Source organism: Melopsittacus undulatus, chromosome 8 (genome assembly GCF_012275295.1).
Source record: "Melopsittacus undulatus isolate bMelUnd1 chromosome 8, bMelUnd1.mat.Z, whole genome shotgun sequence".
Lineage (NCBI taxonomy): Eukaryota > Metazoa > Chordata > Aves > Psittaciformes > Psittaculidae > Melopsittacus > Melopsittacus undulatus.
This window is the reverse complement of record NC_047534.1, coordinates 22,477,525-22,548,534: the sequence shown is the minus strand read 5'-3', so window position 1 is coordinate 22,548,534 and position 71,010 is coordinate 22,477,525. Positions and strand designations below refer to the sequence as shown.

Sequence of the window (71,010 nt, the reverse complement as noted above, 5' to 3'; positions counted from 1 at the left end):
GTGGTGTTGCACACCTTCAGATAAAATGGTGGGTTTAAATGGATGTATTAATGACTTTTCTGAAAAGTGACAAAATATTTAAGATGAGACAGAAGCCTGATAGATTACAGTGGATAACATAGTTTTGGATGCAAACTCAAATATTTATTAGGTTTCCAGCTTAGCTTAAATTTTAGAAGGTAGCAGTAACATTGTAGTATGTTGGACTTCCTAGAACAGATGCCTCTGTCTCTGAGTGCCATTTCTCCCTCCTTCTCACTTTTATAGCTTCTGTTTGTACGCACAGTGTCTTGAACACTTCTCAAGCTCTTCTCAGTAGAGAGACACAAGCTGTAGAACAGTGCAGGCATCGCCAGCAACTCTGGAACGTTTCCAGTGAGCCATCTGTGGTTTGATACAAAATCTGTACTGTGTGGCATGTTGCAATGTCATTCAAAGAAAGAGATGTGGAGGCACTGTCTCAATGAGAAGCTTCATAGAGTTGTAGTACTGAATTCCTCTCCTTGACACTCTAAGTTAAGAATTTAGTTTAAGCTAGTCATACAGGTTTCCTGAATCATCAGCAGATATGGGCAAGCACTTGCAAGGATGATTCACTTACCCTAAGTATTTAATATAGGTTAGACTGAATGGCTGACTTGTAGACACTGCAATTAGGTTGAAAGAATCCATCAGGGAAGAGAATGTGACATTAACATTAGCATACATCCAACTATCCTGAGAGCCCTAGAACTACTCAGACTTGCATCATGGGTCCCACACTCCTCTTGTGTAAGCTTAGGGAGGAGAAATTCAACAAAAATATCATATCTACAGGAGAAATGTTAGTCTGTTTGCTTTGGACATAGATGATATAATCAGACTCCTGATATACCGTTTGAATTTAGAACAGTATTTCCCTTCAACATTCAGACAGTGTATTCCAATCTCAACAATAACACACCTAGATAATATATCTCCTCCTGCCCTCCATCTTTTTTTCTCTCCATCTGCTCTTTAGCTCTTTGTCACTTAATTTCTTCCCCTATGGCTGTTCTCTTTCACTCACCTTTCTGTGCAATTATTATTTTCAGTTGGAAAGAAAAAAAAACTTTTTAATTAATACACTATTTATGTATCATGACTTTTTCCTTCTGCCTGGATAATTTCTTTTACTTCTTCCTTTTCACCTACTTTGTGTATTCAGACTGTAAATTCATTAGGACAGAGACAGTGTTTCAATATGTGCTTGATCAGAGCTGGATCAGTATTTCAGTAGTATGCTATTTAAGTATTTAGTACAGTTCTGGTTGTAAGATTACCATGTATTTCTCTGAATTTTGATATGACAACTGGTTGAACAGTTGTAGTCATTGGATAGCCTATAACCATCCCTGATGAGTCCAGCCCCATTTACAACATGGGGAGCTTCTTCATTTTGTGGAGAGTGCCATTGTAATATAAAGCAGCTCTGTTAATTGTAGATGTGGTTTTGAGTGGCACTATGTGGTGCCAGATACTCAATGTTCTCAAGCATCACAGAAGGTAAATACTCCTGGTATTCTTATCTTTCACTTGTGTCCCTTCACATGTAGCAAATCATCTTTAAAACATCTTGGAGGTTTTTCTTTGGAATGAAAGTGTTTGTTCAGACAATTGTCTCTGCTTTTCTGTCATTGAAACGTAGTGATTAATGCTGCACATGCTGCATTACAAAACCCCACCTGTTTCTGCTTGCATGTTATTAGAACTTCTTCAGCCATCTGAAATCCTCTAGGGATTCATTTTACGGAAATATACAGAATTATTTGTAGAGGTATGTCTGAAAGAGTTTCACTTTGCAATAGCCAGTGTTTAAATAAACCAAGTTTTAAATTCAGATTCAAGAGTTTAGATTTTAAGTACTTTGTATAGGTTTCTGGCCAGGGGACAGAAACAGTACTGTGTGGTGTATCCAAATGAATCATACAGTTTGAACTGAATTCTCCTGGATATTATCATGTTGCTTCTGTAAAGCAGGTAACACTGGAAAGCTGCACTGAAGAGGCACATACTAAGATTCAGCATTCTGAAAAGTAAAACAGCTTTTACAAAGTCTGTCACAAAAGTGTGTTTAGTAATGGATTTTAATTTTGCCAGGTACCTTTAAAGCCCCTGTTTAAATATTCTCTTTGTAGTATTGGAAACCACCACAAAACATCACTGTCCTGCAGATAAGGTAAAAATTACAATTACCCTGGGTTTATTTTACATTCTGTAAGTGATGGAAAATAAGTTTAGAATAGTGTTCCAAGTGTTTTACGTATTATTAGCTATATATAAAAAAAGTATTTTCATATTAGCAATGTGTCCTTTAGCAGACAGGCAGGGATATGTAGGTAGAAGTATATTTATCAGCTATTCTTAGTGGAAGCCTTCTCTCAACACCTGATGTTAGCAGTAATTAATTTTGATGGCTCAGATTATGCTTTAACTAAAAAAAAATATAGGAAATGCATATGGTAGATGTGCTTATTTTAACATGGGTTGATCTAGTCGTGATTAGTCAATCACAGTCACCTGAAAAGTAGAAAATTTTAGAATGCTCTATTTAAAAGTCTTTTGTCTTCATAATCAATTTAGAAAACGTATTCATTACTGTGATTTAAAAATGGTAATATAGCATCTGTAGGTGTTGCAGAACAAGAAGAAACTGAGTCATGTCCATTATACAGAAAACTTGTTTGTCTCCTGAATTAGTTAAAATACTGAGAAAATTGTAACATGAACAGGAAAGTAAGAGATTCATAATAAATGAGTTTAAAAATAGCTTGCCTAAGACCTAAATGCAGTTATGGGAGGACAGTTTGACACCATTCTTTCCACAAGATAAATATAATAGGTTGTGAGATGCTGTCACTATTTGTGAACCAGATTTCAAGACTGTCATAGGATTTCTGCATGATGCAGGTCTAGGCCCATTGGAATGTCTTTTCAGTTGCTGTAAAAGCTCATAATATCTTCAGTGGTAAAGGGCTTTTTTCTCACTGGGAAGTATTTTTAGGTTTTGTGGCATTGGTATGAATTTTATATCTTTCGCTAGCAATATTGTCAGATTTGTATGTGAGTTGTTTCAAAGTTATGTCAACGTAAGTGATATGTCACTCCAATAGACTACATATCCTATAAAAGTTAATTAATTTCATCAGAATACACATACCTAGTGTCTCAGTTGTCAAACTTTACGAGAGAAGAGGCCAGAGCTTATAATCATCTCCATGTAAAATATTTTAACAAACTCTTCTCTCTTGAAAAAAATTAGTTTCATACCTGCATGTTTTTGTTCATCTTTGCTTCATACCTGCACATGCATTTTGATATTAAGCCCAAAGGTAGTAATTCATTTTCGTGAAGACCAGTTGATTACTGTGCTTGATGATGACCTGATAAGAAAGCAGTAAAGTCACTGATTGGCAAGGCTAAGATGCTCCTGAAATTTCTATCTCCTAAGAAGTCTGTAACCATTCGGCAGCTACCTGAGTTAGAAATGCAAGATGCAGCCTGTGAGGACATCAGGTAAGCCTGTTCATTCAGGACATTTTCACCATGTAGATAGACACTTCGCAATGGCCCTGAAGCTGTAGCTGAGAGCAAGGCAAACAATCAGTGCCACATGTTGGCACTGCATTGAAGGTACACTCAGTGTCTCTGGTGGACTCAGCCACCTCTATTAAATCCTTCCACCACTGCCCAAATAAGAAGAGCAGTTCCAGTGAAGGTATATAAAAATCTGAAGTCTAGGTAATATGATAATAGAAATAATTACTGGTAATTATAAGTGAGGTATTAATAAAAAGACAGAAAAGAGAAAACGTAATGCAAGGGGTGCATTATGGGCAGCATAAGCAGAAGAGAAAACAGAAACAGGAACTCAGTTCTGTACCACAGACTCTTCAGGTTCTCTTGTGTGGGCTTTATGGAATAGCAGGAGTTCTGCTTCAAAGAGAAATAAGCAGGGTATAAAGCTCCCCAACTAGGAGTCTGCATCTTTCATTTTCCCAGCATTCCTAAAATTCTTCTTCCCCCTAAACCAAATCCCTTCAGCTTTGGTGACTTCAGTGTTCGTGGAGTTGCAGTAAATGGAACTAGAAGGGATCTAGAGAGGTCATTAACCCATCTCCCTGCCCCAAGGCAAGACTGCAGCCATGGTAGACTAATAATGGTTAAAGATCCAAATAGATTGCATTGTAAAGGTTTTTTTTATAGTTTAATTTTGGGAAGTTTGGGCTTGGTTGTTAAAACTTCATAAAACTGTTCACAGAGTCACAAGGTTAACTTCAGTGGAATTACTTTAATATATATCAACTTAAGAATGAACTACCACCTCTTTTTCTATGAGATTCAATGGTTTTGCATCACTCATGTTACTATGTATTTGTTTGCTACAATACTGCAGTTATAATAGTATCAAAAATATTATAATGATTTTCTAATAATATGAAGAATAATTACTTTCAGTAAAAACCTGCGTACCGTTTCTATGCATTTTGTAACGAGGTATAATTAGCATCAGGAAAGGTTGTTAGGAAAACTGTTGGTCAATCCTCTTAATGCTGAAGAGAAAAAAGTCTTACATTGGAAAGGTTAATTTTTATACTAAATCTGTAAAATAATCCCTTTGATATAATTAGCTACACTGGCAAAGCACTTGCTAGTTTTTTTGTCTACTAGGGATTTTGTTGTTTTAAAAAAGTAGATTACAACCCAACCAAATATACCAGCAGACTGGAAATTCATAGTGAATAGAATAGCCATGACTTGAATCTTTACATCCAGTTTCTTAAGGCAAGCCAGGTCAGAAATCTGTCAGTACTATATTTGGTCCTCAGTGCTGGGACTGGACTAACTGGCTGCTCAGTGTCCCTTCTGGCCTGTCATTTTACATATTCTTATCTTCCACTGCTACTTTTTTCCCCCCCATTGAGAACAAATAAAGTCATTAGAAGTTTTCTTCAGGCAGAAGGAGGAGCAGGGGCCAAGTATGTAATAAGTTTTGTCTGAACTGTTTTCCTTTCGTAATGCATGCCCTAAAGCTGTGTGCTTAGCTGGCTTCAGTGTAATTGTTCCTATCACTGCAAAGCCTTCAGGTTCTGTTTCAGGCGGAAAGCACCAGCACTCAGATCATGCCCCTTCCCTGGCTATGCCTCCTTCCATAGCCAGTTATTTCTTACTCAATGAAGCTTGGAGTCTGATTCTGAAGATCCTAAATTTATATCTTCCTAACAGCCTGCATGGGTGAAAAGTGTGTGATCATGTAGGTTGTTTACTATAATAATGCAGATACATAATTAACTTGCACAGAGGAATTTTACTCCAGCATTCCCTAGTTTTTCACACGGACAAAGTTTACCTTTCTTTGATACAGGCTCTAAGATACTATCACACGGAAGGCAATTAGAAGTTCCTCTTTTCACTTGCATATTTACTTTTGCCAGCCTAAGACCATTTTGCCTTAAAATACTGTTGGCCTGCCAGCTTGCTGTAGACTTCAGGAAGTTTTGTGTTTATCCGCATGCTGGAATATTTTAATGAAAATCGTCAATTATTTAAAAGAATAAACAACAGCAGGGAATGGAATATTGGCAGAAATGGGCAAGAGGAAGCCAGGACTGGCAGGAGCAGATATTAGGTGCTTAGAAGGAGAAAACTGAGACTGGGATTGCCAATGTGAGCAAAATCAGCTTGATTCTTATCAGACTGATAAGAGAGATTGAAATGAATGGAGATCATAGCCTCAGAAATAGCAGAGTCTGTCCACCAGAAAACATTTGGTCCTGAATTAGAACTTTAAATGTGATTGTTTTCTGTGGTCATCAAATACCTGTGAAAATGTCTGATCGTTCTGTAATGGTGGTGTTCAAAAAGAATCACCACCTGTTCATGCCATCACTTACTGCCTTAGTTCAAGGAACCACAGTGTCTCTATCAGTGCCAAAAATAAAGGCCTTTTGTTTAACCTGTGGATATCTGAATAATGCCATGCAATGAATTTCCAGTTTGTGGTTTATAATTTAGAATACTCTTAATGATGCTAAAATATTTAATAGTACTAATACTTGCAGACCTTTTTATGTTTTTAAGCTGTAAAAAGGAAATGTAAGGAATGGTCATTTAGAATGCCTATTTAGACTTTTTTCAGAGGAAATGTGTGTTTGTGCGCTATGATTCAGATCTTAATGGCAGGGTAACACTCAGTTGTTTTCAGAGGACGATAGTGTTGTTTGCTGTTCAGAATACATCTGATCTAAGGATGAATGTGGCACACACAGTGAAATGTGCTTCCTGGAGAACCATTGATTTGCTGTCATGTTTGAAAATCGGGATTGTAGAGATGGCAAGGATTGCAGGAAGGATGGTCTCATAATTAAGACAATTGAAGTATATCATAGAAAGTATGATGTGTCTTTGTCTACGCCACTGAGCTTCTGTGTGATCACGTTGCTTCAACCCAGCACTTTTATTTCTGTACTCTTATTTTCTCTCGTTTTCTGAGTGCCTGACTAGAGGTTCTTGAAAAATTACTAGACACTCAGCTGCAAATAAAGTTAGCATTTGATCATGTGAAATGCCGTACAGTGCTGAACATTCTGGAAAAGCAAGTCCTAAATGCCTCAGTTTGTGCTCCTGAAATCACTAGACAACTTTTGCCATGGGTTTTATGTGCCTCAATTTCCTATCCCTAAAATGGAGGTAACTTTACTGCCTTATCTCTCAATAATTTTAGGAAAATAACACAGTTGGTATTTGCAAAGCATTCTTGTGCTGTATACTGACATGTGCTATTGAAAAGCCATTCTGTCTTCAGAACAAGCTTTGAATAGCGTACAATAAATATGTCAGAAAAGTTCAGAGTAAACAGTGGCAAGAAAACAGAATAGTGAATAGCCATTCACTAAACGAGCAGTGTGCAACCTCCTCACTAAGATGGGGCAAGAAGAGTATATGTGTGTATAATGAAACACTGCATCGTAACAAACACATTTGTAAAAGCCTAGTTCAGTCCCACCATGCAGTCTGAGGATCTTTAATTTTTCCTTTTCCTATTTGAGTTTTTGTAAATGTATAAATATCATATCAATTACTTTTTTTCCCTTTGGACCAGATTCCAAGTCCAGGCCAGCATGGCAGGATTTACAGTTGTTTGCTGTCTGTGGTATTAGTCAGTCCCTGTGTAAGAAGATTTTGCTGAGTTTCAGTTCTGTTTGCTCTTCATGACCTTGCTCTGAATTCATTTGGCAGACTTGGCAAGAGGGTCACTAATTGCAGGAGGAAGACAGTGGGACTACATTTTCCCAAGAGTAAGCAAACTCTCCTGCTCCCAGTGGGAGCAGAGATAAGCTAACAGTGTGAGGGAGAACGTTGGATTAGTTCTCTTGTCTCTCCACCTCCCACATACCAGATACCCTGTATCCTGCTAGCAGAGTACTGTACAATTTTCTGGAAAGAAAATGTGACTGAAAGGTGTGCTAAGTGCTCCCCTGCACTTCCTGGCTTTCCCTCGTCCTTCGTTTTCTAGTGGTCACAACCCCCCCTCATACAATCCAAGTTGTATGCTGGCTCTTTCCTCCCAAATGTTTTTCTCAGCAGACAAACAAGATGATAGGCACATGCCCTGATTTATGTTGTGTTAATGTAGAAATGAGGCATCATGGAGCACAGTTCACATCCACAGCCACGCTTAGTCTTCTTAGGAATAAGAAGTCTACCTGAAGGATACCACACACAACACTGATTTTAATACAGTGACATGTAAGAGCTACATACTTACTAAATTATATATACAAGGGATGGGGTTTTGATACATATTGTGCTTTACAGGCAAAGTGCTACAAATAAATACACACATTTGTCCTGTTTCAGTGCAGAGGACTGTAATCTCACCCTGGACACAGGCTTTCCTACTCCACATGTGTTACTTTATGCATTCATTTCCCATAGAAGAGATAGATAACCACCCAGCACACATTCTTCTCCCTCCACTGCTCACAGCCAGGAGTGGCTGGTGGTAAGAAGCACTTTGGAGCACCTCTCAAGTTACAGCTCATTGCACAATCCCAGAGCTAGCAATGAATTGAACATCTGTAAATACAGATTTTTCTTATATAAATATTTAATATAAATATTTTAATTACATTCTTATCCTACAAAAGTTGCAAAGGTGTTGAATAAAGGCAGCTATATTTATGCATTGTGATAAAAGCAAAACCATAGTAAAAGCAGAGAATACGGATAGCCCACACAGCCTCGCAATACAGTTTTGTAGCCATTGCTGTTATCCTGTTCCTTTCAGAAGTATGTGCATTCTAAAGGAAGAGCCACATAATTTAGCCTTTGCGTACTAAATCTTTCAAGAAATATGCTTCTTCCATGATACCAGATTCATAAATTATTGCACTGGGTGAGAGATGCTCAGCTGTTTCATCTCACCAGCTTTCAGTACTTCACTGCGTCCAAAAGCAAGCCAAATAAAGCCTCAGGTTTACATTCATTTTCACCTTACTTTACCACAGCTAAACGGTAATGTCATGTCTTGTGTGTCTATCTCCAGTGTAAAAGAACCTCAGAGGGAGAGTTGAAATGTTTTTGTCATAGCTGAAAAATAAGGTTTGCTATGCAAGGACTGTGTGCTTGTGGACAACCATGTAACCTGTGTCTCAGTTTCCTCATCTGTAAACTGGATATGATGTTCTTACAACTCACAAGGGATGGCAAGGTTTGATCAGCATGTATGGTTGCCTTATACAGACACAACTACTATCACTGCTTGGTTTTATCAGCAACTATAAGTAGAACGTGAAGAAGAAACATTTAGCAGAATAATGCTGCAACCAGGGTGAGCCCTCTCCATCTTTTTACCATGACATCATTTATTTTCAGACTCTGCCACAAAGTATACATGTTCGAAACAAAACTATACCTATATTGTAATGCCATAGAAATTAAAGGATTTGATACAGGGGCTGACATACAGGCAAAACACTTGTTTTTAGAGGAGAAATGCCCAAAGATATAATTAAATACCTCGAGCACATTTGGATATTGTTCAGGAAAAAGGAAAAAATCCATTCCAATTTACAGAATCCAGTGTATATAAAACATACAAAACTGTTCCCAGCTCAGCCTAAAAGAGTGTCTAGGGAGTGTTTTATATGTGTTGATCAGTCAGGAAAAAGACTGCATTCTGAAATATGCTATGGAAAATAAACTCTGCAATTATTCTTTTTTTTTCCTCTCTCTCTTTATGTCCTCTCTCTCCCCATCTCCCTCCTGAAAATCTCCTGCCACAGCGACTGCATTTGCCTCCAGACTTGTCAGACACAGTGAGCCGCACAAGCAAACAGGAGCTGGCAGGATCCGCCAAACTGCTGAGCTCAGGATGTGGTGCTATGGCCATCGGCAAGAAGCACCTGGACTTCTAGTGATTTCTCCTTAGCAGTTTCACTCAGATTTGTATGACACTCTAATTATGAGTGTTAATGACTTATATAAATATTGTTCTTAATGATTTGACCCAGCAGTCTTTAAAAATGGTGCCACCTTTTTTTTTTCTTTTTGTTCTGTTTTTTGTACTAATTTTGGGCTTGTTTGGATTTTACTTCTGTAATGTTGGGTCCTGCCATTGTTCTGCTCAACTGTAAACATGCAGTATTTTGTTCCTTTCCTTAAAATAAAAAAATTACTCTTACCATTTCAGTTTTAGATGGGGTTTTTTGTACAGTTAAAAAAAAAAAGGCTATTTTTTCCAATGAAATTTTTATATACTTACATGCTGTTTTTTATATGAATAATAAGTTGGACAATTCATAGAAATAAAGGAATGAAATTAAGCACTGCATTGTCACGTTATTCCAAAATCAAACTACACAGTTATGGTTTTAAAACATTTTTTGTACTTGAAATACCATTCTTTAATGTAAGGAAATATTTACATTAGTTTATTAAATGTGTAAGATAAATTTAAAATATGTAAGATAGATAGTTTTTATTCTGTCAGTAATTAAGAATGGTGGGGGTTTTAATCAGCAGTATATTATAGGTCATTATTTCGCCTGATGGCTTACTACATTCATTAAAATCCACTTGAATGGAATTTACTAGCCGTAGAGAAAAGAAATTATTTCCTTCTGTAGTTCAAAACAGTAATCCTAAACAATTGAAGTCAGCACTATGAAATTATGTCAACAGACATAATTCAAGATTGAAATTCAAACCAACAGCTACATTAATGCCAGAAAACCAGAAGAGTGCATTTGAACTCAGGGAAGGGTATTACAGCAGGCTGGTCTAAAGCAGGGCAGAATATACAAGTAATTCAGCTTCTGTACCCTTAGATATACAATTTGTGAACTTCCAGCTATTTTGTATGTATCTCTGCATGTATCTCATCAAACAAAAGAATGGTAAGGTGAAGCTGACCTGTAAATTAAAGTGGTTTGCATTCTTTCTTCTGAGGCTGACTTCCATTTTGAAAGGTAATACCTTCTCTGCAGAAGTTCCAAGCCACCCAGCTGTAAGATTGTATTACAGTTTCAAAATTTAGTCTTTATAATAGTGTATTACATGGCTGGAGTGAAATTGACTCTTCAAAGAACATGTTAATAGGATGCAATAATGGTAACTTATTTTGATGGGTTTGGAACCAAGAGCTGGTTAAGTGGTTTGCTTTTTTTCTCCTGCAATCCAGGTTCTTCTTTATTTCTTGACAATGCTGTGTAAAACAAAGACATAGCTTTTAAAACTGTCTAACTAATATGATGAATGTCAATCACTTAAAAAACTCCACTGTAGCATAAACACATACTGTATACAGCTTTTATTCTGAATTAGAATAATTGAATCAATGACAGTGATTTGCCAGAATGTCAAATCTATCCATCATATCCTGTCACTACCAGTTTATTTTTTGTGATCAAAATCAAAAAGACTACTATTTTGTCATCAGCTATTTCATTAGTAATAACAATCAGGTTTTCTCTTCTATATTTTTTAGATATGCCTGTTATATTTTTTATTTCTAAAGACACAAATCCTTTTTAAATCTTTTCAAAATAAAGTTTCAGAACTGAACTGTCAGTTTAATAAAGCAAAAAGACATCTACTTTCCTATGCCAATGTATTTAAAATATTATCATTGATGTCTCAAACATTTTTTCTCTTTTTGTGTTATGTGTAACATTGAATGGAATTCATTAGATACTTAATTGTGCCTTTTTGAAAGCATGAAATAATTCAAATACGTAGGATAAAGTGATTTTTAACAAAGGAGAAGTTTTGCATAGTACGTCTTTCTAATGTAAATAACACAAAACACAGTATGTCTTTGTGAAATATAGTCACAGGACATATAAATTGCTACAAATATACTTAAATAGGTCATTAACTTCACATACAGGGGAGATAATATCATGATAGTCACAGTCAGATTCTAGTTAACAAATTAACTGAAAATTCTTTCCAAGTAGCATATGTATTCCATCTATGTAAATGTGTTTATGTGTGTCCTATACATTTATAAGTTCAATTTCAAAAACTTTGGTAGTTTAATATCAAAGCTGAAAAATATTTTGTATAATAAAAGGAATTTCTTCTGCAAATCTGGAATATTTTTTTCTAAGTCACTAAACATGTCTCACAAAGTGTTATACAGATGTGCATTGTTGTTTACCTAAGGCAAAAACGTGGAGCAAAAATTCTCTTCTTTGCTTCCAAAATATCGCATCAGTTACAACAACACACAACGGTGACTTGATTAATACAGCAAACTGGTAAGTGAAATAATGGCATGTACATGCTGCCTGATAGTATGTAGTTATGTAGTAGATAGAGTGTAGATTTTATTCATTGCACCAAAAGCAATTTTGACTTGGGAAGCAGGAAAAGCATTTACATGGTGATTTTCTGTGGTTTTTCCCCATAACCATTCTGTGACTGTCAAGTTCCTGGTATAAAACATCCTTCAGTTCCTTCTTCTCTTGGTTTGAAGAGAAACAACTAAGGGGTGCAGCTCAGGTAATTGAAGAATGGTTGCAGCCTCTCTTGACAGGCAGTTGCAATGTGCTACCAGCTTCTTTTTGCATTTTCGGAGGCCCTTGTTGGCTTGTTTGGAAAATCCGTGAGATTCTTCACACCTGCTCAGAGGGCTCTTTTCTGTAAAGATCGAGGTATGAGGCTTTTCTGTTTGTTGCAGTTTTTTAAGCAGAACTTCCTACTTTTTAGCAGGCTACAAACTGAAACCACCAAACTCAGCAAGGAAACAATAGACTCATCCCAGTGAAGACATTCCCAATTCAGCACAAGAACCCGATCTTCACAGAATTGTGACACACAGTCAAGAAAGCAGTAATGAAATTTAAAACATTGTGTCTTTAATATGTCAAATAAGAACTCTTTATATAATTTCTGTTGTGTTGAGGTTTTCAAAATATAAGTATTGGGAACATGAATAATATTATGATGGATTAAGTCTTCTTCAGTGTTTGTAAAGAAATTTCAGAAGCAATTTCAAGATGCAGCTGAATTCAATTTTCTGTAACAGCAGTTACAAGCATTTGAAAATGGGCATTCAGCCACTTCAGATTTGGTAGGCATGGTAGTACGCACTGTAAATCTAATGTAAAATAGTGATGTTGCTCCAAAGACAGCTTTTGGAAAAGTACAAAAGTCTAACTTACGAAAATCCTTTACTGTGCCAGTATTGGAAAGTGAGCTATTAATGAAGTTTTTCTGAACCCACAAGGTTGTAACACACTGTTTAAAAAAGTATATACATTAAAAGAATTACACACACCCTCATTTAAACCTCTATTTCTCCAGGATCAGATACTGGAAATTTAATAAAGTGTTATTCTTTTGCCTGTGCTGGAGAAATGTCATCCATAACCACACAGCACAACAGAAATAGGAAAGAAGATGCTTTTATGCCTTTAAGAGGTGGTGGAAGCACTACCCTTCAGGCTTTTTATTTTCTCTTGTGAGCTACCTGAGTGCAAGGCCTACATTTCTTTTTTTAATCACACTCTGAGCACATGATGCTGGTTATTCAATAATAAATCTACCTGTATAGAAAAAAAAAAGAATGAAAATGAACCCTCTTCATCTTAGGAAAAAAAGGCAGCTCAAATAAAGGGAAAAAAGGGAAAAAAAAAAAGAAAGCAAACAAATTCCACCACATTTTTTGTTGTTGTTTCAGTTTCTAGTCTAATATAAGCAAATGTTAGGCTGGCTTGGTTTGCTTTCCAAAAGCAAAATCTATATTTCAGCAGTCAGATACTTACACGTGTTGAGCATCAGCCAGCCATCCTGGAGCATATGCTGAAAACTTGGCTGATGATTTAAACTCTGCCTTTAAATGATTTTGAAAGTTACTAGGCACATCGAACTAATTTACAGACCTCCTGTTCATATTTGGTTTCTCTGGTGCTGTAGAGCTTAATCTAAAAATTCTTCCAGAGAAGTCAGTGGTAGTCCAGGAACAAACTGGTAGAATTAGGTCCAGTGAGTCTTCTTTAAAATGTTAGCAGACCTAAACAGTTTGTAGCTTCATGTTCCTCTATTTAAAAATGTATTTTAGGGTCTTCTAGCACTGACTGTAAATCTTAAATCCAAAATGTAGCAGGAATCAAAAAGAAGGTCTTTACTCTCTGCTGGCAGAATTTGAGTCTGAATGTTCATGCCTTCAGAATGCTCTCAGCACTTATGGCATTGGGGTATTCTCTTCAAAGTCTTGAAACAAGTACATTTTGGTGCACATTCGGGTGCTTTTCTTAGAGTCAGGCTGGAGCAAATGCACTAAGGAAAGCTCTTGCTGAAATTTCATGGGGCTAGACTTAAAGCTAAACTAATGAATTAAGCTGAACTCAATCAAGACCACACAGAGAGTGATGGGCATAAGGAAGCATTTGGAAGAATTCTCCAGCGTGGTGAAATTTCCATTTATGGTACTTCCCAGCCTACAGATAGCTCAGGATAGCTCAATGGTTTTGGGAAATTACTTGAACCAGAAGGATTTTGATAGCACAGGCTTGGAGATACTGGAGTAACAAATCCATCTGTGTGGGAGAGAACCTTCCCAGGAGTCATCTCAAGACTGGGTGGTTCTTCCCAACTAGCAAAGGATCATAGACGTGTAGCTTCAAACCTACACCATCAATATGCCAGCTTCAGACAAGCAAATCATACTCTATCACACCAAAATACTGGGAAAGAGTTTGGAAACACAAGTGGTATGCTAGGTAGGAACCGTTTGCCTGATTGAGAGAATAGAACAGAGACAGTAAAAGAATACATGCAGGAAAGCAGAATGGGGTTCATTTTGCAGTCCTTGCCTATAGAAGGCTCTATGGAGTCTTAAATATGTCCTATCCCAAACAGGTGTAAATTAACAGCAGTTCGTGCAGATCAACTGAATCATAACTCAGAAAATCATCAGACCCAACAGAACCTTAGTTTAAATAAGAATAGATGGGTTTGGAAGCATATTTTCCTAAGTAACAGTGTTGACTTAAATTCAGAGAAATCAAAGTGGACAAGTTGCTTCTTTAAAAGCAAAAAAAATATATATAAAAAATTACTGGATTTTTATATAATCCAGTCTGTCAGAGGGAGTTTTAAAAATGAATAAACCCTCCCCTGCAGTATTTGGAGCACAAAGCTGCAGACTACAGGCTCTGAATATGAATCCAACTTTGTAAGGAGAAATGTAAAGGGTAAAACAAACAGTAGCAGGAAGAAATATAAATTTTCTTTATTTGTGATAAGTCCACATATTTGTTGTAACAACCTGAAGGTCTTTATCTGCTTTGTGCAGTTCCATATAAATCAGAGTCCTTCTGTTGACCTATATGTAATTTCTGGGGAATAACTGTTCATAAATTTCTCAAAATCCATCAGCATAGACCTGACCTGAAGGAGGTTATCTGTAAATCTACAAACTCCTCTGGTGCAGCTGGAAAAGCTCGTATGTCCCAGGAGAGGAAGGGCTACAATTTGCAGCCCTCACCAATTTTAGCTGCTGGAGTGTACGTGAGGTCTGTCAGGTGCCTGGAGGCAATTGCAACCTCTGCTGGAGGATTTCATGGAACTTACAGATCCTGTCAGTCACCTGAAGGTAACAAGGATCCTCCTGGGTCACTCACAAAACCTCTGCTCACCATCTGACCCAGCTGCAACTCAACTTGGGAGGTCAGGCTGCAGCACCTGAGAAACCATAGACCTCTACGAGCCCAGCAAAAACAGTAGCATGGTCCTTTGTGGGGGCAAAGCCCACCACCATCAGACATGTGTTGTCACCTTCACCTCATTCAAGATCATGATGGTCTCACCAGGGATATCCTAGTGAGATATTACCTAGAGGGAGGAAAGAAACAGTATGGAAGGCCCTGAAATTCTCACTGTTTTAAAACAGTCATCAGAGGTTCACCATAAAACTTAGGGGAAAGCAGGTTTCATGGGGACCTTCTTCTCAAGGACCACCTTCAAAAGAAACAAAAGTGATTCCGGCAGCTGGAGGTTTCATGAAAATCTGTCACACATGCTAATTATATGTGTTAAGACTGATCAACTGATTTCATTCCTTCCAAGTTTCATTTCCTCAGCCCCTATGAAAAACACATTCATCTTCAACTATTGAAAACTATATTAGGAGAGTAACCTATCCTAAGAAAGTTAACCTAAGTAACTACTGATACACTGGGGTTTTCTTTCTTTACATCTAAGAGAATATTAGGAGAGGAATTAATTTAAAATACATTCTAAAGCAGGGAACTTGCCAATCTGGCTCCTATCTAAATGGTACTATCCTCACCACCATGCATCTCATGCAGATTGCACCGTCCTCTGCTGTTTTCTCTAAGAACTACTAAACCCATAACGTAGATGGGTAAAGAACTCATTCGATGCATAGCCCAGAGGGTCATACGTATGTGTTAATAACATGTGAGAGACTTGCCTAACGTCATTCTCCAGCAGTAATCCAAAAGAAGCTATATTCCATGCTTCGTTTTCCCCCTCAAAGAGCAGGAACATTTGGGCTTCAGGGGTCCCTGCTCACTTCAGCCAAAGACTTGCTGCCACAGCTGCCTTCTCTCCACAGCAAGACACATAAATACTTGCTGCCTGAACAAAACTGAACAGCCATCACATCTACTCTCATGTCTGTAATTCATATACTTATTTCTAATGGGGGGGAGATACTGCATTTGGGTGTTTGTAGGTGCCAATCACACTTTTGATTAGAAACAGGGCTGCTGGAGCTCATTAAGCAAGCAGGTGTCTTGTCAAAGAAGAGTTATTTAAAAAGATGCTACTACACCATTCTCAGAGCAGAAGAGCCTTATCAGCTGCATGTGCTGCGATGCTCAGCTACTGAGCTGAGGACAAGAGCAAACGGAAGTGAACTGGGAAAAAAAAGAAAAAAAAATATTTTTGGGTTTGCTAGTGCTGTTTGTACCATGGAAATCAAGGACAAATTTAAACCTTAGCATAACTCTAAACTTGCACGTACTACCCAGAGAAAACAAGATCACATATTTTAGCCAGTAATATCAGGAAAATCAATAAATCAATTAAAAAAATGAAAGAAATCCAGACACCTTTGGCCATGGGAAGTGAATTAAATAAAACTACCAATAGCTGGAAACCACGGGGGAAGAGATGTGTGTTATCAGTCCCAGGTTGTTCTTTACAGCTGTAATCTTTCCCCCAAAGATAAATCCAATGTTAGGCTGCCTAATGTAAAGCACCCTACGGGGGCATTTTGCTCCCTTTATAAATAAAAACCTAGCTAAAAAAAAAATAGTTATTAAATCCCCTTTCTGTATGACAGCCTGGGTGGGAAAGCATCTCTTTCTGCCTCCTGGAGCAGAGTGCACACTGACTCATGCTTACCTTTTAAAAACCATTAAAACCGGTATCCACACAACACAGGGCAGTTCCAACGCGTATGTCGCTGCATGCATGTCTGCTTCACCATCAGCATGTATGGCTCATCATCTGTCTGCTCTGAACAGTAACTGTTAGGTTAGCAGCCTTTTCACTTGTAAATGTAAATATTGTATCTAGAACACAATATTTGAAATACAAAATACAGTGTTATTAAGACAGCGCTCACACATCAATTCTTGTGTGACTATAATTTGTGAAATGCTTTAGGAGGGGCTTATAAATAAAGTATAAGGTGTTATTATGAAATACATTTTAACCAAATGCACAGAAATGTCTCATTCCTATTGAAATCAATAGCAAAACTCCCACTAATTTCAGTGGTAAAAAGAGGAGACCCTTGGAAATTGCTGTGGTACACTGAGCAATGCATTACACTAATTTCAGTCTTCTTAAGAAATACAGATCTAGAAGAAGAAAGGGATGAAAATGGATATTAGAGGCACTTCAGAGCATGCTGAGGATTTCCATTTCCCACTGAAGCAGCAGGTAGTGGTGTCTGGTGAGACAGCACATCCGGTGCTGGGGCTGCTCTGGGACCTTGCCTGGCCGCTGTGGAGCACCCAGGGGCTGGCACTGGTGCTCAGCCCCGTGTCCCAGCCCACCATGGGGAAAAAGCTCTTGACAGTGCTGTGGGCATGATGTGCAGAGCAAGGCTGCCTGTAACCCACCAAGCCCCCAGCAGCAGCTCTTCAAGGCAAGCAGCGGTCTGGGGACCAAATGCCCTAACTTCTTCCCGATGTGCAGCCAGCCAGGGACTCTTCCCAGCCAACCTCCTTCCATAGGGCACAACAGCGAGCCAGTGAGCCAGAAACGTCTTCTCTCCACCACAGACAGCTATAGCTTGTCTCTGAAATAAGCTCAGGGTTCATCCACGCATGCAACTGCTCCACAGCCTTGCTGCGGCTGCAGAGGCACAGGGCTGTGAAAGGCTGCAGCCCCACAGCACAGCCTGCCCTGAAGAAGGCTTCAGAAAGGGCATCCAGGGCTGGAGATGGCTCAATGAGGGCCACCAGTGGCTGGACTGCAGGTGGTGGAGCTGCAAGGGAGGGAAAACCAGGGAAAGGCAAGGAAGAGCTGCTTCTGCCTGCCCATAGGCACCTGCAGAAACAGCACCACAGCACAAAATCTCTCAGGGGAGAACGGAATGGGAAGCTCATTTCCATTCCCAGTTGAGCAGAAGTTGGCATTTAGATAACAAACTACATTAGTAGGTATAAACACGCTAAGTGGCTACATAAATGCTGGGTTTGTACCTGTAATTAATTGTTCCCAGGATCAATTTAGCTAAGCAAGAAAGGACCTGCCTATTGTAGTGTTAATGTGATCTAGCCATATCTTATAAATATATAATGTGCATGCGCATGTCTGATAAAAATATAGAAAAAAAATTAAACCTTCCCCACATTTCATTAATATTTTCCAATGGAGGGCTTTCAGATAATTAAAACTAATTAATGCTGATATAATGAATATGCTTACAACTGACCAATATCAATTAAAAATAACTGGTTTAATATTTTTGCACATTTTTGCTTGCTTTGGGCTCATGATTTTATTAACTATTACCTTGTGCTTTGAGCAAAGCTTCTCTTTGTCCCTAAAGGATTCAAGTTTAAGTGCATTTAATCTTGTCTGCAGCATTGCAACTACCTCAGCACCACAACTCTGCTACTCCAAGTTTACAGCGAAGCGTTATCTGCAGCAACAAATATGCCGAAAGGAAAACATAACCAGCCTAGATAGTATCTTTGCTTCACAAAGGCTGCTTGTGATGCCTGTGCTTTGACTCAAAACTCCTGGCACATTGGCTTTTTAATCATGAGATCCCTTTTTCAGCACAGCATCGCAAGTAACAACTGCAGCACAATGAGCCAGCTTCATAGATATGGGAATGTTTAGATTTCCCTGCCAGTGACTAAAGGCCTTTAGCTTTCACTAGCCAGTCCCAGCTCGCATTGTTGTTGCCTGTTGATTTGTCTTCTCTCATTATTCCTTGACATGCAGCTCTCCACCCACGCCCACACTAACAACCCTCACACAAAGCGCATTGAGGTATTAACCAGGTTACAAGTTCAATGGAAAATTACACTAAGATTGTGCTGTGTGGCAATATAAAGGGATGGTATTCACTCTCCCAAAGGGGCTGTTAAAAACACAGCTGGGTTTGTGGTGTTTTTTTCTTTCTAAGCATCCTAACAAAAACAATTTTTAGAAGTCAGGAATGTATATTTGTGTCTGTATGCATCTATACATACTTTCTGTAGAATTACAACAGCCAGACACAGGCATGCATTGTGTATCCACCACTGGCTGGCATGATGCAAACTCCCCACTGGAAATTCTGCTGGATTCTGGAGTTTATTTAGAGCATTCCCAGAAACCTGAACTAAATAAACAACCTCCTCCTGCTCTCAGCTGCAATTAGATACGTGAACCTATCTTCTTTTTGTTAGCCCAAATTACAGGCTTTTGGAAGAGCTGAAAGTCTACAAAACGGTTCCCTCCTTACTGAAAACTGAAAATATATTCAAAATCAAACTTAATGAGATTAACCTAACACAGTAACAAAATTTGCAACACCACACTATAAGGTTAAAAAGAAAATAGTATAATAAAGGAAATACAAAGGCTTTGGCATGGTTTTTACAATCAACAATGGTTAATTTTGATATGTAGTTGTGAACAACTTCAAAACACTTAAGTTTAAAACTCTTGCAAGCACTTTTAATTGATTAGGAATGAATTCTAGATGCACAAAAATGATTGGACTGTGAACAGTAGTACAACTATTCTAAGAACAATTAACTCTTGCCGACCAAAAAAGAAACGTATGATGCATGAAAATGTGTATAAAACATCTATAGAATATTCTTGTCAAATATAAATGAAATTAACTTTATTATAGAAATCATTCTGGGAGATATCTAGGGAAGACAAATACTTACATTTCGACATAAAACAAATTGGATTATATCGAAGACACAATCTACCTTTTATCTATCAAACTCTTTTCTTCATTGAAGCTCTCTCTTAACCCCTGTTTGCACATAGCTTCATCCGTTAACAACCTTTGGAAATACCAACAGATATTTTTCTTACATAAATCTAGTGCGTATTGTTCCAGGTTTAATTATATGCAATGGAATGATACAAACTTGGAACATCAATCCATAATCTATAAACAGATTGGTAGAAGTATTCGATATATCTTGATAAAACTCTTAAATTCGTGGCAAAGCTTGTTGATCATGGCTTCTTTTTTTTTTTTTTTTCTTTTTTTTTTAAACAACTTCATGACCAACACAGATCAAACATCCATCCAGTCTACATTGTTCTTTTTTTGTTTTTTTTTCATTATAACATACAAATGCCCATTTACAAATAATACACCAAAATGAATAAAAGTTTGGATACCAAAATGAAGATTTGTTCCAACTGATATAATGCCTCCAGTGTACAAAGGTCCATGTGAAAGTCTTTTCCATGTGTTACAGCGTAGGGCACAGTTGCAGTACAGAAGTACTCTGAGAGCCATTCTTCCTTTATAAAATACTGCTGAACGTCCAACTGTTGTCCATATAGTCATTTACGGAATTAACACATGTTTTACTGTAATCTTGGCCAGTATTGAGACATGTCAGGTTCACTGCCAGGAACTTGAACTGGAACTGACACTCCAGGGGAAATGAGACCTGAAAATTGAGGGGGGGAAAGGGCATTTTAGTTTTTCTATACATATCACGATTTTTGCTTTGAATTTCACAGATTTGTGCTTGTATTCTGGTAAATATTAAATCTGGCCATCTACCAGCCTGCAGAATCAGGGAGGAGGGTGATATATATTTTAAAAACCTATGTATATCTCACTCATCTGTTGTTATAAACAAACTGTCATGCTTTGAGATAAATTCCGGAGCCTCAGCTTGTTTGCATCAGCTGGGAATTCAGCCCAAAACACACTGAACATTTATTTTCTCTTCAAATGCATCTGGCTTGCTCCTGGTTATGCTGATACTTATCCTTCATGCCCTGGTTTACCTTCTTCTGCACAGGTTAATATTTCTGCAGGTTACCTGCCTTTTCAATAACTTCAAATCTTTAGGAAGAAAATAGCCTTTGACGCAGACACAGTACTAACGCTCCCATACACTGAACTTCCTGGGTGTGAGGATCTCTGCCGAAATTTAACGGTGAAATTCAGAAATTAATGGCTGCTTTACAAATTAAGTACGCAGGGAAGATTTTGCAGGATGGGGGCCTCCGCTCCGCTGTTCAATCACCAGCCCTGTTAATCAGCTGTCTTTCATTTACCCCTCTGGCAGCAGTTAAAAGTCACCCTTTCTGCTCTAGCCTTCAAGGTTATACATTGTTACCCTCTGCCCAGTTCAGCAGCTACTAAACCCCATGGAAAGACCTCTCCCAGCAATGGAGGAAGACTTCTCTCAGCGAATCCACATGGAAAAACACTCACCTGTGGAAGTGGTGCCAGAGGTGCCCATCGGCTGGCTGTTCATGTGTGTCTGCATGTGAGGAGGGGTGTACGTATCATAGCTCCGGCCATTCACTGATGGACTGGTGGGCAGCATGCAAGAGTAGGAAGAGGTCTGGCTGGGTACTGGGGGCTATGGGAGCAAAGGACAAAATCGCCTTTAGTATCACTCAAGGCAAACATAGCATTACACTTCCAGATGGATGTGCCAGCCCTCAGAATCAGCGTGTGCCAGCTGTGAAAAGAGCTTCAGTTTCAAATTCAAGGACCTAGATGTAAAGCCTTATTTAGGAGCTCAGCCAAGCAGCCTCTTCCCAGAGGGTTTTGATCTTCAGCAACAACGTGGACAGTCACCAGCACCTATTCAGACACACTTGGCAAGCAAATCCCTACATCTAGATGTTAACAAAGGTGTTACACACCTAAACCAAGGAACCAAAGCCTGAGCACTGCCCTCGTTTGTACTTCTGCACACCCGTTTGTACTCATGCCTTTTGCAGCCAGAGACAGGGCTGGCATCTTACCTTGTGTTTGTGGTGTAACTAAAAACTATTAGGGGTGTAATAACTAGAAATTACTGAGGCACCCAGGTTCATCTTGCATCTGCAAACATGTTGCACATGCACACAATGTGTGGGTTTGGGGTGTGTTGATCCCCCTTCAGAGCCTCAGTCACCCAAACCTATGCCAGCAGCATCCCAGGAGATGAGACATATAGATTTACCTAAACTCCAATCCCCCTGCCAGCGGGACAGCAGCTGGGTGCAGGGAGTGAGGGATGGCACAGTGTCAGAAAAGGACCAAGCAGGGGATCTCCCACTCTGGGGTACCAGCAGAGTGGGGACTGATTCATCCCCAATATGGGAAGGCAGCAGGGGGAGCAGAAAGCAGAATGAGTAATTCCCACACTCCAAGCACACAAGACTCAACATGTCTGCACATATTTCCTCCATCTGCACATCCCCGACACACGCCGTCTCCAAAAATACTGACAGCCTCTCTCTCTAAGCACACAACGCAACATGCATCCTCAGGGAGATGCCGAAAATTCGGCTGCCAAATCTCCCACTCCAGCATCATGTGGCCATCGCACCATGGTGGCCACATAGACAGGACCTTCCAGAGTGGCTCACACATGCTAGGTCCCTACCCAGGTGCCCAGCAGTGAACTGGGGTCCTCCTGCTTTCCCAAGGATCCCCTCCCCTAATCAGCCTTTTGATCTTTTGTCATCTGCTCTCAGCCCGCTGCCGGGATCAGCACTGCTGGCCTCCAACGTCATGGAATAGTGACCTTGCCAACGTCATTTCTTTCCACGGACTTGCAAGACTCTAACTTTATTTGGTTAATTTTGGTTCAGCAATTAGTAACATAGTAATTGCTGCAGCGAAGGAGTCAGGCTCTCTAATCTGCTCGCCTGCCTCTAGCAATGGTCAATGCTGTGTGCCTCAGACAAAGCTGGAAAACTCCCGTAATTGGCCAGCACCTTCCTAGGCCAACCCCACCATTAAAAAAGGAGGAATTTTGCATCTGAAAGGTCTATAGAAACAGACCCCAAAGGAATAGATTTCTTCCTAACCCAGCTGGTGATCAGCTAATGCTTTCAGGCATGAGGATTGACAGCTCCTGCAATTCTGGCTTAGCTGGCATAACCACTGATGCTAATCACATCCTTCCCTCTCTCAGGTGTTCCTCATGAGCCGCCGCAACATTACCTACACTGAGAAGGTCAGATCCCTCCAGCACCTTATTCAGGCAAGTTTCCACAGTACTGCACCAGTGAGCTCCATAAGTTAATGAAAGGGCGATAGGGGTACAAGGGGTCCAAAATGGGCTTTTCCATCACAGATCTGTTTCATTGTAAATTTGAGGACCTTTCTCTTTTCAAATTCAGGAAAGTGCTTGATGAGCACCAGGTCTCAGGATGCCCTTTCCATCGTGATTTTCCCATATAGGGCATCCTTTCAGATGCAAGGGAAGCCTATGGTGCCAGTTTCCCTGCAACATGGTCTGGGTTTATAATCCCCTGCATTCCCACGCACCCCAAGGCTGCTGAGTCCCAAGGGAGTGTTGTGGCATGGCACTTGCACCAGACTTACTTGCATAGGCAGGTTGTTGGCCATGGTGAAGCTAGGCATGGGTGGCAGTGCACTGTACGTGTTTGTGAGCGCCGTGTCCGTTCTGCCCAACATGGAACCTGATGTGAAAGAGGAAACTATAATAGAATAAACAGATAGATGAACACATTAGTTTAACCACAGTTACGATCAGCAATACAGTCTCAGAGTCTCGTTTTCACAAGAGGATGAATGAATGTGAGCAAGTTGGTGACATTACCGGGGGTGGTTGGTTGAGGGATTGGCTGGTAAACGCTTGTGCTGAAACTACTACTGATGGGAATGTGGCTGGGAGTGTTGCTGGCTTGTCTTCGCTGGTTCCTCAGCTTTTCTTCTCTTCTCCATTTGGCCCTTCTGTTAGAAAACCACACCTGAAAAGACAGCATTTGAGAGACATGAGTGACCTGACAAGGACTAGAGGCATGACGGGGCCTCCCTCACATAGCTCAAGGCCATGCTGATAGAAGCTGGCTTGCAGTGTGGCAAAGCAGCACATGAAAGCAAACCCCAGCTGCTGTTATTTTCTTGAAGGGGTAGATGGGTAAATACCTGGTCAGAAACAGGGGCTGCCCTGTGCTTTGAGAAGCCAGGAATAATAAAGATAGAATAGTAAAAGTAAAAAATAGAAATAGCCATAATTGGACAGCAGCTCAGTACCTGTATCCTTGCTTCAGGCAGGTCTATTTTAGCAGCTAGTCTCTCTCTTGCAAATACATCGGGGTAGTGGGTCCTCTCAAATTCTGCAAAGAAAATATTGCTGCGTTAGTTGCAAAGAGTTAATGTGACCCACTACACAGTCAGAGCCATTCCTCCACTGCCTATGCTCTAAATGCTCCCAAGAAACATTACTGTGAAGGCAAAGCTGAGATTTCTCTGCATGTTAGGAAGGAGGAAACCTTCCCTTGCCTGCTGGGGAACACCATTAAGGGGATGGGCAGACTTGGGTGCAATGCTACATCCTTCAAAGCAGTGAGGTCTTCTGCTTCTGCTAAGGGGGTCCCTGAGGCAGCTCTGACCCTGTCACCAAGAAGCAAAATGGCACGTTGCTAAAAAACAGCAGGAAATCGGGACAAACATCCACAGTGGGTCAGAGGAGAGGTGCACTCAGGCTGGTCAGGGAAAAGGGCACCTGCTCCCAGCCCCAGGCAGCAGCAGCGCTGGGGATGGGCAGCAAGCATGGGGGCAGGCACAGAGGGCTGCTGCCAGCCCTAACTCCCTGCCCTCGCCTTCCCGGTGAACAGCAGTGCGGCATGGATAGGGACGCAGCACAGTCAGCAGGAGGAGATTTGTCCTTATGAGAGAAGCCTGGAGTGTAACGCTGATGTTTGGGTATGATCTGTGCCCTGAGAATGGTCTCTGAAAACATTTTAACAGGTTTTCAGTGCATACTGCAGCCATTGATGAATGTTTGGAGCTCAGTGAATAAAAGTGGATGCAGGGAGACATGGACTTAAAATATATATATGTATATACATATATAAGGCACACGAATGCCATTCTTCTGTTCAGCCCTTAATATAGCCAGGGCACATTTTGCTTTTCTCTCCCACTTCAGCCGTAGGAAAATGTCACTCACCTTTCTCCAGGGCTTCAATTTGCTCTTGGGTAAAGGATGTCCTATTTCTCTGCAGCTTCCTTTTCAGCTGGAGTCTCATTTGGGCCTCATCTGAATCTTCTCCATTAGAACTGATGGAGTTAGTGTTTTCCCCTCCTCCTTCCTGTTGCGGACAGCCATCTGCAGAATCAAGAGTCGGAAAGTGAAACAGAGGTAAACTTGTTTTAAGATCTTTATCAAGAAATAACGCGATTGAAAGCAAATTTGGCCATGTTTGCTGACACCCTCCCTTATAAATGTCTCAGGTATCAAAACCACATTGCACTAATGACATAGGAAACACTGAAACATTTTGGTTTCCAGCATTATCATAAACATCGGAGATGAGGAATTGCGATCACCTGGTCTTCATTTCATTTTGTTTTCCCTCTAGGATAAAAAACCTGCATAAAAATACTTTCCCCCGAAAGTGATTATTCCCATGAATTGCTGCTGAAGTTCCATGGCAGTCTCCTCCGTCTGCTGCATTTATTTACCTATTACTATATTTAAAATAGTGATGTTCAGTATTTCAGATTATCTATAATCAGTAATTCCTATCTAATCAATTAGATGTTGATAGGTTTGCAGAAAATGCTATTAAGAAACCAAACCAAGCTTGTAATCTTTTTTAAAAAATATTTATCCAGTTTTTATTTGAATTCTGCACAGTCAATTTCATTTTAAAGGTTGTGAATTTAGAAGTGCCTGCATTGTTCTGCAGTTTTATTCAACTATTGTATGAGTGTGCATTGCCTTGACACCTATTACTGAGCACAGCTGTAATTATATCATCACCAAGAACAGGCTATAATTGCTGAAAATGGAATTTTATATTTAGATAAAAGGACTGTCCATTCTTTGTAATGTGTTGCACCAGAGAAAAGTAAGATTTCTTTTAAAATTTTAACATGTAATTTTAAAAGAAATAGTAGCGAGTTCACTAACTAGCTGAATACACTGCTCTGCAGCTGAGCCGTTGGCATATCATTTAAGCGGTACATTTTTAATTAGGGCATTCCCACCACTTTTAATGTAATTTCTGGCATTAAACAGGGTGGAAAAGTTCCTTGTGCTCCCCTTTGGGGCGGTCTCAAGGCCCAGCCGGCTTTGCGGGGCTCTGCTGGTACCCAGCTCACTGTGGGGACAAGGAGCGGGCTCCCGTGTGGAGGCAGAGAGCTCCTTGTCCCTAAGCGAGCTCTCTCTCTCCTTTTTAAGCATATTTCTCTAGGCGTTTTGATGTCGCATAAAGGGGGAGATGGGATGAGGGACCACGGGCTGCTTATGCTAATTCCCTTGAGAAGTTACGCCAAAAAAAAAACAAACGACGCTCCCACTACATCCTTTAAATATTGTGGGAAATCAACTTTAAAGTAATATCATTTATAATCGGCGAACAATAGCCCCGGCCATCAAAGCTCAGGGAGGGGATTGTGACAAGATCTGGTGGGACCCTTTCAACCACTTTGAAATGTTTTAAACCCCGAACTCTTCTCCCCCATTTAAACCCGGGGATTCAGCGGCCGTGGTCACCATATGGGCGGCCGCAACCCCATTGAGGCGGCCGGCGGCCGGTGAATAGCGGGAGGGAGGGGGTTCGGGGGGGTCGGTGCTGCCTTTCAGGGGCACACAAAGCCCCCCGGCCCGGGGACGGCCGTACCAGCGCCGGGGGCCGCCGCCTCACCTCCGCCACTGCCTTCATCCATCACTGTCCACGGGGCCGCCCAGAGGCGGCAGGGATGGCCGCTGGGGCTCGGGAGCGCGCCCTGCCTCGGCCGGGGAGCGGCGGGCACCGCGGGGACGCGCATGTCGTGCCCAGGACCGGCCCAAAGCGGGCACTCCCTAACCCCCTTATTTCCTTATTTTTAAACTTTTGAAGACACTCAATTTTTGCAGCCCCACTTCCCCCCAGACCTCGGAGCCAGCTCAAAGTTCCGCCTAAACGCACTTATCGTTATTTAGAACCGACGGACAAATAAGAGATCTTTTTAGAAGCAACCCCTATTTTTTATTTTGTTTTTTTACTTCTTCCTTCTAATTTTTTCCTTACAAAAAAAACCAACCAAACAAAAAAACTAAAAGGCGCGATCTCAATAGGGCTGTTCCACCTTCCAGACCTAATCCGTAAGAAAAAGAGTGAATGTTGGTCCCTATTATCCTATAGCCAGACCATCTGACGCTGGGTATAGGATTTGTTTCCTGGAAAAAAAAAAAAAGACGCTGGGAAATAAAATCATTCCTTAGTTTCTTAGTGTCTTAATCAGTGAGGCGGAAAACAAGCAAAAAAAGATAGCAAACCAATTGCGGCATCTCTCAGCTATAGAGCCGGGATCAAAACATTGTAGCATCTGTTGAAAGAGAAAGTGTCTAAATCCTACAGAAGGCTTTAGTCTTGTAAGAGAGGGAGGGGGAGAAAAAAAGATAAGAAACAGTGTCTCGGTGATCCCTAAAACCACTAAATCACTGGAGAATTTCTCCCGGATAGAGATGTCTCTTTTTGTTCTGTCAGCCCTCACGTATCCATTATTTTATTCACTGCTGCATGGCGTTTATCAGATTGAGAACATATTTATACCCCTCTGAGACCTAACCTCGCCTTATGCTTTTTGAGTAATGGACTCTTAAAATCCAGTAACATACCCCTGCAAGGGAAAAAAAAACATTAGAGGGAGCATGAATATTCCAGAGGAAATCCATTTTATTAATTTTAATTTCCTCATGCGGCTGGTTTAAGTGCCTGCCTGCCTCCCCTTGCCTCTCGCACCCGCGCACACGCGTGTCTCCGGCCCTGCCCGCGCTGCTCCGCACCCCCCCCGTGGTATTTGGGAGAGGGCTCCCGGGTTCCTCAAGCCCTGCCACTCTCCTGCCCGGGGGTCCGCGCTTCCCTGCGCAAACTGCGCTCATCGCCGTGCTGAGGGAAGGGGTCAGCACAGACCCCTAGCAGCTTCACCGATCTCTACCCCGAGTCAGGAGCAGCGCTAGGGCGAGGAGGACCCTAAATATCTCTATTGAAAGCCTTTATAAAATAAATCTAAATTAAATAAACAGAGGGCGCCCAGGCCGTTTGGAGCCACACTGGCAGAAAATGCGCTCCCCTCTGCCGAGCACCGCTGTGCCTGTGGGGTGTGAGGCAGGGAAGAAGGGAAGGACGGACGGACGGACGGGGAGCCCCGACGACGGCCGAGACAAGGATGCTCGCAGAGGGGCAGGGGCATTCCCTGGCTCCGCAGGTAAGGCGGACGGTTGGAGCTGGTCCGGCTCCGAAGTGGGACAGGGGGAAAACAACATTTGAAGATAAAAACCCCCACAACAACACAACAATCAAAACACCAAAGTGGGGATGGGGGAAGCGAGGGCTCCGCTCTATCTTTCTAGTGTCCTTCATAGATTGTTTTCTTCTCTTAAAACTGACATGTCTAATTGGCAAGCGGTGCCATATCGTGTCCAGAGGTCTCCTGTGGAACATTTCTACAGCTGTCTCCTTCAACTAGACGCTTATTCATGTCGCCTTAATGAGAAACAAAACGATCTCTAATGAGCAATTACATAGCGACAGAATTGTTCCCATAACAAATTCTTGCGTGTGACAGAAACATCCTTTGTACCAGATATACCGCACACTGTTACCAATTTTTTTTTTCCTTGCGGGGTGAAAACAAAAAGCAGGTTGTTGTATATAGACACCTCTTCTAAAGGAATGACCACAGCCAGGGAGAGAGCCCAGCCTCAACAGAGCCCGTATTCAAAAAAGAAGCCATTAACCATCTTAAGTATGTAACGTAACATCCCATTATCCTTCATATTATCCCCTTGTCATTCCTACAACAAATACCTATTAATCTTCAGGATAAACAGTTTCCTGTATTTACAAAGTTGTTTCGGGTCCATTGAGGAGGAACTATAATCAGCCCGACGGAGATAGTTCCCGATCCCCCCGGCTTTGCAGACCCCGGCGCGGAGCAGGAGTCCCAGCCCCCGCATGCTCCTCCCGGCCCTCCCCTGCCAGCCATCGAGCCGGGACCGGGCTGGAAGCCGCCGGCCCCCGCCGCCCGCCTCCCCGGGCAGGTGGCGGGAGGGACCTTCTCGGCCACTGCTCTGCGAAAACGGCACTGGCGGCGGCCGCGGGGGGGATCCGCGTCGGAGGCATCCGCCGCCTGGCGGGGCTGAGCCTCCACAGGCTGTTCCTTACCTTGTGCGGGCTGCCCGGGTACCGAGGTGCCGGGGTACCAGCCGGGCCGGGTGCCCCAGGTCCCCGTCTGACCGTTCAGCATCCTTAGCTTGTCGTACATCCCGTCGGCACCCATCTGTTGCTTTTCGCTAGCCAGGTTGCGTAGGACTCTGTTTATCGACGACACCTGGAAGGCAAAGGACAGGAAAGACGATGGTAGTGCGGTAGCGCGCTCCCCGCCAGCCACGCGCGCAACCCCCGCGCCCCCTCCGCTCTGCGGGCGGCCCGACCTGGGCGCAAGTCAGGGGCTCCCCGAGCGCTGTGTCCCAGCCGCCCCGACTCGGTTACTGCTGGCGGTGGTGCAAACAAACAAACCAACCAACCAACGACAGGGGAGGAAAAAAGGAAGAAGAAAAGGGTGGGGGGAAAAAAAAACAAACAGGAAAAAAAAAAACAAAAAACAAAATCCCCAACCCGAACCCTGCAAAACCAGAGTGATGGCTTGGACTGATGTTCGCAGTCCTGAGGCGCCAGGCGCAGGGGTGACCCGCATATTTTATATATATATATATTTATTTTTTTCCCCTCTTCCTTAAAGGCATTTGTCAGATTCTGTATGAAAAAACAAACCCCGCTCCTGACCCTGCCACATGCAAATGATGTGAACCTGCTATCCTCTCCTCTGGTAGCAAAACAAAGGAAGCAGAGGCTCGCTACGGCTACCCAGCATTGTACACGGCACACAGGAAGGTTTTGTTCATGAACTTACACTGGGTATATTATCGTTGGTACAGACCCCCTCTGATAGTAATCTGTCTCGAATCTCCCACGCAAAGATGGAGGGGCACTCTCGTTTATACTGCGCTATTTTGCTTACAACTTCTGGAGTCGCTACTCTCGGTTTACTACCTCCGATTGCCCTGGGTCTGATGGAGCCAGTTTCGTAATACCTGCCCAAAATTTTACTCACACATCCATTCGACACCTGGATAGGGAAGCGGACAGAAAATCACATTATTAATAATTTCAAGACAAAAATAAAATTGTTTAAGTATGCATTAAACAATGACAAGCTTACGTTTTGATTGTCCAGCACTTGGACTTTTGCATCTGCATGGGTCTATAACACAAAAATATACCTTAAATGGTATGAGAACTTACTTAGAGAGTCTTTTTTTTCTTAAAAAAAATAACATTCGTGGCCCTACCCTCTACAAAAGTGATACTTTAAAAACATCTGGAAGGGAAAAAAGTCCGGTCAGAACGTAATTGGTTTAGTATTTATGTTAAAATACGTCTTAAATGCGAACAATAGCTAAACCAAACTGGTCTCCATCGTCCTCACTGCTTTTAGACAGAGTACTGGGGGGACAAGGGGAGTGAGGGGTTATCGACACCTACATTTACAAAGCACCCCTGAGCTGCGCCAGATTGCCTTAGTGTCTGCACAGATTCCGGGCTAAACCCCCTAAACAAGCGTGGCTTGGAGAGGGGGAGGGGGGTCCCTCTCTCATTTTTTTCCCCACCTCTTTTTTTTTCACTTTTTGAAAGGAAAAAAAACCGTAAAACCAAAAAAGCAGTAAAGCACGCCAAATGCATACAGATCTCACAAAATCAGAAGTAAAAACGGGGAAGGGAACAAGGGAAAGGAGAGGAAACTGAAATTATGCCGAGCCGTATAATTCAGTTTATTACAGCGAACTAACTGTAACGAGAGTGCAGGTTATCACCGGATGGACATAAGGGGGAACAACAACAAAAAAAAAAAAGATTGTTAGAGGTGTGTGTATATATATATATACACACACATAAACGCGTCGAAAGGTCTATTTGCAGCGACAATCGAGCAGATGGATCGTTTTATTAGGCTGGAAGGCGGGTGGTGCTGGAGGGTGGGTGAGTGTGGGGGGGTTGGCAATTAGCGCCTTGGCGGCCAGCGGTGGACAAAGCGGCTGCGGAGCGGCGCGGAGGGAGGGCGGGGGCGCCGCCGCCTTCACCTGCAGAATCCGGGAGATGTCGCAGGGCCGGGCGCCGCTGTGAGCGAGTTCCACGATCTTCTGCCGCGTGGAGTCGGGCAGCGGCCTCCCGTTGACGAACACCCCGCCGAGCTGGTTCACGCCGCTGTGACCTGCGGGAAGCACAGCACCCACCATAGCACCCTCAGCTCCCGCGTAGCGCCCGCGCAAGCCCCGCCTCGCCCCTCCGATCCAACCCGAGCAATCGCTCCGGACCCCGCGCTGTCCTCGCCCGACGCTCCCAGGGAGTCCCCGAGGCTCCGGCCGGCGGCAAACCCCCGACCCAGCCCCAAAGCCCAGAATATTCCTGGCTATATCGCTTTGGGTTGCCTCCTTCCTTTGCCTTTTTGCTTTTTATGTTTGCCTCCCCACCATAAATAAATTTTAAAAAAGGGGGGGAGGAAGGAAAAATAAAAAAAAAAAAAGGAAAAATACCCAAAACCAAGAAACCGCACCAAACAGAAATTCGAACCCCACCAACCCCCAGCACAGGGACGCCCGCCTGCATCCGCACAGCCACAGCTCGCTTCGCCGAAAGCCAAGCGGGAGGCTGCCTCGCCAGTGCCCAACCTGAAGCTCCAGGCTTTGGAGGAAGTCTCCCTGGAGAAGCTCTGCTCTACGCGCTCTCCGCTCTCCTCTCTTTGGAGCCTCCTGATAAATTGACTCCAAGAGCCCAGGCTTCTTAGCAATAAATAAGCTCCAAATATAGAAGAGGGGGAAAATATGATGAGCCTCTCTGACATTTGTCTTTAAAATAAAACTAGCTGCACGTCAAGTTTGAGCTTAATTTCTGGAAATAGGCGGAAGTCGCCCCGGATCATGCATGGAAGGCTAATTGAAAAGATCAGTTGGAGCACTTGTGGCAGGCGTGTCACTTTATGACAGTACTCTGCTTTTGAAAATTGCATCGTCACGACAAATAGTAGCATGATAAAACGACCCTTTCTGTCCGCATTTGGATATCACTCAGACTAGATTGAACTCTCCTCGCTCTCCCTCTGAGGGAGGTTGAGGTTTGAGGTACCCGCGGGCTCTGCGCGGACACAACCGAGGGGGCGCGCTCCTTGCGCAATGGATTCGAAGTGACATCGGGGCTGGAGAATTTGCCGCCCGGTCCCAGCAGCGCGACCTGCGCTTCCCACCGCGGGGCGAGGAGCTCCGCGTCCCTCCCCGCCTGCGCCCGGGGGGGCGGCGGGCTGAGCTCCGCCGGCCAGGACGATGATGGGCGCCGGGGGGTGGCCGGGAAGAGCAGGCCCTCTGCACACCCCCCTTCCATCCCTCGTTCTCCCCCATAAACGCGTACGGGAAGCCCATTTCAGAAGAGGGGAGGGACATGCACCGCACACTCTCGCCGCCATAAAAAATGGCAGCGGGGAAAGCAAAATCAAAGTTTCACTTAAAAGGTTAAGCCTTAATCATTATATAATTTCCCTGGAGAGCGGTGTAGATCTCGCCCAGTGGCAATGATTATGCGCCTTGTATTCTATTGCTAGTCATCTAATAGGAAAACATATGGTGTCAATTTGGATGCTCTGCACCATATACACCCAGGAGTTATTAACACAAAGCCTGAAGAGCCCGCCGCGACCTTTAAACAAAATAAAGGCTTCACCCGAATGATATCTTTTCTGCTTTCTGCGGTGGCGATCCCAAACGGCCGAGTGAAGGCATTCCCCCATTACCATAAACCCTCGGCACGCCACTGCCAAGGCCAGCCGCCGCCGTCCCACAGAGGCGCAGGTGATCCCTCCCAGGGCCGACGAGGCTTGGGTTTTTCTCGGGATAAGTGAGAATACACCTCACGGACGGGCAGGCAGAGGCTCCACAAGGAAAAATAAAAATAACCTCTTAAAGAAAAACTCCACCCGAGGTTTCCTGAGAACCCCCAAACCCTGGTGGTTTTCCTGGTGCTCCTCACCCGGGGGACACCTTATGAACCGGTTTCACAGAAGGATGATAACGGGGTCCCGGAGCCTCGCATTCCAGGCCAGGTCCTGAAACAACACTGGGGTAGGAGTCGCCAAACCCTAGCCACCGCTACACGCGCAAATTAAGCGCGCCCACTGCGCATGAGCGCCGAGGGGTTGCATGGCCTCACAAAATCGCTACGGTGTACCCCGCGGACGATGAGCTTCCCGAGATGGGGGTGGCAGGGACCTCACCCCTGGTCCTTCCCTCCCGACCTCCGCGCAGCTCATTCTGCCGGAGCGCAACGAAAGGACGCTTCTCCCAGCCACTGTGCCAGGCTCCACTCATAGCGTTCCCGCGCTTTCTCCTCCGACAGACGCGTAGGCCCATCGGCGAGATCTTCAACCACATCACCGACGACAACAGCAACAACGAAAGGCCCCAAAAATTAACAATCCACAAAGACACGGGAACCGGGAAGCGAATAAACCCAGGAGATTGCAGGAACTGCGCCTGCACGGAGGGGCTTGCTCCTGCCCAGGCACGCAGAGGACAGGACACGCACCAGGGCCTGAGCCACCAGCCGGATCAGTCTCGGGGGCTGTCACTGCGCCCCCGGCCCGCTCCACGCCACGCACGGCAGTACCCGCGTCCCGACGGGGTGGGCAACGCGCCCGGCCGCGCAGGGCCCACCGCGCCAGAATACCCCTCCCCGCCACCCCAGGCCCGAAGCGAGCCTGCGGCCCCGCGCCACCTGCCCGCGGCCGCGGAGGGGCGCGGAGTCACTTACTGTTCTGCATGTTGGGCTGATAGAGTAGTATCCCACGGGGCTCGCCTATAGCAGTCTATTGGTGATAAAATAGGCGTTAATCAGGGGAGGTAGGTAGTGTCCGCGGTTAAGCTGCAGAGAGGCTAATATCTCACAGGTTTACTTTGTTATTCCGAGGCGTCTTCCCCCGATTAATTTAAGGATTTGGGGGCTTTAATAACTTAGGGCAAAAATGTACATATGTATCCCTAACACGCGAAAAAAATCAGGAAAAACAACCCGCCAAGTGGTTTCTCGTTTTAATTGCATGCAGGTGGCGTGTTGCCTCGGCGTTAGTGCCCTTCGCCGAGGTGGTGCATGAAGTAGGGCGACAACAATCACAAAGACAGTCCCAAGTCATGTTTTTAAACTTGCCTGGAAGCGAGGCGGACTGTCCTCTCATACAATTTAGGGACTCGCACATCTGCGGGTCACTAGTTAAAGTCTTCCCTCTAGGACAAAGCAGAAGAAGTACATTAAGAAGTGCGGAGCGGCGCCGGGAAGGTGCGCGTGTGCCTGGGGGGAGAGGCGCTGCGCTGCGCGGGGGGGGAGGGGGGCGGGGGGGGGGGGAGGGATGGCTCTGCCGGCTGCTCTGAGTGCTGGGAGCGGGGCTCCATTTTTACCTCCGGGTATTTCCTCGAGTTATTTATTCCCCCCCGTTCCCCCCCTCCCCTTTCCCCGCGGCACTAGCAACTTTTTCTCCTCCAAACTCCCCATCTTGTGATTAACTTCTTTTTTGGTCTTTAGATCTTCCCCTTTTTCACTGTACTGTGACACACGCTGTCTACCTCGCCTCACTGCTTTAAAAAGTAAGAACAGGAGGGGGTGAGAACTGTTAAACAAAGCCTACAGAAAGCGAACAATGGCCTCCATTCTGCTTCTCTACCCAAACCCCTAGTGCAGAAACCCAGGCTCCTTAACCGGCCATGCAGCTTCCCAACTCAACGGACCAACAACCCTCCAACTTACAAAGAGCAGAGAAACAAGCCCCTTCTCCCTTCATTAGTGCCTGCCTTGACCCAGCTCCTGGACAGTCCCCAGCGCCCTTTTTTCTACACACACTCCCCCCGCCTCGCTCCCTCCCTGCTTCCCCTGCTCCCTCTATCCTCCTCTCGCCACCTTCCCTCCCTCTTTCCCCTCTTCCCCCCTCCCCCCCCGTCCCACTTATTTATTTATTTATGCTTCCCCCATGTATTTATTTGAAATCGTCGCGGGTGAAGATGGAAAAGTAATTTCTCGTTATAAATATCTGGCGGTAATTGTGTTACTGGTGCGAGTTGTTAGGGGTTGTAAAAAGATACAACAGCTCAGTGGGGTGCTCAATTGGGGAGGGACAATTACAATAAAGAGCCCATTCAAGGGGGTTGCTAAAAAAGGGGAGGTAAAATAATGAAATAGTCGCAGCCTTCATTTTCTCTCCCTTTTTTTCTCCTAAAAATACTCATTCTCTTTCTTCTGCGCCTATAATGAATATTAATTTTACTCTTCCTGCATATGATGGAGAATTCAAAGAGCACGTTTCCCCATTCACGAAGAGCCATGGCATAATTTATTAAGTAGCTTTTAGTAATCTTAAATCCATAAAAATAAACATCAAACAAGTACTTTCTCGCAGCATGAAGACTTTAACTGGTAAATATTTACTGCTCTTTGGAGAACTACCTGATTAGCAGCAGAGCAAGCTACACTGTACTTCAATGGAGACGTGGCCGTATCTCCTTCAGCTGAACTGAACGTGAAGCCATCCCTTTAATACACCGAACACGTATGCATAGACACACACCGAAAGGGAAACCCACTTCTTCAGACACAATTTCCTCACATATTTCACGCACAACTCCTAAAGGTGGGACTTAGGGGGTTAAAGGAGCCATCCAGAAAGCCCCCATGAAACTTCCAGCCCTCAGCTCTGCCAGCACAGATCTCAGAAATGACAATGAATGGATTTAAAAGAAAGGGAGGGAAAAAAAAGAGAAAAAAAAAAAAAAGAAGGGGGGGGGGGGGGAGAAGCCATGAAACTAAACCAAACCAAACCCCAAACACAGCCGAAAGCGCTTTACAACAGAGGGCGAGGGAGCCAAGCGCTTCAGCAAGGTAAGAGGAGGCATGGGGCAAGGAGCTCCAGCTTTGCTCAGCAACTTTCTGACGCCCCCAGACTGGCCGCGGGGACCCCCATACCGAAGCAACACTATCACGAAGTCGCCTTCTCCCATCGCCGTGCCTCGGACCCGCTGCTCCCCGCAGGGACCCGCACCCGGCTCCCGGCGATATGCTCTGTCCTAACAGGCAGGGCCTAAACTGCCAGTCGGTTTTTAAACTCCAAATCTTTATATAACCTGATGACGGACAGCATTTCCCCCCCTCTCCCGGTGAAGCCGTAGTTAGTCGTTAAGATGACAAAGTTTCGCCTTCTCGGGGCGAGTGAGAAAAAGATAAAACCCGAATCGTTTTGAGATCAGGCGCTGGTAAAGGTCAGCAGCTATAAACATTTATTGGCAAGGGCCACTTTTATTATTTTATGTCCCTAAAAATGGAGAGGAATCCGTCACTTTTCTTCTCCGGGACCTTGCTGTCCTTTCCCAAAACGGCCTCCGGCCAGGTACATTTAAGCGTTCGAGAAAGTTTGTTTTTAAACTTTCCAGAAATGATTCCTGCTCTGCGCGGCCATGTAACACCTCCGGGCAAAGCGCTACAAGGTTAAATTCAAATCCAGATTGGGTCTGATTGGTTTTGGTGTTTAGGTTTGATGCTTTCTTTTTTCTTTCCAATTGCACTTGCAAAGGGAAAAAGAACCCCTTTTGCTTCCTTTTTGCTTTGCTCTTCCCAGAGCTCTTCCCTTTTAATTATTTTTTTCTCCACAGCGAAGAGTTTGCTACTTCTTAATATTTCAACTTCTTAAAAAAAAAAAAAAAAAAAAGGCTTTGCTATAGTGAGGGATCAAAGAGGCGGCTGCGTGGCTTTTTCTTGCAGGAGTAAGCGAGATTGGGGATTTTAAAAGCAAATAAAATCTTTTAAAAGTGTGTCGATTAAAAAAAATAAGCAAAAATATACATTTCCCCTAGCCGGGGCCCGGTGCGGGCTGTGCGGGGCAGTGCGGGGGGCTCCGCGCCCCCGGCGCTTCTCCCACGCCGGAGCTGGGAAAGTTGCCGGCACCAGGGACAAGTTGGGAAGATCCCCGGGTGGCTGATTAGAGCTGACAGCCCTTCAGCTCGGCTCAGCTCCCTGCCTGTACCGCGCTCGGGAGCTGGCTTGGCCTAGGATGTGATTTATATACTTTTTCCCTCCACGTCCCCCCCCCCCGCACCTCTCCCTAACGCTCGCTCCCTCTTTCCCCTACACTATCACGGGGGATCCTTCCCTAACCGAGGCCGCGGAAACACAAAGCAGAAGCCGCGGACGGGGCTGCCCTCAGGGCAACGCGACGCGCTTTCCCTCCTTCTTTCCCTCCTTCCCTTCCTTCCTTCCTTCTCAGGCGGCGTGGCATGGGGCCGGATCCCGGTGGGGTCCCGCCGCCCGGCCCTCTGAGCTGGGGCACCGGCAGCACCAGCAGCACAGACACCGGCGCTGGTGGTCTGTCTCCCTGCCCAGCGAATGCTGCGTGGGAATGACTGCTGCTGGCATTGCTTTCCGCGTCAGATGCTTTAGCTATTCCAGAGGACACGGGCTCATGTGAAAGGCAGAAAGTTTGTGAGCTCCTGGGCTGGAAAGTTCCCTGGGAAGCTCTTCGGAATGCAAATGGGACTAGGAGCGAGACAGAGAAAGAGAGGAGGGGAGAGAGCGAGAGCCCTGCCTAAATATTAAAATGCGAGGAGGGAGAAGTTGGGAGAAGAAATGAGCAGACTCACCTTTATGAGGCATCCTGTCTTGTTGTCAAAGCTCCTGTCAACAGTTTTAAGAGCGCACTGATTTGAAATGATGGTGCTTTAAAAAGAGTTGCCAGCAAAATAGTTTTTCTCCACTGAAGCTGCTGGTTGTGTGATCTCGAATTCCTGGGAAGGAGACAGAGATTGACAATAAAATGGGCTGTCAGTGACTGGAGAGCGAGAGATAAAAGAGTGTGTGAGTGAAGTGGGGAGAGAGAGAGACAGAGCACACCTATGCTGATTGGTGATGGTTCAAGTGTATTAATGTCTCTGCGCCTTGGTCTCTGCCTCGCCTCCACTGCTCTTCACTGGCCCATTAGTAAAGCCTGACCTCTGTCATCATCTTCCAGCAAAACACTTCCTCCCTGCGCCTTCCCCAGAGCGGGAAATGCGGCTCCGCCGGGGCTGGCTTTTCAAACCCACTAATCACTCCGCAACATGCAAATGCTCCCACACGAAATATTGCTTTATGCAAAGCGACGCCCGCGCCTCCCCGCCGCCGATTGGCCGCCCGCCGCCCGGCACTGCTCAGCGGGGCCGGCCCTGGCTATAGGAACGCGGCGGGCCCGGCTCCGCGCTCCCGCTCCGCACCGGGGCTCCACCGCCTCCCTGCTCCGCTCCGGCCCCGGGCACCGGCGCGTTTTCAGGTCGGGCAGGGGGAGGGACCGGCGGGGGTTGCGGAGGGGTGTGTGTGCGAGGGATGATGGGGGGGAGTTTAAAGGAAAGGTCAATTTGCATTTAAAGAGTTCGCTCCGGTCCGACAATGGAGATAAGGGGAAAATAACATTCAAATGGTAAAGACATAAATATTTGGGAGACAGGCGCTTTGTCAGCTGTGAATCGCCCTGAGCCCCCCGAGGCCGCGGCCCCCCCTGCCCCGCTCCCAACGCCAGGGAGCGGGAGGCTCTACCCGGCCGGGAAAGAGCAGAGCAAATACACCATTTACTTTGTGTATTGAGGGCTCTTGTGAAAGGCTCTGAAGAGTCCTTTACCAAACATTCACCAACTTCTCCCACGTGCCATTTGTTGACTAAGGGCTGCCGGCTGGAATTGTTGTTTTTGGTTTGGGGTTTCTGGTTGGTTTTGTTTTGTTTTTAAGACACCACGGAGGAGCTGGAAGGGGGGGTCCTGGAGGCTCCGACGGGCAGCGGCCCAGCTCAAAGCGGCAGAGACCCCCTCCCCCGCCCCGCCTTTTGCAAAGGGACCCCCTTCACCGGCTGCCAGGAACTCAAGGGGGAAAGTAAGTAAATGACTTTGCTGCTCTGACCACACACCACAAGTACATTTGTTGAATGCCGGACTATTAAGACACACCTCAGTAAACTCTAAAGCAACCCCTCAGCGCATGCATTTAAGGTTACACTGGGAGCACCAGTCCGAGCTCAGGGTGTCCCAATCGGTTATGGAGAGTGGTCCGGGGGAGAGGGGGGGGATCCTGCACAGGGAAAAAGAAAGAAAAATAACAACAACAACAACAAAAAGGGTCTGTCGAAAGAAAAGGGCGAAGAAGAGACGGGGGAAAGAAATTCCAAGAGCCACTGCGGAAAGTGGAGAGCATGAACGCGCAAAGCATAAAATGAAGTCGTAGCCGCATACACTTGACTTCTCTTGACATGTGAAAAGTGCTAAAAGTCAAAGCTCATCAATAAAGTATCTTGAAATTGAATAAGAGCCCTGACAACCATTGCATTCTTAAATAAAGTACAATGAGGAGACAAACGACTCTGCCAAGGAGTTTGCATGTGAGTGAAAGGGCGCCTCAATGGGAGCGGGATAATGGGCTGCCCGGCCGTCATGCACTGTCATCCCCGGTCCCGCCGAGAAGCTGCCACAGCTCCCTAATAGCACAAAATGGGCTCTTAAGAGACTGCTGCCTTTCCCTCAGCAACTTGCTTCCCTTCCCCCGGGGCCCGGGTGCCGCGACGGGCACGGCGGGGAGGCCGGGGCTGAGGCGGGCACCTCTCCCGGCTCTCTCTTGGAGCCAGGAACGGGCCGGGCAAAGCGTTTCCTCAGAGGCAGCGGGGAAGGAAGAGCCGCTGGCGCTACTGCCCCGCGACTCGGCGAGAGGCCGTAGCAGCTCCCCGATCCCAGGGCTGCTCTTGTCGCCTTGTCAGGCCTGAGCCAACCTGCGGGTTCGTTTGGGTTTTTTCTTTTTGGTTATTTTGGTTTTGTTATTTCCCTCTTTCCCTCCCCCACTTCCCCCCCCCCCCCCCCCCCGTCATACATATTTATACAAATGGAGCCGAATATCGCGATGGACATACGAGAGCGTTTGGGTCTGATGGGATCGCCCCTAAAGGTAAGGCAGGGCAGGAGCGGGGAGAACGGCCTTGAGGCTCCAGGCACCCCAAGGCGAGCTCAGCCAAAACTAGGGGCTTGAATAGTCACCCCTCCCCCCGGCAGCCTCCTCTTCTTCCCCTCGCTCTCCTCCCTTCCTCCTCCTCAAAACTTTCCAAAGTACCAGCTGCCACCGCGTTATCCTGCCCGTGGGCACAGATCACTTCAGGGGCGCCGGGGAAATCTTACAGAGCGACAAAAGCGCCCGGCCGGTGCCGTAAGAACCGGTGTCCTGCTGCTGCCCCGCTCCAGGGGAGTCCCTGCAGCGTCCCCCGCCGCAGCCCCACCGCTCTCCTACTTGCTGGTGGCCGAGGCTGGGCGTCCCGCCGCATGCATCCTGCCGGCGAGAGAAAGGGGCTGCGATTTGTGAGCTCGCAGGAATCCGGGAGGCTCCAGAGAGATTTAAAAAGCTAGGATCTGGTCCTTTTTCTGGAGTGAAGTAATTTGTGTCGGAGGGGGGTGATTTTTTGTTTGTTTGTTTAATTTTCCCCTCTCTAGCAAACGAGCAAAATATTTTTAACCTCGTCCACGTTAAAGGAGGGAAATAGAGAAACCACTTTGCCAGAAATGGCAGGCAAATATCATTTTTACAAGCGCTCAATTAGCCATCTCTTGGATTAGCACCTTCTTACGCGTCCTCGCCAGAATAAAGAAGCCGTAATCTTGTTGCTATTTCCCCCTCGGGCGCAGAGGGCTTTGTGTTCCCTCCCCCCGAAAGAAAACTTTTAACACTCCCCCCAGCCGAAAAAAAATATGGAATACCGAGAGAGGAGGGCATGGGTGAACCCGGTGACGTCACGGTGTGTGTGTGTGTGGGGGGGGGGAACGCCGGTGGAGCGGGAGCCCCGAGCGAAAGTTGGGAGGAAGAAAGAGCAGCGGGGCGGGCCGCGGTGCTGTGCGGGGCCACCCGCCCCGTCGCGTCCCGCGGAGCCGGGTTTCGTCCCGACGCGGAGCCCCACGGGGTCCGGCCCGGCTCCACGCCGCCATTTTCCTCTCAGCCTGCGGAGGGGCTGCCCTGGATTGGGACCGGGAGAGGGACCGGCCTCGACCCCGGCGCCGCTCCCCCGCCCCGGTTCACCCCTGCCTGCCCGCAGCAGCAGCGGGCCCCTGCGGGCCCCGGCCGCTCCTCGTCCCCAGCCCCGGCGCTCCCCGGCGGCGCTGTCGGGCCGGGGAGCGGCACTTGCTGGGACGCCCTGCCTGGATCCGTCCGGAGGAAACGCTCGCTTCTCTTTCTTTTCCCTTTTATACCTAGCAGCTTTCCAGCGGCTACTCGCCCTTCTGAGCAGGCTGCCGCCCTCCCCGTCCGGCCTGGGTTTTCTTTCCCTTCTATTTTTCCTGGGTTTTATTTTATTTATTTTAATTCTTTTTTAAGTGATTTTTCGACTTTGCCAAATGCTCCCTCTTCTTTTTCATTAGGCGAGTGGAGAAGCGCTGCTTTAAGATGCCTGGCACTATCCTTTCCCAAAAGCCCTGCCCTCCTGCCAGCGCAGACACCCCCCCACACACACACGAGCGAGGGCTGCTTCGTGAGATCACCCGGCCCCTGCTCTAGGCTGGACTTAGGCACCCTTTGAAGATTCCTACTTTAAAATCCTCACGGGATTATTCTAACTCGCATTTTTCTGCATCTGCTTTTTCTTCCTTCACTCTCCTTTTATTTTTTTTGTGCTGTTTTTAACTATTCTGAGCAAAAAGAAAATATGGGCATAATAAAAAAAGTATTTTTAAAAATACAAAGGTGAGTAACTACTACAAGTGGCAAGGCTTGGGTTTGGGGATTTTTTCCTAATTAAAATAACTTACTTTTTACACGGTCTCGTGCCTGGGTATTGATTTGTGTGACACAGCAGCGTTTGCTTCCCTTTCGTATTTTGTTAGGTGTCGAGAGCAGAAAGTGCTGAGTTAGACTCTAGGATCGTCTCCTTGTATTAATATCTGGGCTGCAAACTACCTTTTTTTAATACCCAGAAAAATGCTTAAAGTCCCCTTGTCCAGTTCGGTCTAAAACTGAAGAGATACACAAATCCTGACGTCTTAGACTACAATGCTTTTGCCTTCAGGACACTTAATGCCTATTTGTATATGGAGAGACAGTGTTTGAAACCTATAATGCATAGGACATTGAGTTAAGTGGAGCTTTTCTAGTTTATAAACAATCTGCAAAAAGTTTGGAATCGATTTAACCTCTTTTATGTTGGCCTTTTGCATAAGGCACAGCTTTGTGTGGCAGATTAAAAAAAGGGGGGGGGGCAAGAAAAGGCTTTCTGGACCCTGCCGAAACTGGAGAACGAAAATACATCTTTCTGTAGGAGAAAGCCTTTGATTATATCTATGTGAAAAGTGTCATGCAACCGGACCCGCTCGAAAAGCCTTCAGAAAAGAAAGGGGGGGTGTGGGGTGTGTGGAAGCTTAGAGCATCCTGACGGGCTTTTAAAATGCTATTGATTGGGACAAGCTGTTCAAAACCCCAGTAACAGTTAATCTGCCTGTTAATCAAGCCACTAAGGAGCTCAATGCGAGTTTTATTAGCAACTGGAGAACACAGGCAGCAGAAAGGATCAAAAGCCTACACCCTTGATATTTGTAAAACCAGCCTTTCCCAAAAATGTATTTTCAATTACAGGGTAATTCCGAGCTTATCAGGGCTCGCTCGCAGCCCCTCGCAGATGGTTCCGCGGGCGCTGCCAATGACACCAGACCAAAGGGACCGGCCATGTCGAGGTCCAGGGTCTAACAAGAACCTGGCCAAGTGGGGGTCCTGCTCCCACCTCCCTCAGCTCGGGCTCTCCCGGCCTTCTCAATTCCCAGCAAAACCTAAATTTGGCCAACCACGAGGAACCGATACAGAAACTCCTCAGATCCATGTCAACTGTGTTATTAGGCTGAGTGGTCGAGGGCTTTCTTTCTTTTAGCTGGCATATTTGATTTATCGCAGCAAATTTGCAGGGTACGTGTCCCACTGCCCATCTTTTTGGTGGAGCTGCTCATTTAATTCCCAAAACGCCAAGAGTTTAAATCGCAAGGTTCGTAATTTGGAGAGCCCGAAAGTTGACTTTCAATCCATTTAACGACCAGAAATATTATTATATCGGCTAAAATCAACATTTGATCCTGTCATTTTCAATGCAAACCGATTGCTTTATATGTCAGCGAGATATGCATATAAAAGACTATCTGGTCAGAGGTAATTATGTCACAGCTTTTTCTCGGCATGACAGCTGGATAAACACCATCTCCAATAAACATCTCTAATTAGGGAGGAGGATCTGAGATAGATGGTGTTTGATTTATTACTGAAGGAGAATGTCCATTTACCGGTATATTATAGTGAAGCGTCGCATGGAGTGTTACCGCTAACGCACCGTAAGGAATAATTAGAGATGCTCAAGGACAGGTAAGCAGTGTTTTAGGTTTTACGCCGTTACTTTGTTTCATGTCACTGTGGAGGAAGAACCACTTTTCTAGCTACCTCTCTCTCCCACTGACATCCTGATTTACCGGAGCCACTCAGCGCTAGAAAGGCGAGCCTAAGTCTGGGGGCCGAGAGGTGGTAGCTTCTTGGCTACCGGACCTTCCTCAGCCCGAGCAGGGCGACCGAGCTTCCGCGGAAACCAGCTAGCTCCCGGCGTTACTGGGGGAAAGGCGGCTGGGGCGAAGCCCTCGACAACAGCCCCCCTAGCTTGTCCTTTCAGCGCCCCTCCGCGTGGCCGCGCGGGACCGCCGCCCCGGATCCTCCGTGCCCTGCTACCACTCTGTCCAGAAGCCTGGGAGGCCGTGGCCCGAGCCGGCAGCCGGCTGCTCCAGGGGACAGAGGACGCGGCGCTCCCCCCCCCCCCGACGGGGACGGTAACCGGCAGCTGCCCTCGCCACCGGGAATGGGTAACGGCAACGGAGCGGGGTCACGGGGCGGGGGGAAAGGGAGGGAGGGGGCTGCTCCCTGAGCAGGGGGGAAGTTTGGGAAGCCGCCCCCCCCTCCACCCCAGGGTGCCCCCGCCGACGGGCGGGCAGCTGCCGGAGCAGCTCCATTCCGCCCTCCTTTCCCCCGCCAACCTGTTGTGCGGGGCTGCAGCCGGCTGCCCTCGCCTTCCCCACGCGGGGTGGGGGTGCCTGGGGTCGGGTTGTGCAGCCCCTCCCGTCGGGCCGGTGGCCGGGGCGTGAGAAGCCGTTACCTGTCAGCGGGCGCGGAGGTCCCGCGGCCTGGAGGAGGCACCTGGAGGCTGCGGTCGCAAATTTCCACGCAAGAACCTGCCACACAGTTTAAATGTCAATGACGGCAAAAGAGGGGTGCTGCCTTTGCACTAACTTTCCCTTAATATCCACGCCAGCGCCTCCCCCATTGGCTGGGCCGCCCCGGTGACGTCACGGCGGACAGTAGTTAGCTAATGAGACAGTTTAGGCTACACGAGTGTGGACGGCGACAGCCCGGACACCACCCGCCCCGACGGCGAGCACGGCCCGGGGCTGAACCGCGGGTCAGGGCTCCCCCAAGGCAGCGTAGCGGCGGGGGCTGCTCCCCCCCGTGCCACCCTCGAGGCCTGCAGGCAAACAGGGGCTGCGGCCCGACGTCTGCCCCAGCCGGGCCAGTCCCGGGCTTCCGAGGCTGAGGCTGGGATTCGGCTTCTTCCCCTTGTGAAATGCCCTCTGAGGATGGACGTTCTGGCGTGGGGGAAAAGAAACCCCTAAAACCAGGCTCAGCCACGCGGCTTCTCGGAAATTCTCGCAGCACTCCTGTTCCCTGCGAGACGAAGTGAGCAGGCCGCGGTGTGCCCCTGACACAGCCCGCCTGCCCTGTGACCCAGAACCGGCGGGTCCTGCCTGGGCTCCCCGCGCTCGCCATCCGCACCTTCTTCCTTTGGAGACGGAGGGAGAGAGGCTGTTATTATTTGCACGCACTTGGCAGGGTAAATAATTTATCAGTCCCGACTGTGGTCCATCGCCTTCCCAGCCGATGGTTTTATTAAACTACACTTAAATGTTTCACGAACCTGCCGCCCGCGGGGTACGGGAGTGCTGCAGGTTGGGAGCAGGCCTCTCTGCCCTCTCCGGGTCTATGGGCTGGAGCCCGGCGGGGAGCCCGAGGAGCCGGGCCGCGTAAGTCCCGCGCGTTGGCAGGTAGCGGCTGCCCCGGGGGGCCGGCCCCGGCGGCGCTGCCAGGAAGGGGTTTCGCGGCACGTTTGGAGCCGCTGCCATTAAGGGGCTTGCGGCTCCCTGCAACCCGGCAGGGTCCTCCAGGGAAGCGTTGGAAACACCACGGCTCCCGCCTGCTTATCTGGCTGTCAATAAAAGGAGATGGCTCCTAAAGCAGGGCCAGGTGCTGCCTCCCCTGCTCTCCAGCGCGCCGCTCTCCAGAAACTGCTCAGGCGTGAAGCCAAGTCTGCTTGGCCAGGCCTCGGCGGAGGCAGGCAAACAGTCCCCTCGCCAGCGCCCGAGAGCTCTCTGTTTGCCTTTTTATCTCCTGAAAAAAAAATACAAAAAGGGGGGGGGGGGTGAAGATAGGAGTGGGAAGCGAAGCAGGAAGGTGGGGGAGCGCCGGGAGCAGAGTCCGTGTTTGGCTGTGAGGATAAAATAGGAAAATAAATAAATTAAAGTAATAATAATTAAATAGGGGGGTGGGGTGTGCTGCCAACCGCGGCGCTCAGCGGCCGGCGGGACCCTCCAGCTGCTGGGCCGGGCCGCTCCTCTACGGGGTTGCCCTGGCCAGGCCTCCCCGCCACCCCCCCCCCCCGGCCAGGCCCCGTCTCACCCCTCAGACCACGGAGACGGACGGAGGTGTCCGGGCGCTGAGAGGGAAGGCCCCCGCAGCGCAGCCGTGCAGGGATGGGGTGTCTCGGGCAGGGAGCGGGTCCGGGACGAAAAAGCCCCCCCAACCCCTCCCCCATGTGTGTGTGTGTGTGTCCGTTATTATTTTTTCCTAATGTCATCCTCGGGTCCACAACCCTCACCTGTACCGCAGAGGAAGGAGCAGAGCCCCGAGGGCGCGGAGGGGAGCCGGGCAGGGTGCGGGCAGCAGATAGGAGCAAGGGCACAGCAACGTGTTACAAAATGTATAGGCATTATACATATTTGATTTACACCACAATGCGAAGTTGTGTGTGTGCGTGGTTTGGTTTAGTTGGGATTTGTTGTTTTTTTTTTTTTTTTTTTTTTTTTTCCCGAGGATGCCCCAAACCCCCGTGTTCGCATAGATTGAGCAATTCTCAACACACACTGTAATAATGAGCTTTAATTCTCTATCCAAGCAGAACTTGAGCAATAATAATAAGCACATCAGGACAATTTGTTTACTGTGGCATTGCACAGGCTGCAGGGTCCAAGACTAGCTACAATAAACGGTAAAAAGCAAAGGAAACTCTAGAACAGGGAAAATACTGCGATAGAAACGCAGTTTTGGCTTTCAAGGAAAGAGGCACTTGGCTAGCAATTTAGCTGGGATGTTTTACCCTTGTCCAAGGTATGTGGTTTTAAATACTTTCTTTGCATTTCCCCCACAAGTTTCTCTGCTTGTCTAACATTTCTCTTTCGCCCCAGGATTGCGTTTAAGCCTTGGTGAAGAAATGTAATTTTGCTCTTGTTTTGTCGTTGTTGGTTTTTCTTTTATATCCTCTCGTCCTGTCGGTTCAGCCCTCTCGCAGTTTGATAGAAACTGAATAGCTCCATCTCTTCGAATAAAAAATATCGGAGTTATTGGTGAAACGGCTTCTTGTGCGCTGCCGTGTGAAGTTCCGAGAGGTTTCCGCCTGCGGTGTGGTTGCAGCCGGCCAGGATCTCCTATAACCTGGTGCAGGGTTGCACCTACCTTCCTCCGGGGCGGGCTGAGGGATCACACCGGGCGCCCCGCTCTTTGAGCCCGGCGAGCTGGAAACTTGTTGGAACAAGCGGGATTAGTGTGCGGGAGTGAGTGTTTGAGGGGGGCATTTAAGATGCTGTGAGAAACTTCTGTGAAGTGAAGCGTCCTAAAGACAGAAATAGCAGAAGGATAACATTTCCCCTCGTGAAGAATCCCACTGCCTAACAAGACAATTATTTTCAATGCCGTAACCTCGTTTTCTCATCAAAAAAAAAAAAAAGAAAGAAAGAAAAAAAAAGAAAACGTATTCAAAAAAAAAAAAACAAACGCAAACCAACCCAACTTCTTGCTTAAAAAAAGAAACATACAGCTATAAATCACGTCTTTCTGCCTTCACTTTGTAGCCGGGCTTTCTCGCCAGCTCTCTCTTTTTTTTTTTTGTTTTCCTTCTCGAGAGCTCCTAATGCTATTAATTTGTCTAAAACTTTATTCTGGGCTGTCTTGAATTATTTCCTTTCTCTATCCTTTAAAACATTTTCATAATAAGCATGACTCCGGACAATGTTTGATTTGTTTTTCTCCCCTCATCCCGGTTTAGACTGAGACATTAGCTGAATTCCCTGGGGGTGATTGGATGCAATTCGCTGAAAGTCGACAGGCACGTCCTGGATGTTAGAAATTCACTTTTCCTCAACGTGACAAGGCTGAGTTCGATCTACAATTGTATTTGAAAGGGCAATGAGCGGAAAGATCTCCCATCATTAAAGCCTCCCTCTTCTTTAGCAAAATAACAAGATACTTCATTTGCACACAAACACTCAGGGAAAGAAAAAAAAAAAATCCCCAAACCCCAACCGACCAGAGATAACTCTTTAATAAAAAGCTATTTCTGCATAATTTGGGAGGGGACGAGGACATATCAAAAGGTATCGAAGGTCCCCCAAAGCGCCCATGTGATCAAGCTGACTTTTTACTTTAAATCTTGAATAAGATGTGAGTTGTAACAAGGGGATTTGCACTTACTCCATGACCCTTGTAATTGGATTAAATATAGACTGAGACGTACAAAAACATACCAAGATTGACACCTGCCAACTGGACTTCCTTATGATTGATTGTGATGCTTCGTGCTGGCAACAATAATGAAATAAATTGTATGGATAAAACAGCACATTTGTCATTTCCGTGCCATAAGAGAGGGAAGGCAGCGTGTTAGGCAAGCTGTTATCTGACAGGCGCGAGCAGTAGACACAACTAAAGAGCTAAACAAGGATTCCAGACATTGACAAGACAAATTATAACTTGTCACAACCTCTTTAAATTCAGAAGTTTTCAATTAACATATAGATTGCTGTTACATATAAGATCGGCTGGACTTTAAAAACATAAGCAGGCAGGACGGAGGGCGTCGGGGGGCCGCGGAGCCTGCCGCGCCGGCGCTGTCCTGGCGCTGACAGAAGCCGCGGCCCCGGGCTCGATGCCCCGCAGCTGCCACTGTCCCCGGGACCGTTCTCCCGAAGCGGCTGACCGAGCCGGCTCCAGCCCGCCTTTGTGGCCACTCGGCCGCAGCGCGAAGGGGCGCAAGTAGCGCATCCCCTTGTGGCCTGCCGTGCTCCGCCGTGATAACCCACAGCCCGCTCTGCCCGGACTGTAAATTGTAGTCGGCGGCGGTTGTCCCGTAGGTAATTGATTTGGATTTATGGCTCCCGGCGGCAATTCGCAGCGGGAGCTGGGGAAGTGTACGCGGTGCAGGCGGGCTGCTGCCCTGCTCCGCTCACTGCCGCACCCGCGCAGCACGGCTACCGCCTGACTCCCGACTCGGCCGGGTGTGCAGGGACACCTCCAGGAGCGGGGAGGCTGCAGATCCAGGGGGCCCGAACACCCCCTCCCCCCCCTCCTCCCCCTCCCCCTCCCCCCGAAGGTACTAGGGCCGGCATAGGACCCACACCCGGTCCTGGCTCCACTCCCCCGCCAGCGGCCTCGTCCCACTCGTGACCGGCCCGGGCGTCCCAGTGGACCTCGTCCGTGGTCCTGCCTAAAAGGGAGACGTCCCCTGCAGGGGAAAGACACAGTGGCACAAGGACTTGGGTTTGGGCAGGGGTTCTCAGAGTACCCAACCAGGCAGCGTGCTCTGCCTGGAGCTGGTCCGTGTCGGGCCATCTGATCCCAGCCAGGTCATTTTTGGGTAAACCCTGCCCTTTCCGGAGTGCTGGGAGGCGAGAGAAGGCTCCCCGGGCGCGGACCCGAGCGCCCCCCAGCCTGGTCAGCTCCTGTTGCGACCCCCAAAATATTTTCACCCAGGACATGCCCTAAGCGATGCTGTCCCTGGCAGGCGAGCATGCCGCGGGCGCAAAAAGGGATCCCGACTCTCCTTGAAAACCGTCTGGTCCCACTCGAGGGGCAGGTCCAGCGCTTACACAAATATTTTTCATCCCTGTTTCCTTTGTGTGAGATGGTTTCTGCTGGGTCAGAAATGGAAAAAGCGCACGGCTTCAGCAGCGCGGCTATCCCGGCCATCGCTGGGGGCAGAGGGAAAGGACCCTCTCCCCAAAACCCCGAGTCCCAACTTGGGAAAAAATAACTAATATTCCAAGGCGACCTTTCCATTCGCTGTAATTACCGCCAAACTCATTCATCTAAATTAAATGCTGCAAGTGATTTGAATCCTTGTAAAGCAAAAAACCAAGTTCCATCGAATTAGTTGTAGCCTGCCTGCTTTCCCCAGTGACTGCATCTATTAACATTATAATCTTCAACACCATTTTTTATGTAACACTATTGTTAGTAAATCAACTCCTCAGGTCCACAGAGACGCTGACCCCTGGCAATTCAGTGAAAGTGTAATTATCTCCCCGAATCTTGGACAGATTTAAGAGATTACATTTCAACTAAATCTATATCAATGCTAATTTTTTCCAGACTCCAGGTGCTAGGCTCTCCGAAATGCGGTTTCTGCCCAGCAGAATGGGTTACAAAGAGGAGAGGGCTTGCTGTGTAGAGGGCCAAAAGAAATGAAGCCCCACATAAAATTACACCTATTTTTTGCTACAAAACCTGGTTCTTGTATGGCAAAGTTAAACAAAGCAGCCATGCTAAATTAGCGTTAAATAAAGGCTAGTTTAATGCTCGGTTACAGTCAACTGGTGTATATTTGATGGCTAATTGTCTATCAAAATTAAAAAGAAAAGAACAAATGATTCGTTATAAGAAGGTGTTAAAAGCTTCGACAAAAGGACATTTCACAAATATAATATCTGTGGTTGGTGAATTGTCCTTTTGAAGCTTTTTTAATGTACTAAAGGCCTGGGACTCTCTAGCTATGAATAATGGGGAGAAACGCGCTCTTTTATTCGGAAAGAGCCTCTTTTAAACCAGGCGCTCTAATAAACCGGCAAGGACAATATTCCTGGAGGAACAGGGACCGGCGTTTCTGTGATTTCCGACGGCCACTTACATAAATAATACCTCGGCAGTAAAAAGACATTTGAATGTTATTTGATTTGCGCTCAAAGAGACCTAAGCTCCTTCCCGTCGGAGAACAGCTCTTATTTGCAAAGCAACCTATATCAGCGGGGAGAAAACAGTATTTGTGGAGCTGCGGGGACGGGAAGGGCACGAGGATGGGGACGGGGATGGATCCTGCCTCCGTGCCCCGCGGGCAGGAGAGGTGTGGGGCCTCCCGCCCCGCGTTTATTTCTTTATCAGGGTAATGGGCCAGGAAATATGTCAGGAAAGGGGGAGCGGGAGAGCCACAAAAATAAGAGGCAAAAATGGGACCCCCTCCTAAAAACCTCCTGTGCGAAGTTAATTCAAGAGGATGGCTGAGGAGAGGGCGCCGGGACAGCCCCCGCCGGCTCCGCTGGAGCAGAACCCTGCGAGAACGGTCGGTGTGGGGAGGGAGCGGTTCCGCGCCCCCGCGGAGGGCGTGTGGGAGACCCGGAGTATGCAAAAAAAGCCTGACTAAATCATGCAGCAAGAACGACAAACCGTCTGGAAAATGGACCCATGGAGCAGCAAGAATGTACTTTTTTATCTTTGACAACTTGTGTCCTAAAGAAACTATCTTGAAGATAATTGAAATGATTACAATTCATTGCTGCCTTACTTTGAGTAGGAACAGTCAAATAATGAAATCTTAGTAATACATCAAAAATTTAATTTACATTACACCACTGCTCGAGGTTTCATTTTTCTTTTTTTTTGTCCCTTTTTTTATGCCCAGCTTCCCCTAGAAATCTTGTGCTCACACATAATTCTGTACTTCGTTACATTATTCATATTTTCGGGGTTATTCCTCATCCCCTCCCGCCCTTTCTGCTTTAACAATGGTCTCTGAAACTTCCAGGAGTGGGGGCTTTTTCTGTGAGCAGAGTACCACAAACGGCAAAGAAGGACCACAAAACTCACCCCAGCGAGGCTGGAGAGGCTGCTGCAGCCGGGTGGTGGAAGAGATGCTCCTGCCCCAGAGCCTGAGCAAAAGGGTTGTGTTAACCCCCGTCCTCCCACAACTTCTGGATGAGGGTTAGCCAAAACCCTGAGCTCAGGCTGAAATGACCAAACGTTGGGCAGGCACTGTCACCCAAATCAGGATCCCTCCCACCCAGGGCAGCAGCGATAATTTGGTTTTGGAAGCTGTTCTGGGCTCAGCTCCTTATTATTATTGCTATTATTATTACAATTCTTATAACTATTATTAGTAGTATTAACTTTATTTTTGTTATAATAATTATCACCATTATCATAATCACTGTTACTATCACAATATTTATTATTATTGCTATTACTATTAATGACTATTTTTACCAGGAAAATGTTCACTAGAAGCTGTAGGGTGTCCCCAGGGATGGAGGTGCTGGCTGGGGTAGTTTTTGCCAGAGCTTTGGGCTGGTGGAGGGTGCAGTGCTCACCTGCCCTGGGAAATGTAATGGAGCCAGGGTGACCCCTCTGTCCCACGGTCCCCCCGTCCACTCTCACATTTGTTGGCTGTGGTGCAGCCCAGGATGCTCAAACCCCTTCTTGGCCTCTCACCTCACAGATTGTGTAGGAGGCAGCCTGCCTTTTAATCCAAGTCAGAAATGGACCAAGATACATACTCAATGCAACTAACTGTTTCTAAAAAAAAAAAAGACCATCTGGTAATTGTCTTCCTTTAGATCTTCCCTTAATTATGCTTTTAATTAAAGATGGTTCAAGGCATTGGACCACATGAAGGGCAGTAATTACAAATTACATTACAAACCCAACAGATGTAGCTCTATCTGCTGGGAAAAAGGTACTGGAATAAAATTTGACTAAACTTTAGGATAAATTAATCCACTGCCTTGAGAACAGAAGCACATTTTTTATTATGCAGACTCTAGCCAGGATTTAAGTTCCCTGTCATGATTGTTTTCATATTTCTTTGACATCTATTGATTTGGAGGCAGCTGCAAGGCTTTGTCACAAGAGAGAAGAGCAGTCACAATATATTAGCTTGATGGCATAACTTGAATATGAGTAGGAAGGATAGAAACATGACAGGGAGCCACGTGACCAAGTGATGGGTCTCCAACAAAATAAAGAAATTAATTTTTAATAAAAAGCTTTAAAAATATGACAGCTAGTGCAAGAGCGAGGGGAACGAAGGAACTTGTTCATTATCGAGCGTTGGAGCCTCTGAAATTTATCCCTGGAGATTATGAGGGGACAGGCTTCTAATTCCCAGATAGGACTTGTGCACTGGGCAGAAGTCACAAGGAGCAAAGCCCCTGCATGGGTGCGCTCGACTGGAGCCCACCCTTTCCCAGCACCTGACCCTGGCCTGGGGAATCTGGGACACCCAGGTGCTGTGTCTGGGTTCCCCTTCCCTGTCAGGCACTGGAAATGAGCATCCCAGTTTGCCCACGATCTGCTCAGAGGCAAAACTCTAAAACCCCAAGTAGAGTTAAACGTAAAGCCCCCTTGGAGAGCAGAGGCAAAGCAATGCAGACCCGATAGCCTCTGTAATGAGGCAAGGCAGTGCAGGCTCAAAGATTTCCAGAGGGAATATACTCCTGCTAATCTGTGGTCACTGATGGCTCCAGATAAGCTACTTATAATGCATATTGCAGGGCTGCAGGAATACAGGTGTATGAACTCTTCTACAACACCCTGGTTTGCAGGCGCTGGCTGACACATCGGGAGGAGATCAAGCAATTACGGGCGTAAGGTTTTACCTAACACAGTTCTGGTTCAGTGGATAAAGACATCACTGATGATCAAGGGGCTGTTTTTAAGTCTATCTCCAGTTCAAAGTAAGTGCCTCTCCTGCATTTTGCCAAAATCCTGTGCTAAACGTATAACTGGGAGCTCAAAGTATTTGAGCAGGTTTGGGCAAGGTAGTAGAATTTCCCTGTCTGGGGGAGGCTGTTTGTTAAAAGCAGTCATAGAAGTCAAGCTGCAGAGCAGGGATAGTGAAGATTCACGTCAGACGCTCCATCAGACCATTAAAAAGAAATTTAGTTGGGACGTTTAGTCTTCCCCTCTCCCAACTCCACCTCTGTGGGAATAGCACAACAAAAATCTGGCCAACGCCTTAGCATGGGGGTGAAGCTGTCTCCCCTTCAAGTCGCAACACAGTCTGTGATGCCTTCAAGCATCTCTTGAAGGTGAAATTGGACACAGGAGGCGTTGGGTGCGAGGCTGCTTGGAGTTCCCCTTTTTGCTTTAAACCACTTGCGCCTGCACCTCCTGAGACCTTATTGACTGTGGGAGCACTGCACAAGCACCCTGAGCGTTTGGACTAAACACACGTGGGGTTGTATCATAACTCTGGCTTCTCCACTAATACACATAGACATCCTGTATCAGGCTTGATTTCCAGCCTGCCTTCACTTAGCTGAGCATGACAGGGCCTGGCCCAGCTGCTTTCAGCCCCAGAAGATGCCACAGCACAGACCAAAGACAGATTAATGTGCCCACATGCCCCTTGCATCCAACCTCAGCTACACGTTCACGCTTTCACACACCCTCTTTTAACAGCATCACATTTTTGTCCTTCTGAGGAGAGTCAGCCCCTGTAAATCTCTAACCTATTTTCTTACCTATTTCTGGATTCCATCCTGCATGCAGTGGAGAAACACAAACAGACCCTTTTGGCTTCTCAGGGCACTTGTGTCAGGAAAGTAGTTATTTGGACAGACCTCTTCAAATGCTTCTTAATCAGCCAACTCCAGTTTTCCAGTAATACTGTAATTTATGATTTCTCAGTGTCAGAATGTACGGTTACACAGATACAATGTGCAATGCAGTTCCAGTCTAGGAGTCTACTCATTTCATTTTAAAATCAGCAAATGTAACACTCTTCTGTTTGTCCAGATTTTGCCATCATTTCCAGCTCTCTAAAAGTGACCCTGATGACAAAATTCCGTATGAGAAATGCAGAATAATTTCATGTTTAAAAATGATGCTACTGTGAAAATTGCATATGCTATCCAGGAAAACCTATGCATATAATGCAACTAATCAATATAAGATTATTGATTCTCTGGAAAAGCTCATACTGCTTATTTATAGAGAAACTTTTCATGCATGTTCTGGTTTAAACTGCGGTTAAACCACAATAATATGTCTTTGAGTATCAGTCGATAAAAACTTTTCCCCCAGATTGCAATAGTGCTTTTAGATCAGCTACAATATAGAGATGTATTTAAATGAAGTCTATTTTTATAATCTATATGAATTATAACTTTCTTTAAATATTTGCTTATCTAGAATATATTTATATTCCCTGTAAACTATATAGAAATAGAATCTATATTGTAATAATCTTTCATTTCTTTGTGATTTAATTGTTTTGCCTATGGCAGAAAGGATGCCACGTGTTACTGGACAAATGTTTGTGAAATACGTGAAAGACTACAAATGTTTCCCTGATCTGCTGAGTAAATCTCAGACCCTTTTTGGTGACATGGTCTCTAGTTGTTTACATGAGGCATTTTCTTTGAGTTGCAAGACTCACCAGATATGAAGTTCAAGGCATATATAGAGGTCTGGCTTTCATAGGTCTGATCTAATGCTTGCAGATGTGACAGACACATTCCCAGGTCCAAGTGTGAGGTTCACTGCTCTGAAATCACAGCTTGCACAGTGCATGACGGTGTTTATGTCAATAACTGAATAGTGCAGTTTTTATTTCTGTTGCTTTTTCTTATTGTAGTGTACAATGGAACTTTTTCTTGAAAAAATGGGAGTCCTTGTAGGTATTTAGTGTGGAGAATGTACAGTTTTACATATGAATGGTGTGATTCTGGGGGTCTGCCCAATAAGTTGGGTAGGGATTGAAAGCAAATAGCAAAGAAGGTACATGAAGGAGTCTGTGTCTTTAACGGTGAATCTCACAGTCATTCACGTGTGAATTGTATTTCATGCAGTAATGATGTTGCATAAACTAGCAGTTTCAGAGGTGTAGAGTAGATGCAATAATGTCAGTCTTTTTTGTCACAGAAGATCCCATTCCTTGGAGTTTCTCTGAGCTGATTTTGCTTGTGGAGGATCGTGAGCTGGGAATGTCTGTGTGATTCACAGTGGCAAACCTGGCTCTGCAGGTTGGTGTGAGTGACCAGAAAATCCTGTTGTAACGTTGTTATGCATTTTGTGAAGCTATGCTTTTGAACACATGAATAGATGGAGCATTGTATTTTTTTCTTTCCAGTTTTAAAGATGGATTGTATCAATAACACATCATCATAACAAACAAAGGGTGAAAAAATACCCTCTCCAAGCAGAACAGAAACAAATGTAATGCTTCCAAAAGGCACTGACAATTACTTTACTAGGCATAGAAATGTCACAGTTTTAAGGTGCAATATTTTGGAGTTCAGTTCCTGTTAGATGTTTGTGTTAGGTGTTGTATTCGGGGTATACCTTGCTCAGTGCCAGCTTCATCCATAGTGGGTTAGATATTGTGGGCTTTATATGGAGACTGGAAAACTGCCCATTCTGCACCTCTGCCAGTGTGATCTTTCCAGTTATGTTTGAGAACAGCTTACAATTTTGATAAAGAATGAATATATATTGATTTATTCATCTTTGAGCACATGGGGAAAGCTTGAAGTTGCTGTGGTATCTGGAATGACAATTAGTTGCTGAGGACAATATCCAGGGTATATCTGTTAAATGGCTTTTCAGTGTAATAGCCAAATGTCTTGTCTGTGTGTGCATTAGATCTTAAAGATTAGCCAAAATCTGAATATTTAGTCATCTATTTTTGTTTTTTTCTGATTAATTTAAAATTGTGAAGTTTGACATTGTTAAGAACTTTCCTCTTCTTTAGCAAATGCTTCATTTGTCCTTAGCCAGTGAGTTGCAAACCATTTCTGTTAAACATTTTTGTTGCATCGAAGTTCAGTTACATAAAACACTGTGTAGTGTGTGCATTTGGAGGGTTCTGTGTGTGTGTATACATTCACCCACCTATAGGCATGGTCCCTTAATTTTCTAGGTCTATCAGAAAAAAAATCTCTCTTTTTGTTACATGGACATGTTTATCTGTATACATTCTGCTGCGTGTCAAAGGGATAACTATACACATGCAAATGCCAGATAAAAATACAACAGGACAGGATTTTTTCTGTCTTTTCTTACAAGATTTACTGATTGGCACTGGAGAGCCAAATGCTTCCTTCACATCACGGCCTCACCAAACCTGACCAGGAATGGTACTTGTACAATACAAGTGGGCTTCAAAACAAAGCAGATTTGGGGCAAAGCAAGAATGCTGAAATCGTTCTCCTTTTCTTGTCTTAAAAAAGGGCATTGGTCTGCCTGCAGTTGCCTGCCTATTAATTAGTAGTGTGCACCACAGCTGGGATTTGAAGGACCCACACATGGCTGTGGGCCTTCTCAGCAGGGCAGCAGCAGAGCACTTTCTGCTTGCATTAAATTGTACATGGTTTCCCCCATGAAATCAGAACTCTAAAAGCAAACCCCACCACTCAGGGGCAATGTATAGATTTGTCACAGTCCTTTGAGGACTGAGAATCCTAAAATCAATGACTGGGTTACACTGATCTGCATTTGTAGATGTCTCATCTGCAATAGATACAGTATTGATAGGTTGCTTCATTTTACTGAAGCATTTCAGATCACCATGCGGGAAGGCACAGTGAAACTGTAATTAGGTTTTCTGGTGTGAGAAATACTTCTTAAGGAAGTCAAAGCCATTAGCGGGACTATAAGGACATTAAAAAAAATTAAAAGTCAGGACTGCAATGTTTAATGTTATATTTTGTGAGCAGTAGGACATTACCAGCAATAGTGGGGGTTTGGGGAGTGAGGGTACTGTGACCTGGGTATAAACTGCTTTTAGAACTGATATTGTTAAATACAAACATTTAGAGGATACAGAGCAGTGAGCACTTGCTACATGCATCAAACAGAGATCTATATTGATCTAAATAAAATGTGATTAATACTAATAATGTCTGGTAAAAGTGTGCATCATAGCCCAAAGCTAGATGGTGTGAAAAACAGACTAAAGCTGTGTGGAGGAAAGCCTAGTGTTTCTGAGGCAGGTGGAAGCTTAACCATTGATTTCCCCTTTACGTATCTGCTGCTTGATGTTTTACTGCAGACATCACTTACTTGGAATCCACAATCTGCAGGTAAAAGGAAAGAAATCTGACTCAGTAATTGCAAATTTTGCAGATTTTGCCCTTGGATGTCCAGGTTTCCCAGAAAATAATGTGTTTTTCTAAGGTTTTTTTTCATGACATTCTAGTATCTTGCATGATTTCTTTCTGAGTCACATTCCAAATCCCCCTGTTTAAACAAAAATCTTGCCTTTACTGTCAGACTTTGACTAACAGGCATAACATCCTCAGATGGCTGTTTCAAAATCTCCTGTACTGTTTAAGTACACACACACAGAGCTTGCGTTAGTAAGTGTGTGTCCCAGGCTCTTAAATTCATGAGGATGTGATGGAGGCTGAGGCACACCAGAAGCTGCTGAAATTCTTAGAAAATACAGAATTTACAGCAGTTTTGTAATTGATTTTTTTGTTCTTGTCTTCAGCCATGCCCTTAGCAATGCTTATTGCTCATAGAAATATTGTCTGCATATTTGTAGGAGTAAATTAAGCATCCATATTACATGCATGTCTTTTGGAGCCTATGTCTGAGGCAAGATAAGAAAGGGATCTAAAATAAAGGGAGTGTTACATTTTCCCTAAAAATTAGCCAAGGAATGAAACTGATACAAGTAGTGTGCTTTATAGTAACTAGGTATAACCAAATTAATAACTTTTAGATACCACTCTAGCCATTTCAGTTTGAATCAAACAAAATCACTGAAGAAAGGCATGTAAAGGGTGGAACTATCAGTGAGGAAGAGTAAATGCTAAAAGAAAGTCTAATGAAAAGAAACCCAGTATTGACAGGTTTTGTAAAGCAGAAGGAAATGCAGTAGCAAAATGCAAACACAAACAAAAATATGCTGTTTAGCAGGAGGGGGCAGCTACATAAGCCAGATCCAGTTAGTGAAATTTGCCCTTCCCTGCAATGTAAGGCAAGTTCTCTTTAATGCTGAAAACTTTCTGGAGCCCCATATCCTTTAAGGGGAAAGAATGCAAAGGGAACAAAGGCAGAGCCTTCAGCAAGCTCTAAGCCACATAGAGCCCACCTGCCTGCATCCTGGACTGGTGCTTCTTCACAGGTCCCTCAGATCCAGATAGGTTTGGTTTGGATATGGGGTGCTGCCCGCCCATCTCAGCCTGAGAAATCAAAACCTACAGTGACCTCCAATAATGCAAGGGTGACCCCGCCAGGCTTTAACACAATCCCTTTGTAATTTGTCTCTGAGACAGACATTTGCTGAAATATGGTGGTGATCCTTGAAAGGTGCACCTGTAGATCCTGCTCTAAAAATAATTCTACATGTGCTTTTGCAAGGGATTTCACCAGGTTTCTGAGCTTCTTTGCTGCATGCAGAGTTAAGGCTTTGCCTGAACCTTTGCAGGGTCAGGGATCTGTATCTTAATTATTAAGCAGCATCCATGGTTGTAACTGATTTCTGTTTAAGAGAAACCTTTGTATATAACATCAGATGGATGTGTGGTTATGGTAACAACAGAGCAAAGCAGCCCTTGCATACAGAGCTTAGAAATGAGTCAGACTTCGGCTCAATACACTGTTTTGCAAATGTCTTCTGTCTCATGTTACACAAAAACATTTTATTTTACTGATATGACATACTCCAGAGGAATAAAGATTCTCTCAGTATCTGGTGCTTGCTTAATACTAGTAATTTATGTGTGCACTTGGCTTTTAAGCATTATTCAGGCATCTATGAATCGATCACCTGAGGAAACTCATCGAGAAAACTGCAGAAATGCATTTTTGAGCTCAAATCTCTCACTCAGTAGAATGCTGAAGTTTTACTCAGTGGATTTTACCTCTAGGAATAAAACCTTTCACACATTAATTTTGCACGTTTTAAATTATATATTATTGCACAGCAAAGCATGTCTGCAAATATCCTCCTGTACATAGAGAGCTGGTATTGCAGCAGAACAGGTCTGTACCTATGTCTGAAGGGGTCACTGGAAACTAGATGTGCAAGTTCACACATGGCAGGATAAGCCTGCCGAACAGTAACAGCAGTTTATATAGGCTGCTTCAGTGCAGATCAGATGTAGCAAAAAATGTCTTCCAGGTTGGATATAAGCCGTAAAAGTATGGAAAAATATTGCACAGACAGCAACTGCTTTTCAAACATTAGTGCCATGGTCACAGTCATGTAATCATTTTTGAAGTCTGTTTGGTGATTCATTCATGATATGAATTAAAAGCCAGAAAAATGCAGTGTTAAATAGCATGACCATACTCTCCCAAGCACAAACCAACACATCAAATACCAGGAAAACACAGTTATACCCCAAGCATTTTTTTTTTAATCAAGGCAAAATGTTCGTAAATGTTCAGTGTCCAGAACCTGCTTGAAAGCCTTGTGACTGATTTTCAGATGTTGGTGCCATTGCTCCTGGAATGGGGAAAGGCTCTGGATCAGGTCCTGCGTGAATTCTCCTGTAAGCTCTTGAGCACAGGCAACTTTCATTTGCTACGAAAACTTCACATAGACATACATGAAGTATACATGTGAAGTATACTTTTATATATAAAGTTTACATATATATAAAGTTTACATATATGTAAAGTATAATGGAATAAAAAGAAGAGATGCTATCTTAAAATGAAAAAGTGATTTCCTATTTTCACTCATATTTACAGAATACTATAAAAGTAGCTGCATAGTGCAATAGGAAAGGGAATTGGTCTTGGAAGGTCTTAGACTTGTGAATAGTTTCCTCTGGTGACAAGTAAACCTACCCACACCTCCAGCTTTAGGAAAAGCAAATATACTCACAGAGATCTCCACTAGTCTCTGCCCTGAAGCCAGCTTCCTCTCTCTAAGATCACTTTTATGTAAGTTTCTTATACTTCAGCAAAATGCAGCAGAGCTTGACAAATTCATTTTGCAAGCGAAAGTCTGCTACAACTTGTTTGCTTTCTGGGTTTGAAATGGGGACACAGTGAAAAGTATTCCTAAAAAAATAAAAAGGTTTTTCACCACAGTTAAGCAAAATTTTACAGGGCCTGTAATCACCGTGGTCTACGCCACCAGATATTAGCATTGGCTAATAAGCTGTTAAAAATCTTTTGTATACTTTTTGGGTGCAGTTCAGTTATTTGGGTTTACAGATTTTACTTTCTCAGGCAGCCAAAATTATTTTATTTTGTAAATAAGACTTTTTTTTTTAATGCAAAGTTACGGTTAGTTTTTTTGAATAGCAAGATTTGATTATTAGAAACTAATGAATTCTGTCAGGACCTTGAAAACATAAGTATGTTCTGAACTGGATCACCCAGTTTAATCTCCAGTGGCTTTGACTTCACTAAGTAGGTCAGACCAGCAGGGACTACAGATGTCGTAACATAAGGTTAAAAATCCAAGCAAAAATACCAAAATGTGTGATCCCCAAACTCTGGCACTCAGTGAATACTTGAAACCCCTCAAACCTGTTCTCAGGTAAGCAGTGATATCTGCAGAGGATGTAATTACAATATTCCGCTAAAGAAATAATTCAGAAACAGCTGTTGGCAGAGGCCATTTGAGAAGAAATGAGGTTATATATGGGTTTATTGGGACTCTATCCTTATTTTGCACAACGCGTTGTCTGCAGACAGGGTGGGACAGGTAAGGCAGGACAGACAGTGTCCTTGTGAGTCCCTGTCCTGAACCACAGAACTGCACTTGAAAAGCAAGAGCCATCTCAGCCATGCCTGGAAAAACACACTTGGGGCTCTTTGCTGGTTTAGGCTACCAAATGCGATGAGGAACTTCACAGAAAATGACCTATTGTACTGGTGCAGCACAAAACCATCCCAAATACAGACTGTGTCCACCCTCAGGGGTCTGAGATTGAGGTAGCTGAAGTGGTGCCTGGGGTGCTGTTGGGGCAGGGTGTGACCGGAGAAGGTGGGTCCCGAGATGTAACCAGGGATGGCATGTGCTGTGGTGTGACCCAAGCTGGCAGGTCCCGAGGTGTGCCCTGGGCTGGCGTGGGCCATGACGCACATTTGAGAGCAGCAGCTGCCCACGGGCAGGGCTGGGCAAGGGTGATACCTGAGTCATGAAGGTGTCCCCAGATCACCTGATTCTGCCAGTCCCAGAGGGCATGGGGTGCAGCCTGGGCACTGCCCTTTCCATGGGCACTGCCCTTTCCACACTGCAGAGCACTATGCAGGTGGCACTGGCTGCATGGGGATGACCCTGGCTCGGGCACAAGTGGGTGGCACCAGGATTTAATATGCACCAATAATTCATAGGGAGACTTAGAGTGTGAGGGGGCTGATTCAATCCCACAGAGCATCTGGGCAGGGAGAAAAGAGCCCAGGTAAGCTCTGACCTCTAGATATGATGCTGTTGGGATGGGCAATGGCACCTGCTGCCCCACCTTACCTTCTGAAATGGTTCATCAGTGCCCTTTCTTAAAATAATGGAACAACTATAGAAATAATACATTTAGGGCTTCTTTCTATCTCCTGCTTTTTGAGATTTCCTCCCCAGTCAGGTAGACTAGAAATGTATCTCTGAAGGAAAACCAAGATGCTCAAAGACCCTGATGCTGGGAGCCAGACCCTAGACAATAGCAAGCTCCTGTAAACCTGTCAGAGCCAGGGGCAACAGCAGCTTGGGAAGAGGCTGGTGTTTGTGCTAGAACACTAACCTGTGCCCATCTGGTCCTTCAGGGGTTCTTCAAATATTCACCTCCCCATGCTAGTGGCAGGAGAGATGTGGGAGATGCTGACATGGGAGGGTGTTGATGGGGGACTGGGATGCGTCTTGCCCAGATTGCTCCCAGGGGCTGGAGGAGGCCTTCTGGGAGGATGCACCAAACTGGAACCTGATGAAGGCAGGCACCATGGGCTGGGTGCTGACAGCAGTGAATCTTTCCCAGGGCCTGGCTGTTCCAGATCCTCTGCTGTGAGCCCTGTTCCAGCTGCTGCTGCAGCAGGAGCCAGTATGAGCCCAGGACACCCACGCTGTCACCCTGGTTTGCTCTCACTGCAGCACTTGCTGCTGCCTGCCAAGTAAGTGGCACAGGGGAGACAGTGGATAATGCTTTGTATTGTGCTCCTCCAGCACCTTTTTCTCTTCTACAATCTAACCATTGTGTGTGTTTTGTCGTGATTAAACTCCAGATGAACATCAAAGGGAGAGAAGTTCATCAAAACAGGAATGAAACAAAAGGCTTTTAAAATGCGGTTATTGTGCACCAAGCAATGCTTTTCAAAGCTGGAAAAGTTCATGTTAAATGTAGACTACCTTACCAGCACTGCTTTAATGGTGAGGGGACCCAGTTGGCCCTCTGTGCCATCCAGCACCGTACTTGTTGCTGGAGCTGTTACTGCAAATCCCTCTCCGGTTTTGAGGCTCTGTCATGCATGGGTGCTGGAGCTGGCTGAGACTGCTGGTGTGCAGGGAACAGCCATCAACAACCTGGGAAAGCGCATGCTTTATTCATACAAGTGAGTGGCACTTTGCTGCTCAAAATATAAATACTGAATGTTTTCTTTCTAATGAAGTGCTCTCTAATGACAGCTGGGAGACTTTGCTTTTCCCCAGGATAAAAGTGCTGGGAACTCAAATAACCAGGAATAGTTTTGCAATTCACAATCGTGTTTATAAGCTATAAACAGTGTAAAATGCAGTAGCCGCTAGAGAATTTTAAAATCTGGATGCAGTTCATGCACAAGCTCATTTCTTTACTAAAAGGCAAAAAAGGACCTAGTGGGAGATGGGACGAGGCTGGTTATGCGATTAGCACTTCTTGCCGGGGGAAGGCAGAGCAGGTCTCCTTAGGAAGATGTCCATTAGCTAAGGTCATGTTCCAAGAACAAGCCCAGATCTGCTCCAAAGTCCCAGACATCTGGGACAAAACCCAGTTGGTGATTTCAATGTGAATTTAAACTCACAAGTAAGTACTTATTACTTACTTGATTGCTTACCTTTTTGAAAAAAAAGTAGAAGTTTTTTTGTTAAGACAAATTGACATCTTCACAATTCCCATTCTATCATTGCTCCGGTGAGAGAAAGCACAGGAAAGTGGAGCAGGTGAGAGGTGTTTCAGCTCTCAGTGAAGGGGGTGAATAAAGCTCATAGTCTTGGAGACAGTAAAGGATTTTTTTTTTCCAAATATCTGTGAAGAAATATACTGTTTATGGATTTGGAAAACTAGATCATGGACAATAAGAAAATGGCCCCCATTTATTAGTCTTGTAATCACCAAACATGCCAAAGTCCCACTGAGGCAATACTCATTTTATGTAAGAGAGACAGCATATGGCACAAAACAATTTTTATTTTCAATTCTAGGTTAAAAGTTTGTTAACATGAGCTTACATTGGGATCAATTTATTCAATCCAGAAGTGGAAGCCTGAGGATGATTGTCTGTAAGGTCTGTTTTGGGGGTAGTACAGCCCACTTTCTTTGTTAAACCCATAAATCCACAGGTTTTGTTAGCAGGGTACATTTGTTTATATAAAACATCCCCCCCCTGCTATTAGTAGAAAAAAAATTAAAACTGAAAAGAGCAAATATAAATAAAAATAAGAGAGGGGAAAAAAGTATCTTTAAGCCTTGTAATATGAAAACCAGCCGAGCCCTCCCCATTAGCTTATTTCTAAAAGTGACCCATGCAGGGAATACATATGCCAAAGAATTCCATGGGCTGAGGTTATTACATGGTATGATCCAGACAAAGAGGATTTTTTTGTAAGTCCATATGAAGCTGAACACAAAGATAATCCACAACTAAAGAAAGCCTGCAGGTCGCTACAAAACCCCAAGAAAGCCTCTGCAAGAAGGGGTAAACAATTAACACAAATTTTAAATCAATGTGCTGTCACCTTAATAGCCAGCGAAGTCAGCTAAGGCGGGTGTAATATGATGAGACAGTTTAATTCTTGTTATGACATTAGCTGCAGACTTTTACAACAGCTGAAAATGCTCGAGTGAGAAGAGTTTCCAATTATCACTGAGCTACGGTACACAACTCTGGATTAGACCAAGGCATGAACAAGGGCTCCTCAGCCTGACAAGCAACATGGAGCAATAGCTGCAGAAGTTTCCCAAATCTGATGGTGTTTTACCTTCTCTTGATAAAAAGGTTTATTTCTGATAAAATAAGGCTATTTTTAAGAGCCTAGCAGTGAAACCAGATCCTAAACTGTGTGTGATACAGTATTATATATCATAAATCTGTACATTCAGGAGGTGAACTGAACCAATGTGAAGCGATTCTGTTTTCCCAGCATTAAGCTTCAAAAAAATTAAAAGTCACCCAGGCTTGCAGGCAGATAGACAGGTAATAAGCCATGACAGCACTTCACGGGAATCCGCAGGAATAGGCAAGTAGGTCTGGGTGTCAGCCATATAAATACACTCATCAGACCCAAACCTCCGAATAATACCGCCAAGTGTGAGCATGTCAATACTGAAGGCAAGCGGGCTGTGAACTGTAGCCTGAGGGAGCCATGAGCTCAGCCCATGGGCTGTTGGCAGAGGAGACTGCACCCCTTCCCCAGAGAGGGGCTAAACCAGCCTTAAAATGCAGATCCCTAAGCTGGGAAAGGGGTGTCATTCACACGTTGGTGGGAAGGTTCTCTGTCTGGGTAACACAGAGCCATACTCACTGGCAGGGGATATTTCTTTTCATAGTTTGGGATTGTTTTGCCCAGTTTTATTTCATAGCTTGGTTTTGATCTCGGGTCTTTTTGTAAATTTCACAAGAATGACACTCCTCCTGGACGCTGTGTACAGAGAAGAACTTGTCATGCCAAACCACACACCTCCTTCATGCCTTTTGTTGGTCTCTTGGGGGCAATCACAAACATGGGAAATAGCTGGGAGGTTTGAAATAGCAACTCTTTAAACCAAAGATGGCCAGTTTTGTATTGCTCGTGTCATGTTGCTCTGCCTTTTTTAATATTGCTTTTGGAAAAATGGGTCATGGTTTCCTTTTCAGATCATAAAGAGAGAAATCATTTTGTCAGGCTGTACAGTGCTTCTGAGTTTCCTCCATGTCACTTCCCACAAATGAGAATATAGGGTCTAGAAAGGAGAAAAGTAGACTGTTAAGAAGACAACTGGGGAAAGCCCCACTCTGAGCTGGGAAAGGTCTTAGCTGAAAAATGACTTACAATTCACTAAAATGCTTTTTTCACTCATGAAGCCCCCGAGTGCTCCACGTTCACTGGTTACATCCCAAAAATCTTCCCCCACCCTAACTGGGTAAGGTCTTTGCTGAAAAATAAATAATCTCTCTCTAACGTGCCTTTCCCCACTCTTCTAAGACCCCTTGGAGTGTTTGCAGAAGTCACCTCAGGTGGCTTTGGCTGCAGAAAAGTCTTTTGACTGCCCTTTGACCCAGGGCACTGTCTGACAGCAGGCAAAGAAACAGGATACCACAGAGGGAGAAACGCTGAACCTCCACTCAAACCCCAAATCCTAGCAGGGGAGACCTGTCTGAAGTCAGTCCTTGTTTTTTCGTTTTCAGCAGTCTTTATTTGGCAACTCATTTTTCAAAAGGTTGACCTGAAATGTTGCTGTGTCATGCAGTACCTTATTCTGCATGAGAAGATAAGATAATTTCTCATTAAGATGGTTGGCTTTTGACCTCCTCCCCTCCCTGGTGAATGAATCCATAAATAATATGCTTGAATATGCACTGGGTATGCTCTCTCTGCTATTTGCAAAGCAGAAACAAAAGCTTTGGGTCTGTCATGTCCCTCTGGGGACCAAGGGGCAGCTGAGGGGTGGCCAAGGGGTGGTCAAGGAGTACCCAAAGGGCACCCATCAGCTTGCAGGTGCCCTGTGACCTGCAAAACTCTCCTTACCTTCTTTGCTCTGCACTTAGCCCCTTTGCATGCAGTTTCTCTCCCTCGGTGCAACCTACAGTGCTAACTCGCTGTCTGCTCCTCTCCCAGAATTTCACCTCCAGCTTTTTTATTTCATGATGCCAAATCCCTGGAGTGAAAAGGGGCTTTCGTGCCTTTATATGGAATTGTAAACCTGTATTAAGCCTCAAAAAATATTTTTATCAAAGAATCTTGACAGCTGCCAACTTCCCTAAATCCCATACTATCATTACATGTTTAGTCTTAGATGGGGGATTTTTCTGGGTCTTCCCTCCTGACCCAATGATAAAGCCAAGCTGGTTTGAGATTGAAGATTCATTTATCTCTCCTTGGCAATTATCTCTATTACTGCCCCAAATCCTTCCCAATCTTTTTAAACAACATCCTGCTATTAAAGCCACTTGGCAAGTGTTTAAAGCCCTGGGATAAGTTAACCATGCACAAAATATCCCACTTGGGTAAGGATCCAGCTATAAAAAATAAATTATTTACGTTCTGAAGGCCATGGCTCAGGATGGGTATTCTTCATTTGTGAGGAGAGGTCATCATTGCTGACAATAAAATTATGTAGGACCTGATCCTCCCCCACTGAGCTCAATAACAAAATCCCTTCTGATTTCAATGGTGTTTTCCGGGGTCAGTAGCCAGGAAAGCCGACATTCCACAAAGTTGCTGAAAATCTATAATTGGATATATTAAGAGGGCTTTCAAACAGATGTCAGATTTGGAGGCTTAGTGTAAACCGCACTGCAAAGGGGATAATTTCGTATAACTGAATCAATAAGGCTTTTTTTTCTATAACCTTACTTTCCTACTTGATCTGTGATGGTGGAAAAGCTGCGCCCTGAAGACTCACCACTGGCACGGAGGAGGTGCCAAGAACCTGGCCGGAAGGTGAGCCACCTCCCTGTGGGAAAGATCCTGCCAAGTGACCTGGTGTAAGCTGCCAATGTGAGGAGTGTAATCCAGCAAGCATTTGATCCAGTGGCTTTGCTTGAACTACGGAGGTAACTCGTGCGTATAAGTACTGGAATACTGAGCCCTTATTTTCATCGGGTTGATGGTCTCCTGTCACAGCACATCTCTTTGGGAGATATGATTGAGAGTTTTGATGAATTTTGCCATGCCTTACATGTCTATATTTAGTAAAATGAAGCTTAGTTTGTATCTTTGGAACAAGATATGGATTTATTCCCCCAAACACATTTTTCAACTCACGGGCTGTACTTCAAAGTGTTCTTTAATGCCACTTTGAAAATGCTCACTGGTAGCTCTTAGGGGACTGGAAATCTTCCATTTCTACTTACATGGTGCTTTTCTTACTGATGAGCACCGTTTTGCCTTTGGTTCTCACGCAGAGAAAGGGTTGCTGTGCTGGGCAGGGCAGGTGCAGGGACAGCAGCCCCCTGGAGCTGGGCACCTATGAGCAAGAGGGGCTCCCCCATCACAGGACCCTGGGAAAGGAGCACCAGCGTTGGGTTTGCACCAGGTTGCTTCACCCTTTACAGTCAGATCTGTAAATGTGTGGGGGTCGTCATCCCTCCAGTGTCCCCATGCCATGTGCCCCAGTGGGAATGGGGAAATACTTGCAGCTCCCATGTAAGTGGCTGCTGTCTCTGCCATCATAACCTGCCACAGGTCCCCTCTGTGGTTCAGTTACTCTCGTAGAATCATAGAATAGTTAGGCTTGGAAAGGAGCTTAAGATCATCCAGTTGCAACTCCCCTACCATGGTCAGGGACACCTCACACTAAGCCATGTCACCCAAGGCTCTGTCTAACCTGGCCTTGAACACTGCCAGGGATGGAGCATTCACAACTTTCCTGGGAAACCCATTCAAGTGCCTCTTCACCCTAACAGGAAAAAATTTCTTCATTATATCCAATCTAAACTTCCCCTGTTTAAGCCTGAACCCGTTACTCCTTGTTCTGTCGCTACAGTCCCTAAAGAATAGTCCCTCACCAGTATCCCTATAGGCCCCCTTCAGATACTGGAAGGCTGCTATGAGGTCTCCACGCAGTCTTCTCTTCTCCAGGCTGAACAGACCCAACTTTCTCAGCCTGTTTTCATATGGGAGGTGCTCCAGTCCCCCGATCATCCTCGTGGCCTCCTCTGGACTTGTTCCAACAGTTCCATGTCCTTTTTATGTTGAGGACACCAGAACTGCACACAATACTCCAAGTGAGGTCTTCCCATTGTTTCTCTTTCCCTACCATATTGGTGAAGTACCCCTCCTTGGGGCCACAGTCACAAAGCTTGTTCTCTGTCCTAGAGAGCTTTTCAGTGAAAGCTGAAATTCAGCAGAAACTGATGAGACCACCACAGAGAAACACCAGTTCACCGCACTGTCTAGTACCAGCTTGATCTGGCTTGTGCTCTGGGATGTGCAGCCTACAGACACAGTAATGAAAAGAAATATTCTGAAAAGGATGAGTCAGCTGGAGGCCAGTGAGGAGAGCGCGCAGGATCTGACTGGAATTTAAAAAGTTATGAGGCTACATGTTGCTTTGAGCCCTGCCAATGGTGAAACTCCTATATGCAAAATGCTTTTTCATCTGGCATAATGATGTTACTTTGCTGATTAGCTAGTAAATGCTTCTTGAAATGTTTGAAGACAATAGTAAGTACATGAAATATAAAAACTTCCTGCTGACACCACCAATAATGGTCTGCTTTACAGTGTCTGTACAGACAACGGTACAGACAGTGGTCTGTTTTTCACAGTGTTACTGTGAAATGTCTTCCCCAGAACACCACCAGACTGTTGAACAGACACAAAATTGTTCTCTCACTAAGTATTAGATGACTTACCTGTTAAATGGGCTCAGTTACAGTAGCTTCACTCCTTCAGTCCTGTGCTGCAAATGCTGATGTGAGCTGTGGGTACACCCGCACTCACAGTGCAAACTGTATTTCTGTGCTTGATTTTTGTATGTTTGCATCAATCAGGACATCTGCAGTTTGGTGTAAAGTTTCTTTGCTCACTCCTCCAGTCAGGTACCGGTGTGTCCTTGCCTTCGTTGGGAATCAGTGCGTGGCATTCAGATAATCTGCAAGACAGGTAACTTTCAAAAATCTGAGGCTTTGGCTGTAAGATTCTTTATATAAATGACATCAGAATTACATTTGTTTGTTGTGTGGGAAGACATACTTTCCCTTCCCTCTTTATAAAGAGCTGATCCATACTTTGGAAAGTCCTGCTTTCCAGACCTGGCCAGACTAGTGGGGAGAGTCCATGTTCATTTCTGGAGCATCTCCAAGGTGGGAGTTGGGAAGGAAATGCCACTGAAAATGTCTGTGACTGGCCACCCTTTGCAATTGCACTATGTCTGCCTTTTCTGCATTCCTTCTGCTTTCATTCCAATGAACCTTGCCATTTACAGAGACACTGACCTAAACTGTGTAGCTGGTCATCAGAAAGATGGGTACCCAACGGTGAGTGTGAGGCATAACGAATTGCTACCCCCCTCAAAGAAGTAGGTCCCTTTCTCCTGTGTGGATGAACAAGAATTCAGTTCAGTCAGAATAAAAGAGAACAGGTAACTTCTCAAAGTTTCTTCCTGTAGTCTTTTGTGAGAAGCAAGGAAGTACTGATGGTGCTTTATGACCCTCATTGACGTGGTGTGAGAGCTTATTCCGCAGCTGCCTGGGATGGTTAGCAAAGGGCCAGAAGTGGGCTCAGAGCCATTAGCAGTTTTCGCTGAGGGCTTGTAGAGGACCTATAAATTAGGAAAAGGGGCACTGGTGAGTTTTAGACAAAGCAACACAGTTTCAGACCCCAGAAAGTGCTGGAGCAAATAATCATACAACTATTTGTAAACACCCACGGGGTGGGGTAGCTACCAATGGGGATTTGTCAAGAACAAACTATTTTAAATAGCTCTGGTTATTTTCTGTGACAGGGGAAGTCCTGTCATGCAGAAAGAAGCAATGGTTGTACCCCTGCCTCCAGTTTTCTCTCACTTTACAAAGGTAGTGCAGACTCCTGCCCTGAACAGTGGAACTGATGTTAAGTGATTACAGTCTCACATGACCCAAGCAAAGAGGACCAGTGGTAGGCAGGGAGGTGGGATGACATTCAGGAGGACCATGTCTGGCTCGAAGAAGCCAGATGAGATGCAGAGGGAATAAGAGGATTGCATCCAGGAATGGGATGAAGCACAACCAGGTGGATGCCATGCTCCCATTTGGATGCTGTGCTTCAGGTGCAAAAGCCATACTCTGAGAGTCTTCAGAGATGAGCAGTGAAAATGGATGAAAGACCTGGAAAATACAACATAAGAGAAACAGATGAATGCCTGGGGCTTGCTGAGCTTAAAAGAGGAGAAGATGCTAGGGATAAAGAAATGGTAACAAACTTCATGTATGTTAAAGCTGGTCATAAAGGGGGAAAGGACTTTCCATGTTCATCCTGGGTAGGACAGGAGCAAACTGGCTTAGTATGCAGCAAAGATACTAATTTCATACCTAAGGCAAGCCTTCCCTGACAATAAGAACAATGAGATCCCAGGACAAGCTGCTGGTGTGAAC

The 71,010-nt window shown here is 45.2% G+C and overlaps 2 protein-coding genes and 1 long non-coding RNA gene across 35 annotated transcripts in view; 1 reads left to right on the top strand and 2 right to left on the bottom strand.

Moving 5' to 3' along the window:
* Positions 1–9,706, top strand: part of ELP4 (elongator acetyltransferase complex subunit 4) — a 138,871-nt gene extending 129,165 nt beyond the window's left edge. For both annotated transcript variants that reach the window (XM_031050355.2, XM_031050354.2), the window contains one exon: positions 9,306–9,706. In XM_031050355.2, the coding sequence (XP_030906215.1) occupies positions 9,306–9,437 (132 nt within the window). In that variant the 3' untranslated portion in view covers positions 9,438–9,706. The remainder of the gene's footprint in view (positions 1–9,305) is intronic.
* A 9,843-nt stretch (positions 9,707–19,549) lies between these two features.
* PAX6 (paired box 6) lies at positions 19,550–37,986 on the bottom strand. Of its 32 annotated transcripts, XM_034065222.1 has the most exons (13): positions 37,902–37,986; positions 34,432–34,508; positions 34,039–34,093; positions 31,323–31,453; positions 30,404–30,445; positions 30,095–30,310; positions 29,347–29,512; positions 25,140–25,298; positions 24,221–24,303; positions 23,784–23,934; positions 23,546–23,661; positions 21,431–21,581; positions 19,550–20,651 (listed from the first exon to the last, which is right to left on the bottom strand). In XM_034065222.1, exons 3-13 carry the CDS (start codon positions 34,046–34,048, stop codon positions 20,566–20,568), a joined length of 1,311 nt encoding a protein of 436 aa, XP_033921113.1. In that variant the 5' UTR covers positions 34,049–34,093; positions 34,432–34,508; positions 37,902–37,986; the 3' UTR covers positions 19,550–20,565. The 32 variants fall into 32 exon arrangements, with proteins under 32 accessions (XP_033921113.1, XP_030906171.1, XP_033921114.1 ...); XM_031050311.2 differs by lacking the exons at positions 34,039–34,093; positions 34,432–34,508 and having other exon boundaries at positions 37,902–37,914; XM_034065223.1 differs by lacking the exons at positions 34,432–34,508; positions 37,902–37,986 and having other exon boundaries at positions 23,546–23,643; positions 34,039–34,048.
* Positions 37,987–63,965: 25,979 nt separating this feature from the next.
* On the bottom strand, positions 63,966–70,288 carry LOC115946764 (uncharacterized). The gene is made up of 3 exons (XR_004080797.2): positions 69,874–70,288; positions 69,292–69,530; positions 63,966–65,675 (listed from the first exon to the last, which is right to left on the bottom strand). It is a non-coding gene; the product is annotated as an uncharacterized lncRNA (long non-coding RNA).
* Positions 70,289–71,010: the final 722 nt, after the last annotated feature.

Coding starts and splice junctions, on each gene's coding strand:
- PAX6 (XM_005150587.3), bottom strand. CDS start 32,083: ATGTCAGAGAGGCTCATCATATTTTCCCCCTCTTCTATATTTGGAGCT. Junction 30,446..31,322: donor ACATCTCCCGGATTCTGCAG/GTGAAGGCGGCG, acceptor TTTGTGTTATAG/ACCCATGCAGATGCAAAAGT. Junction 30,311..30,403: donor AAGTGCTGGACAATCAAAAC/GTAAGCTTGTCA, acceptor TTCCCTATCCAG/GTGTCGAATGGATGTGTGAG.